General features: G+C 40.6%; 3 protein-coding genes across 5 annotated transcripts; all 3 read left to right on the forward strand.

Moving 5' to 3' along the window:
- Positions 1 to 27,037: 27,037 nt before the first annotated feature.
- Positions 27,038 to 34,350, forward strand: LOC104935957 (regulator of G-protein signaling 21). 2 transcript variants are annotated; one of them, XM_027289900.1, is made up of 5 exons: positions 27,038 to 27,166; positions 29,708 to 29,774; positions 30,043 to 30,104; positions 33,626 to 33,792; positions 34,087 to 34,350. In XM_027289900.1, coding segments are annotated over exons 2-5 (399 nt in total). In that variant the 5' UTR covers positions 27,038 to 27,166; positions 29,708 to 29,772; the 3' UTR covers positions 34,255 to 34,350. The 2 variants fall into 2 exon arrangements, with proteins under 2 accessions (XP_027145701.1, XP_010750178.1); XM_010751876.3 differs by lacking the exon at positions 29,708 to 29,774.
- Positions 34,351 to 49,077: 14,727 nt separating this feature from the next.
- Positions 49,078 to 52,500, forward strand: si:ch211-117l17.6 (regulator of G-protein signaling 21). The gene is made up of 5 exons (XM_010751875.3): positions 49,078 to 49,371; positions 49,460 to 49,555; positions 49,648 to 49,703; positions 49,803 to 49,969; positions 51,970 to 52,500. Exons 1-5 carry the CDS (start codon positions 49,295 to 49,297, stop codon positions 52,153 to 52,155), a joined length of 582 nt encoding a protein of 193 aa, XP_010750177.2. The 5' UTR covers positions 49,078 to 49,294; the 3' UTR covers positions 52,156 to 52,500.
- Positions 52,501 to 57,411: 4,911 nt separating this feature from the next.
- Positions 57,412 to 60,156, forward strand: LOC104935955 (regulator of G-protein signaling 13). Of its 2 annotated transcripts, none has more exons than XM_010751874.3 (5): positions 57,412 to 57,803; positions 58,126 to 58,185; positions 58,505 to 58,566; positions 58,725 to 58,891; positions 59,108 to 60,156. In XM_010751874.3, exons 1-5 carry the CDS (start codon positions 57,724 to 57,726, stop codon positions 59,294 to 59,296), a joined length of 558 nt encoding a protein of 185 aa, XP_010750176.1. In that variant the 5' UTR covers positions 57,412 to 57,723; the 3' UTR covers positions 59,297 to 60,156. The 2 variants fall into 2 exon arrangements, with proteins under 2 accessions (XP_010750176.1, XP_010750175.1); XM_010751873.3 differs by having other exon boundaries at positions 57,424 to 57,803; positions 58,502 to 58,566.
- Positions 60,157 to 64,911: the final 4,755 nt, after the last annotated feature.

The following is a 64,911-nucleotide window of genomic DNA, read 5'->3' on the forward strand; positions in this document are numbered from 1 at the left end:
AGCATGAAGGTCACACTTCCAGGAATGCATTACAGTGCAGTGCATTTCCAGCTTGTTTCTTTGCATGCCTCTCAGCCTCTCGGCGAATTTCCAATTCACTCTTGCCTGCCCGGACCTATTTTTCATCTTCACTGTAGCATCAAAGGTAGTTTTTCTGTGTCCACTAAGCTTTTAATTCTGAGGAAACAATCCATTCACTCGCAGCTATGTCCCCTTCACTGAGCATTACCTCTGACCCTTCTCTGCTGGACAGCTCTCCCGCTGTGATTTTCTCGAGTTGAAAGGTGCAGACTTAACAGGCCCTCGGTGGAGCCAAAAAAGGGGGTCGTGGGATTTGACATCTCGGTCGTGATAAAAGGGAACGACCTCCTCTAACTGTGGACAGGATTTGCTTCACAAAAAAAATACAGCTCTGTAGTGGATTTTTTCTTTTTTATCTTCAAGAGTAGCTGGAGAGTTTTGCTTTCTATAAAGAAAGTAGAAGTAGGAAAGCTTTTGTTGAATCCTGATGCTCTTCCAACATGTTTAATTCCACGTGTGCTGTAAAACTGAATCGGTAATCAGCAAATGTTGTTGTTGACATTAAAAATAAAAAAAAACATATTCCATCAGCCTTGTTAGCCGAGAGGAAAAAACCCTGAGAGGGCATTAACTGTGTGATAATGTTCGGCTTCTGTTGAAGAATATTTGTTGTTTTATTCACAAAGAGGTGACAAATCCATTTTTATTTTTTTTAATTTCAACTGAAAACAAAATGTTGCAGTGGGGCGAACACACAAATCCTCAAGTGAAAGCGTAATTACGCCAAATAATGTGCAATCACGCCAAGCTCCCATCTCCCTCTCTCCCCCTAAAACCATCCCAAATCAGTTTTGTATGAATGTGTAATTATTTTTGCTGCACACAGGAAAAAACAATTGGCATCCTGCAATTTGTTTCCTCGTCTGAGGCAGTGTGCATCTGAAAGCGGGTGTGTTTTTTTGTTTTTTTTGCATTGTCGCCAAACATCCGAAACACACTGGCACTTTGTTGCGTTTCTGCTGCCCGCGCTGACATCTGTGGGTCTCCAGTGCTTCATTCACCAAAGACGATTTGGGAAGAATGCGAGCGGAAGATAACAAAACAGGCTCCGGGGCTATAAGGTGACAGTGTGTTCTGCGATGCAACAATCAATTTGATATAATTACAGTCTTTATTGAGTTGAGTTCGTTGTTGTGGGTATTTAACAGTGCTGGAATGTACTGTGTTATATTTCAGATGTGATCCACTATTTGATGCTCGTGCTTTTCTGCTTCTGCTGCACCGAAAGAAGGAAATATTCAAACTTTTCACATAACGATAAAAAATACAACTAGAGGTCTTCACTGGTCCAGAAGACCAGGAAAAGTCTGACCCAAAACTAAACCAGACCTGTCTGTTGTTTAAAAGCTGGAACCCCCGACCCATGCAGACCTAAACAGTACATGTTATACAGCTGATTACTATTGACAAGTTAACATTAATTCATAATTATTAGACATGGAAGAACTAACAACTAATGGCACTAACCAGGCTACAGAGGGAGTATGGAGAGCATCGTGGCTGGGTGGCCTCGCTGTGGATTCGCTGATCGAACTTTTTAACTTGTGAGAGCGGATAGGGGAGCAAGGCGAAGCGAAGACGTGTCGGTGGCCTGTGGGCATGGAGGAGGTGTGAGAGAGGAGAAGAGCAGCTCCTCTCACCTCCTGCATGAGACTGTGGAGGCTTAAACAGCTCCTTCAGCAACAGACTGCTACTCCCACCATGTAAGAAGGAGATCTACCACAGGTCCTTCATTCCAGCAGCGTCAGACTCTTTTTTTCTGTATTTTTCTTACTTGTGAATAATTTATTATCAACCTTGTGTATAAGAGCTACTGCGACGAGTGAATTTCCCCAGTGTGGGATCATTAAAGTCTATCTCATCTTATCATAATAACAGCTGGTTGTTTTGTTCTCATGGCTACCACCTCCAAGATGAATTGTCAATTGTTTGTTTTAGGCACATAAAAAATGACTCGTTTGGGTTAAAATAAGAAGATAACTGTAAATGTAACATGACGTAACCAGCTGCAACTACTTTTACATTAATGAATGAGTAATTATCAAGTACATTTACTTTTCCCCACAGTCAGTACTATGTACAATGTGTGTATCAGTACTTTCACTTAGAATTTAGGGGACTCTATTCACGAGCTAAACAATGTCTCTTTTCATGCAAAAACATTTTGAGGTTCCACATATGAAATGTGAGAATTTGCTTCTTTTCCTTCGAATTGTTTCAATTGTTTCAGTTTATTTTTAATAACTTTGATTAATTAGTTTGATGTCACATGTCACGGAACGAGTATGTCTGACTAATTTCAAACCAACCAATCAATCAATTAATGAGAAAATAATCAGCGGATCAATCCATATTGATAATAATAAACGGAAAAGTAAAGTAAAATGCTGCTTTTACAAAAGATACATGAGTAATAATAATGAAATGATGCAACATATGACCTAAGAGAGTTCCCTGATAATATTTCACGTGCAGTTTTATTTTTATTTTATTCTTTTTTTTTCAGTGTATATAAAGTGAATAATTCCTCCACTGTTGGCTTATTATGGTTCTTTCATAAAAAAACCTCTCTTGGCTTCAGTCAGACTCGCTGTATTAGAAATGTGCATTACACCTGCAGAATATGTCAGGTATGTATTTTACTATTTTGTGGCTTTGAGGACCTCGACGCCCAACGTCCAAACAACATCGGTTCACGGCAATCTTTGATAAAGTGCACATCAAAGGCTCGCTGATGAGATATGGGGACATGTCAGGAGAAAATCGGCGGTGGCTTATCGAGACAGGATCTGTCAGAGCCTCCTGAAAAGATGTGACGGCGGAGAGAGCTCAGAATCAAATGTAATCAAATGAAATCCTGTCACCGAAAGTGCATATTCTCATCAATCTCACACAATAAAGTCAGCGATAACAAAAACAGCCCTGCAGGATCCGTCCTGCCCTGTACGGAGGATACAAAATACGTGATCAAATGTGACACCGCTGATCTTTTTCTGTCGCTTTCCTGAGACACATTTTCAGTTTAATGTTTTCTGTGAACTGACCTTGTTGTATATCATATTCATTCTTTTGTTTTGTCACAGGAAAACGAGTGCAGTCATGTTCAGCGATGATATTCTCACCACTCACCAGGTGTGATGTGCTTGTTGACCTATACAAAGACACCTCGCCTCGTAACTCATCCTCGAGATATTAAAAGACAAGTTTGGACCACGTAAATAGAAATATTGTGCTTTGAAACCAAATCTCGGCTCTCAGGAGACAAAGAAGTTTCTGTAGTTTGGTTTCCACTGGCCTTGTTCTCTCTGATAGATGTCGCTGTGTTTTGTTACTAAAAAATAGTGTCTTACTATCACTTGTACTGCCTTATCTTATCTTGACTGCTGTGCAATTCATCGTTACAGAAAAAAAAATATTATAAACACGTACTGTCACCTATTAATCAAAGCAGTGTGAAGAAATGCTGCTTTGTTTTTATTTTTCAGTCCCAGCTCTATATGACATCCTGTTGTATACAGTACACAGATATAAATGGCATGCTGATATTGCCGTTGATATATAAGAAATCAACTGTCATATACACTTAGTAGTTAGTATATAACACCTCACTGTCATATACTAACTAGAAAGAATACACCCTCCATCATTGGTCAATCACTGCGATGTTTGGAAGCAAATTACGGTTAAACTTGACAAAGTGAAATTTATTTTTGTGTTTTGTGTTTTGAGGTGTTCTTAGAGCAGTTACACTACTCACAGTTGTTTAGTTTTTCTACAGCTGTGAGCAGCTCCTGTATTTCCTGTGTCCATCAACAACACACTCAGATATCAAAAAGCATTGAAACAGGTTTTAACCCTAGAACACTAACACTGGGTGACAATTCCTGTCATGTGATTTTCATTGTGTTGCTGCTGTCTGAGTTGCATGGGTCCTCGGGTAGCTTCAGGCTGCTGTGTTTGTTTCCCTCCTCCCATCTATGTTTTTTTCAAGAGGCATGCATTCATTAGTGATAGAGAGTGCCGTTTTTTGTCCATCTACAATTTGATGCAGGAAGACCAAACGAGGCTCACATGTCCCAGGAATGGATGGACCAAAGAACAAGTTCCCAGCTTCATTATTTTTTTTGTTTTGGAAATTTCTCGTTAAGGATTTCCTGATTTTTCAATCATTTTGCTGCCTTTTTAAAGGGTCCCCCATGGTACCTTTTTTTTTATTTTATGTGATATTGTGAAACTTTATTTTATCCAGGATATTATATCGGGTAAAATATAACCAACGTTAATTTTAACGTTTGTGTTCTAGGGTTAAGCAGACTTCATGTCCTCATTCCTAATCAGGTGGTATCGAGATGAGCATATTGATGTTTTTCCTCAACTCTCCCCTTCTCTCATAATTATGATGGAAAGACATAAGAGGACGGTTTAGAGAGAAGAAACATAGATGCTGTGTCCCAATTCGGACGCTTCTCTTAGTACAAATCTCTGTAGTACACTGTGCACACTGTGTACTTCCTAGTGTAGTGCGTTAATCTCAGCAAGGTGTTATTGTCTCAGTTCAAGTACGGTCGTTATGCACGTACCGGACATGACAATGAAACACTTCAGCATTAGCACCAACATAGTTTCCTCAGAAACCATTTTACAGCACTGGTGGTGCTTCTCCTTCCACTACGTAGCCCAAATAGTGCGCACCGTGGGTGAGACATGCCCAGCGTTCCACTCTCAGCTTTTTGACCATTACCAACTTTCAAAATAGCAAGGTGTAAGTATGGCATTACACAGCAGGTGTGTCTCACCCTCTCACTCTGTCATCACCCTTTGAACAGAACTGTGAAGCACTGCTTTGAAGGAGCGTCCAATCTTTTACTGAGCTCTTATTTAGCTTCGATTGACTCTCTTCTTTTTTATTCCCCTCGAGTTTATTGGTGAATCTCACCTGAAGCAATTACTCCTCACAGCCACCCTGAAGTGCACAGTTTAAAGACGATTTTATGAACTGTTTTTCTTGTCTTTTGTGTTGCTGTGACGTCCGCTGTGTTGATGCCCGTCTATAAATGCTGAATCGTTTGCCCTCTGTGGGTTTTTAAAGACAACCTTGCGGAGGCGACTCTTTTATCATGTTTCAAATGCAACGTCTCGGTGAGAGCATGTTATATACTCACCCCGCAGGTCAGCACTGCTGTGTATAGAATTAGGTCTTTAATCATATAAAAAAACATCCTTGCTCTTGGGTAACATCACAAGTCAAATGTCAGTTCCATGAAAGATGTTTAATGCATTGGAAATTTAATTAATATTTTCCCTTAATGTTATGTTATTAATGTGTGCATGAATGCAAGGTGTTATATGCACACACACACACACACACACACACACACACACATGCACAGGCCATCTGGCAATGCTGGCAAATGTCAAAAGGTTTGCTCTGGGCCGCGGCTTGCAGAAAATCTCTTGGCAAACTGAGATACAGAGAAATATTTGTGAAAGAATATGAAAGCTGCGGGGCGCGGTACAACATCATCAAATGCTCAGTTCAATAACAGCAGTAATCAATGATCAGGCGATGGCTCTTAAAAAGCCTTTTGGGTGCTGTTTGCGGTCATGTGGATTTTTTGCAGCATGTTTTTCTTGCAGACCTAATTATAAACTTTGTTTTCATGAGTTTTGATTGATTATTGGTACAGTAGTTATTGTTGGGTTTTAGAGTTTTGTGCAGTCGAGAAATTCAATCTGGGTTTTTTTTTTTTGTTGTATTCAATTTTAGTAGGTTTCATTTTATTCCTCTTTCTGCTGTGTTGTTAAATGTTTTGCCTTTTCTAATGCTTGTGAAAAAACATTTTAATTGAATGTTGCTGTGCAACTTAATTTAATCTGCATGATGTGATAGAAGTCATTTTCAGGACCTCTTGAAACCTAACATCAAAAAATATGATTCGATGTGATGTGATACAAAAAAAAAAGAAAAAAGATCTCTTTCAGGTTTCAGTCAACAAACACACACACACACACACACACACACACACACACACGCTCATGTATTAGTAGAATTTTTACCCAACACAAGTATTGCTTAAGCCTGAGAGATCTTATTCCCCTCTGCAATGCAGCTACATTGTTGTCCAAAAAACTATTATTAATCTTAATAATAATAAATAATCAATGAGCCAAACTGTCACCGGATTCCTTCATTACCATTAACCATCCCAGATACACACACCGTCCTATCACCATAAATATCAACTAACAGGCCAAATGTACAGGCCGATGGTAAATAAAATATATTGACGATACAGTCTGCAGCAAAAACACAATTTAGGCGCCTGACTCCTGCCTGAACAACATTAACAGCAGCGCCAGCTAGTGAATCCCTAATCCCATAGATAATAAAACAGGTTAGGTACTGTGTCTGCGTTAACAGCAGCTGATTGGTTTATTGCTTCTAACAGAAGCTAACTGACTTCATTTGGTAGCAGTTGTTAGAAGGTTGCAGCTATTCTCTGTGCATGCGTCTTCACACACAACCTTGCAAACACTTGACCAGCACAGCGGGGAAAACTCACAACGATGAAAACAGTTAAATGATGTCGCTCACAAGAGTGCATGACGAATGGTTATGAAGTACACTGCAGTTTGCAAGTGTCGTGTGCTCAAAATAGTGCGAGTACTGAAGTACGTGAATCGAGACGCAGTTTAGGGATGAGTTTGGATATCAGCAGGCGAAACATTTCCCAAGAACGTCGACTAATTTATTCATTCTGTCTTCATTTTTTCTATTGAAAATGACTTCGTAGCCCGACTCATCCTTTAATGCATTAAGAAGCTTTAAACAAATTACATTTCAGCACTAATATGCAAAATAATGCAGCAGAGCGCTCTGATATAATATTTAAAAAAACATGTTCTCTATAGTTGGTCTGAGAGTCTTTATTGTTCCTTCTTTATTGTGTTTACAAGAGTTCCTACACAGACAGACACATGTTGTGATGACGATGTCTTTCCATGCTGTGGAGGAGGTCTGCAACAATGAAAATACACTTTAAGAGTATTTATGTTCCCTAAGGCTGATCAACTGCATGAGAGTAATGGTAGAAATAAAGCAGCACTGTTTAGTATTTACAGTAGTAATTATTGTGGCTTTCACAAATGTGTTATTCACAATACAAACAGGCAGCCAGGAAAGCGTCTTTGCCTCCTGTAGAGGCACTTGAAGACTTGCAAAGTGTAACTTGTCATCCTGATGAAACATTAGAGAGTTTCCACCGCTGGTTTGCCACCAACGGCGTGAAAATATCAATGGAAGTACAGCAGAGAGACGTACCGCTTGATACTGTTAAACAAGCACAGACGGGCGAGTCCTGCACGATGAGGACTTATCAGAGGAAAGTAATTATTCTCTCATTATGTTCAGTTTTCAGATGTTGGAAATCGTAGTGATAAGTTGTCAAACGTACCCTCCTGAAGCTGAGGGATCCCGCTGAGACGTTAGAATAATTTGCAGCAGAGTGTTGATATGGTGGGAAATTGATTAGGAATTCATATTTTCATAAATTCTGCAACTGTGTAAGACAGAACTGAAGTTTAAAGAAGCAGAAAGAGAGAAACAGAGCCCAAAGAAGACAGAATATCTCCCCTGCCCTCCCCGGTGAGCGAGACAAATTGATTGTATTATTCCTGGCTGTCGGCAGTCACTATAATATAATGCTATAAAACAGAATACAGCCATAGGAGCAGCGGGGAGCTTATGCATCATAGGAAGATAGCTGATGGTTATCATTTTGAGAAGAATATATACAATGAGTTACCATTCAGCGTGCTGCTGTTGCCCTCCCACCAACACAGAAATGACAGCAGAGCGCGCAGGTTTGTAAAAAATCTAAATAATACAAACGCCTAATGGAGACAAAAGACGGCGGCGTTCAGCCGAGTGTTCCTGTAACACATCATGGAGGAGAGGAGTGCTGAAGGAGGAGGACTGAGGCTTTTTACAAAGTGTGAAACGATAACCTCTAATTAACGCGGTTACAGCATTGAAATAATCCACTAACACTCGTATTAGCGTGTTTCCTTGAGTGTCACTTTATTCACTTTTTTTCCCCAGATAACAATAATTATCCTGTCATCGTTGCAGGTTTTTGAAGTGTTAATTGTGAAGATGGATCAAACTGAAGAGACCTGCATGAACTGATCACACTTCTTCATAGTCATCATTATTATTATTATAAATTCCAAAACAGTTGAAAACTTAATGCACTGATTTACAAATCCTTTTATATCAATATCCAATTATATATAAAACAATCTCTGCTACATGTTCCAATAAAGTTTGGACAGGAGCAACAGAAGACTGCTAAAGTCGAAAGGTCAAAAAACATTCGACAGGTAACAGAGCATGTCATCATGCCTGGGGATGAAATAGTCCAACACTTTCAGGACAATGCTGCAAGAACTTTAGTGATTTCACATCTTCAATCCTAATATCATTAAAGAATTCAGAGAAATCTTTGAATGTACAAGGAGAGGGCAAGAACCAACACCGGACACTTTACCCGGATTAAAAACCAACATGACTGTGTGAAGGATATTACTGCATGGACTCTATGATGCAAAGAGAAAGACAGATATCAACAACATCCAGAAACACTGCTGACTGCTCAGGACACGAGCTCGTCTGAGATGGACTGACGGTCCACAGACTGAACCTTTGGAAATCATGGACGTCGTATCCTCCAGGCTGTATTCACACACCAACACAACTTTTTCTAAACAAAGTTAAAGTAATTAAGAATGTCGGTGTCTGATTATCAACGTTATGCACGTATTCATGATAATCACGCTGGGTGTGATCTCACATCACGATCTGCCGTATCTGCTTTTCATTTTTTTTAAACAGAAATCTCATCCTTTAAGACCAGTTAATGCGAAATAATCTTCTTAACAAAATGACACAAGTTGTTACATTAATAGTCGTGAACACCAGATATCAATGTTTCTAAATCTGCTTAACAGGATCATTACAGCGCGCTACACCAGGTGTGTTTTTCCAAGGTGCTAACAAGGCTTGGAAACACAATTATATTAAATTTAATCTCAAAAATAAAAACACTTTGTGAATATTTTGAACGTGTTAACAAATAATTTTTTTAAAAATAACAAACCTGATTAAAACTGATGTCATTTTTGGATATATTTGCACTTAGAGCTCCTCCACTGGAATAATGAAATGAAATATGAGGAGGGGTAATCAGTAACCTGGCTCTCCTCCCACCAGAACACACTCCTGTAGTCATACAGTGACTATATCACACCCTATTAACCAGAATGACCCAGAACCCAGGTGGTGGGGTACTTATTCATCTCGCTGCTTCTCACGCTATGTGGTGTAAACTCGGCAAAAAACTGTTATTAAAACACTTCCTCGGGACATAATTTACCACAGGCCGGTGAGCGTGGAGAAAGGCCAACGCGTTTAGAATCCATTTCTCTGCTCGGATGCCACTGCGGGAAAAAAAAGCAACTGTAGGTCCCTGGTAATTGCTACACCAACCTATGAACCTCTTTAATTTTCATACATCCTGAAGGGATCAAACGTTCACCCTAAGTACAGCGTCAGCATTGAGGTTTAATGCATGAGTGTGTGTGTGTGTGGCTGTGTCTGTGTTGTCGACCTGCGTGTTGTCCCCCGCCTTTCCATGAGGACTGCCGCTGTACAAACATCGGCCCCTGGGAATCCGGCCGGACTGAGGCAGAATGCGGGCGGTGTCGCGGATGAAATATGATTTGAATGCTCACGCCGAAATGGGGAAATATCACATTAGAGGCATACAGTATGTATGTCTCCATGCCCTGAAGGTACGGGGGTTCATTACGCAGCAGCTTTGATGTATCTGAGAGAATTTCAATGTTTATCGTCGTTGTCCCCGCGACGTGTGCATTAATATCACACGGCCTCGCTGTTGTTTTCCCTCTGAACTCAGCATGCGGAATTGATAACCGTGGCTTCATTTGTCTGCCTGGCTGCTTCCCGGGTCAAGAACTGAATTGTGTCAGTGTGTTTTGTGGGATTTTGTCCAATTTAAGGGACTTGGGGAAATCAATGTTTTTTTTTTCCATTTTCAGAGCGAAGATGTAGCCTCCCAAATAAACCTGTGGCTAAGTGACTGGTGTCATTAAAGATTGGTATTACGGGTATCACCTCATGTATTTTGTAGAGCGTGATAGGTCCAATCATTGCAGCTTAAGGGGGCTTACGCTCTCAACGCATCATCGGTACTCCATCAGTGACGAGAGCGCGAGCGCGGAGGTGACACAATAGCCTTTTAAATGCTTTAAAAGCGGCTCACTGTCGCATACTGATCAGCCGTAGAACAAAAAGCAGTATTCATCCCTTTGGTCACATCCTGAGTCAGTGAACTGTGCTGCCATACCTCTCTTACATCCAATTAAAAAAAAACACATCTGACTTCTCGGCTGTCAGACACCTTGCACCTTCAGAAACCACGGTAAGACTCTGGCACCTTTTAGACAGCTGCTTTAAAACGCAGGCTTCCTCGATGCATTATGATCAGCAGAGTACTCGCCATGGCCCGAACGTTTTCAGCATCTTAAAAGGTTGCAGAGCTCGAGCTCCGGCTGTCTGTGCCATCGCTTTGCTTTGGTCAGCATTACCATTACAAACGTGACAATTTGGCTTCCTACAGCTCAGCTTCCCTCCCAACACTAATCTCACTGCCAGTGAGGAAGCTCTCCGCCGTGCTTCACACTATATCACAACCCATATTTTGATGAATATATCTATATGTATCATCCATGCGTGCTGGTGGGAGCACACTGTGTGCTGTGTAACAAAATGCAATGTAAGGATAAACGTCAGGCCGGTTGATAAAGTTCAACGTTAACTACTTCAGTGGTGTTCAACCCTTTTCTGTCACTGAGTAAACTGATTAACACTTAATTAAGTGTCCTGTTTTATGGATATATTATATCCAATGCATATTAATAATAAGGTCTCACACACTGGACCTGTAACAGAAATTACTGAATGAAATATTGGCCCTGCATACATACTGTATGTGACGCTTTGAAGAACCCTAGTGATGATTAGGACTCCCAGTTGGGGACCAGTGAACCAAAGATCTGAGAGGATCCAAACATATCATTCATTCAAGTATTCAGAAAAGTGGCTATAGGAGGAATGATGACTACAAACTTGTATAAAATAGTTTCACAGTTAAATATATAAACTTATATTGATGTAAATCACAGAAACTATGACTTACTCTGTCAGTATAACATACTTATTTGCCGTCTTGCTGTTAGATGAGACAATTCATCGCCTTTCCTCATCTGCTGGAGCCAGAAGATTGTTAGCACAAGACTCCAGGTAGTTACTGTTCCCAGGCAAGAAATAGCCTGACACAACCCCCACGGCAAAACCACTAAACCATCATCATCATTTTTACACTTTTAAAGGAGCTGCTAGGCAAATTCTGTTCCACCATTCTGAGATGAGAGTTAATAAAAGTTGCATTCAAGGTCTGGAGGTGTACATGATTAAAAAAAACAAACTTTGACTTCGAAAGTTACAAAATCACCTCGGTAAATATTGCTACAGTTATCATTTCATGTTTCTTTGAACGCCAAAAAAGTGCAGAGAGCAATAAATAATTAGAAGTGACAAATGTTGCTGCAGTAATTGTTATTCAGCCAAACACGACCTTCCTGTGTGACCTCAGAGTTCATGATTTTCCATAAGGTGTTTACATCGTTGTCCTGCCTCCTGTAGCTTGTTAGTTGGAAAAAAAAAAAAGAATGCCTGTGTTTGCATAAACGACTGTAAGAACATGTTTTGGAACGTTTGGGTTATTTTCATTAATGAAGACAGCAGGGCGAGCGTTAGCATGCTTATAGGCGGCGTATCCGAGGGAGTTCGGCAATCACTCTCCTATCAGGGGGTGATCTAGCCACTGTGACCAGATTACATGGGGGGAACCCATGAGGCTGCCTTTATAATTACTTTGCTGATTGGAAAAATAAGAAGCCTCTAACAAGCTCTGTCAATCAAGCGTGCGCTGTTTTATGTAGAGGGAAAATGTTGAGCCTTTTCTGTGTCATTATACAGCCTGCGGAGCTCCAATACCCAAAGGTTGGCCAATTTACCAGTTTCACAAACAAAACAATGGAAATACATAAACCCTGCACATTCATAAACATTTCAGCTTCAGTGAGTCCATCACCCGGCACACGTGTTGAGAAGACTGCGTGTAATTGTGTGTGTGTGTGAACGTAATCGTGCATGCATGGGTATTTGCATGTGTTTGCAGCCTGTGTGTCCGACGCAGTCGAACCAAATCCAACAGAAAGCGTTTGTTTACTCGTGTTTTCTCCCCATTGTGGTTCGCTCTCATACTAATCCCTATCTGAGGACTTATTCTGGTCTGTTGTTTGGGGTAAGACTCCAACTTGAGCGAAAGCTTGGCAGGAAGGAAGGGAGCCTCTCGCGCTCCTCCTGGCATTTCATTGATGCATGCCATTAGGCGCCATGTGTCACATTCTCCAACGAGGACATGCAGCTTTTTCGGAAAAGGCACCAAACAATGCAGAGCAAACAAGGGGCCAACCTGCAGGATGGCAATTTGGGGAAGATAATAAGGACAAACCATGTGCTCAACATGAGAGTGACTGAGCTGTATCTGCAATTCAGAGGGGATGGAAGTTTGGTGGTGGGATGGTGGAGAACTTACCGCATCCACCCACCCATCTATCTACTGTCGGCAGAAAACAGCCAATTTGCTAAACGAGGAATGATACCAGTGTTTACCATAATAGCAATGTGAACACTTGATGACTCACTGTATGTTAACCAAACACAGGCTGGCTATTAAGTGTGTTTATTTAGCACAGGAAATTACTGCTCTCCCTCCGTTCCTCTTCTCCGTTTTTCTCCGTCATTAAATGACCCATCAATTCAAATGCCGAATCGGCCCCTAAAGCACACACTCGTGCACAAACACACGCATGCATACACACTCACTCCTCGCTCTGGTGTGCACACTTTGGCTATAAATAGCATCACAAGGATGCTATACCCTTGGAAAGAAAAGAAAGAAAAAGAAAGAGGGTCTTCAGCAGCACAAGTCACACAAAAGAAAAAGAAAAAAGCTGCCATGTTCAAATGTGGGAAGCTCTGAAGGTCTGTAAAATTCCTATTGTTTAGAGTAAAGCTATAACACTCAAATAAACAAACCAAAAGAAGACAAAACATGTGGCTGTGATGAAATCGGGCTGCAATGACACGTAATTCAGCCCATGCAGAGCACTAAGAGATGTAGACGGGGCTGCTAACCCGTACGTTTTCATCCTCTGAGACAGCTGCTGCTGCTGCAGTGCTTACTCTGGGCAGTGTGGGAAGAAAAAGCTGCACAAGAGAAAGAGACACTCATGCTCCTGACTTATTCATGGACAGCCCTCGATTGCTGTATGAACGGGAAAAAAAAAACATTGGAAGCCATTCAATATGTAGAAATTCAGATTTTCCTTATTGCATATGCAAAACAAGCTAATCATCGTCATGGTTACCTGAGAGGGCATGTGAGGAAAACTTACATCTGTTTATTTTAAGCGTGCTTTTGCTGGATTGTTATGTGGGGGAAAGATTCAACCCTGAAGGATTTTTTCTGGTTGGAAGCAGTCAGAAAGAAATCACACACACTCACCAGTGCCGGCTTTCAAAGGCAATGTACTTTATACAAAAAGACTGAGAGACTGGAAAGCTAATAAATGTTCCCACTAAAGCCACAAAGAAGCTGAAGCTGTAGAAACAGAATACGAGGCGAGACGTACTGAAACACAATAATCCATAAGTCATATCAGTGATAAATCAGTAAAATCATGGTTTCATTGGAGCACAGTGATGTAATCGTTTCAGGCCAAAGAAGTAGAAGGAACTCAAAAACTCATGGATGGTTTATTAGAACTGGATACCCAACGAGGGCGCCACTGTCCAGTCCAATGAGAATGCTTGTCTGCTGCATGTACCCAAAGAGTTTATGTGCAGTAGTGTTTCTGCCTTTGTTAGACATCACACATTTTTAAATCGTGTTTCACGACTGGAAGGTTAACAGATAAAAAACAGCAGTTCATCACAGAGAGAGTCATAATTGACACTGTTTGCAGTTCAAAGTGTCTTTCTTACATGGTGGAAAATGTTTTGGGCTGCAGGGAATCTTTGGAATCTGCAAGAACACAAGAAGTCATTGGGCAAAACTGGAAGCAAAGCTGAGATATATCCAGAGCTGTGTCTCAGTTAATACTACACTGTGTACTCATTTCTTCAGGGTAGCGTTGTCTCATTCCGAGGCCATCGTGCATTCGAGATGATCACAACATTTCTTCTTTGATGAATTACAAGAGCACGAGCACCAACATTTGACTGACATATATTTGTATCTTGAGGTTGTATATGCACAACCGCTTCAGCTCCAGGTCCCTCCGCTTCCAGTTCGTACCACCGAGGGCTGGAAATGCATTCTACACTCAACCTTTTGACCACAACGGCACAGAAGTGATTTGTTGAATCGTTTTCCAGAAGTTGTGGATGTACTGTAGTCGAGCAAGTTTTAACACGAATGCCGGAGCCAAACTGGGACACATGGGAGATTCTGATATGTTTTCATTTTTTATGAACGAGAATATTAAAGGAATATCCTTAGTTTACTTTCACCTAGATTCTTATGCCCTCACACATATACACGGTGTTGTAGTGTTTCCTCCTGACAGTCTAAAGTGAAGATAATATATCAGCATGCATGTATGCATACTGTATTATGAACCACAACAGTGAAGCATAGACTCCAACCGGATGAAAAATGACCCACTGAGTGAACACGGTGAGCAAACAACTCAAAAGAACAATAGGTTTTATTTATCATATATAATTTCCCTTGTTAATACAAGTAGCTGAAGGCACTGAACTGCAAATTAAACTGTGAAAAATATTTCACGATATGTGAACATATATTTATCTTCTTTTTAATGAGCCGGTCTGGAATTTCAATACGGTTAACAGCTCTGAGCTGTGCATTCTTCAGTGTGACCTCCGTAACGTGAGCACTTTACTGCATTGTAATAAACACAAATGGAATTTATATATTTTTATCTTCTCTTTTTTTTCTATAGCTATAGTAGAGTTCACTGACATTATAGTGCGATTAAACAGCGTTTTTACACCTACTCAATCATTTTAGGGCTTGAACAGCAGTGTTGTGCCCTGCAACAGAATAAATAAATCATGAGTAAACAATAAGTTGATACAGTACATCCTACTGACAAACTGTGGATGAATTTCATTTAAAAAAAAAGATGGATAGGAGGTCGTCTTGCTCTTCTTTCTGGTTTATTTCATTACCCCATTCTAATATTGTGATTGGCTGCTGTCAATGCTGAACTTGTGGAATAAAAAACAGGTAATGAGAGACGTTAATCAACTCGTGTCCCCAAGGAGATTTAAGCCACCATCAGAAGATAAAACTCACACGGCTGAAACAGCACAATCTGTATGCAAAGCAGTAAAACAGTAACGGCTAATGGTCCCATCATTAATTAATTTAACCGCACTACAGGCTGAAACGTCCTCATCTAATTTTCTCAGCAGTCAGACAGATTTTTTTTTTATTTTAAAGTATTCTCGAAGTAGGTTTGTGTTTGGCTGTAGCCTTCAGAATAATAGCCCTGCCTCGTCTCTCCTCTCCCTGTTCAGTTGTTGCCGAACTAATTTTCTATTCACACACACTCAAGAAAGTCTTATCTGGGGGAAAGTTGTAGGATCGTAGGGGTGGTACAAAAGTTTTAATGATGAAAGTGCCAGCAGCAAATTGCGACATGATTCACTGGAGTCTGCAAGAGGCTTTTTGACAGATGAGACAACCATCAGAAAAAAAAAGAGAGAGAGGGAATAAACCAATTCAAGTCAGGAAACAGATTTGTTCAAGGAATGAGGAAATAAATGATCTTGCCAACTTATTAAATAAAATCTGAAGCAGCAACTTAATGTGTGCCCTTAATGATTCCAGGGGGCTTTTTAGAAACTCAAGGTTTTGAATTTTCAAGGACTCCTGAAACTTTACAAAACCTCCATGAGGCTGTCTTCTGTTTATGCTGCTGTATAATTCATGTGGCGTTAATGAAATTAGCTTCCTCAACACGGAGTCGGGCCTTCTTCTCTTAGTCGTCCATCAGGCACGCAGATGGTTGAGTAAGACAAACGCTTACATTAACTATACAAAGACACCTTCTACTAATATTTACACGTGGCGCTGTTAGATAAACAGTCGCCTAATTGCACTATTCCACAGCTCATAAAGACTCTCGGTATCCATTAACATGAGGTAATTAGTCGTAATTTGCATCATTAAAGACAAAACAATAGCATAATCGCTTATGAATACTCAATCAGAGGATAATTAGCAAGTCTTGATCTGCATCTACAGGCTTGAGAGATGCGGGGAAGGTTAGAGGGTGGGGAGTCTTTGTTGTTCGACTGCAGAACAAGAGGCTTCCTCCTCTGCTCCCCTACGAACACGCTTCTTCAGCTTTAACTAAATTTGACTGTTTAATTGCCGTTGGCCCAATTTTTCTTCCCCTTCTTGTTCTTTTTTTGTCTTGTTTTTTATTTTTTTTGTGGGGAGAAAAAAGGAGAGTGTACAACAAAGGCGATCCCTTTGTCTCATGTTGTAGCCTGTAAGACTCTTTGTTGGGTATAGAAAGTGAAGATTGTTAGCTGCTGAGAAGACATAATGAGGGGAGTGTTGTATTGTGTGTGTGTGTGTGTGTGTGTGTGTGTTTGAATCCACACGCTGTGCAGTATATCTTCATCGTAGCTGGTTTTCTATGTTTTATTGCACTGTATACATTTATATGTCAGATAACAGTCCTGTATACTTAGTGTACATATTAATGCTTACATGGCGTGCACAGTATGAAAACATTTTAATGTTTTATTTCTCAATTTTACCCAATTATATACTGTTGCTTATGTCAGCGTCCAGCTAATGACGCCTGAATGTAAATCAGCCTGGAGGAGTTGTACAGTATGCAGCCTGGGAAAACATTTGCACACGATGGTTTCTGGGGGAGTAACATCTTATTTTGATAGTCCACCTTCAGATAGTTCATAGAGTATTTGTAACATTCCAACAACTGTTTTCTGATGGTACCACCATGGCTAATGTTTGGTTAGGCACACATGTACTTGATAGATACTCAGTTCAACATGTACTGAAGCGAATAAGCATCTAAATACCTGACTGAGAAGTTTTTTGTATCACTTGATACTTCAAGCATTAAATCTTTTTTTTCCAAATTCAGACAGAAAATGTTAAATATTTTATGAGGGGTCTGGATTGGTGAAGTTTAGACATCACAGAAACAAACAACAGTTCTGTTTGAGTGTTACTCACCAACACAAATCGTGTGAATGCCTGAGGTCTGACAAAAGATCCATCCGTTTTCTGTAGCCGCTTATCTTTACCAGGGTCACGAGGGGCTGCAGCCTATCACGGTATGGTATGGGACCCGGAGAGAGCCCATGCAGACGCGGGCTTCGTACCCCAACAGTGCTAACCATTACAAACCGTGTTTCCCTGACGTATCAGTGCCAGGACTCCCAGGTTGGAAACCACAGAAACAGTGATGTCTGATTGTAATATTTGTCCTCTTAATATACATCCTGTTACTGTGTTACTGTGACCCTTTAATTACATTCTGCTCGTTTTAAAGAGGCTGATTCAGGATAAATGAAATAAAGGAGAATTCTCTTAATTCAGTGATACTTAATTAGGCAGTCAGTTGCTTGATTGTGAAGTATTGGTTTGGGCTTGGGGGCTGTTAAAAATGCACAAACTGAGAAGACTAAAGATGCAGCCTCATGAAATGCTCTCGATTTGACCAAGTTTCAATTTGAGAAAATGTAGGATCGAGAGTTTTTAAACTGGTTTTGGAAAACTTGGCTTCTTCTTTTCTTTTCTTTTAAGAATCTTAACTAAACTAAATGGAAGTGCATTGCTAAATAGTTGGAGTTTAATTATGAGGCTCAGATGTGTCTTTTTCCTGCAGGAACAAACCAGTTCTGCAACTTTTTGCCAGACAGCTGCTGGACGAAATCTTTAGCCAATTGTCTCCCACGTTACCCAATGCTCCGCTACAGAGGATTAAATCTGTCCCAAATCATAATGACACGTAGTCTCAGGTTGTTATGATTTTGATTCATGTGTTTTTGAGGCTTTATGCCAACGTTTTACAGACAGTTAAATAAGCTTTATTATTTTTTATATGGAGATATGTTGTTTTAGGCACAATAGAGTTGCGTTTATTTGAGAAGGAGGACGTTAAATCACACACGACTACAAAAATGTCAAAGATAAGACAATAAAGTCCGAGACTTATTTCCATTTTCTTGGAGAAAGGTGCATGTGAAAACGAGATGCTATAACTGTAGGTCTACTTTTCGTACGCAGTCATTCATCTTCGTAAACTAGACAAAAACACTCCTTAGCCATAAAAGCTGCATGCCGTGCTAATTCATAATGATCTCATCTAGTTATGTCCAAAGATGATACACATAAAAAAAAAAAACAGCATCTTTTTCATCCCGATTCAAGTGCTGCCCACAGAGTAGAGATGATCACATATGCATAAAGACCAAGACAAAGATGAACCCCCACACAATGTTGATGAATGTATATTAAACACACATGCATGCACAGGAACAGACACACAAATAGCCCTACACACACACAGCTGCCTGCACACCACCTACACTCTATCACATCACACACACATCCTCTCCCTGCACACACACACACACACACACACACCACCTCGCCCACCCTAACCCAGATGGTCGGTCCAAGCGACAGTGCTGTGAAACACTGAGGCCACAGAGCATCAGTCCGAGGGATTCTGACTTCCCATCTGAGCGCTTAACATGCACGACGACAGCCACCGCATATGATGCTATGTGCCCAGAGAGAGACAGACTAGGAGACAGACAGACAGACAGGCGGATGGACGGAAAAGACAGAAAGGAAACCAGAGAGAGTTAGAGAGAGAGAGAGAGCAGACACAGAGACACAGCTCCCCACAGTGGAGCTGTATTGTACAGTCTACAAAAGGCCATAGGAAACTTATTATGAAGCACAGAGCTGTATTTACGTCACCTACAAATCAGGTTTTTACTCCGGCTCCTCACAGCAGCAGCTGTAGTTCAGCGGGACTCGTTTGATGCTGCACATAGATATTATTTATTACAGAATGGCATTACAACCTCAGAAAAGAAAGCCTTGTAGGACATGTGTGGGCCCCTTTAGATGCACCTTCAGATCCTGCAGGATCAAAAATGTTCCTTCCCAAAACAACGTTATTAAATTCTAATATTTTTCTCCTTCTGTTTTTGTTATTGCCTCAAGTTTTCATCTCCAAATCAAGCGCCGCGTGCACCGGTGGTATATCTTTGCAACTCAGCCGTGAACGGGGCGTGCCCTGTGAGCTCCGTGTCAAGCGTAATGTAATTAGAGAATAGGGTTGACACAGTGAAACAGGGGTGAGGAAGGCTAATCAACTCTCCGAGTCACTCTCCATCTGTAACGAGAAGAAGAGCATGAGAGAGCCGGCACACAGACAGACAGACAGAGAGAGAGAGATTAAATTGATTAGAAATTGAAATCCCAGCTCAAATATGCTCTCAGAGACGTTAATTACAATGAAATTGATCATTTTATTTACAGTTTGCACTAATTTCCCCAGTCTCTATGTTCACTTTTTACCTCTCCGTGACTTCTATGAGCAAACTTTGCCAAAAGTACTCGATGAACATGTGGCCAAAAGTATGTGGACGGCATAACAACAACATAAACACACAAAAATACTAGAAACAGGTGATTTATTTAACCGTAGGCGTTATTCTGTTGCTATAACAACGTCCGCGCTGGTTTGCTCTAAATTTTGGGCCTAAATTTAAATGTGTGAGTTTGGAGATCGAAGTTTTTCACCAAATTTGTGACATAAAAAAAGTTTTTTTTGTTTTACTAACCAGAACAAATACCGTATCTGTGACACATGCATCTAGTGTGATTTGTGAACTACATGTACGTGCTCACAAGTCGACCCAGGCTTGCAGTCGGTGTTCTAGTTCATCTACCCAGAAGGTGTTGGCTGGCCTGAATAGACCTCTGACCTCAACATTAAACTAACATTGCATATTGCACTGGGATGTTAAAACAGGAATAAGGGTCGAGGTCGAGGTTAGGGTTCCCCAAACGGTTGGCTCAAAGCTGGAGGCAAGTTATTTTCTAAAAATGTTTTGTATGTTGTCAAATGACCATGAACATCCACTGATGTTTGTATTTTTGTCTAAGAAATCATTTATTTATAATGAATCACATCTAGTTATGTCCGGAGATGATATACATTAAAAATAAATGAGCATTTTTAGATATACATAATGGTTTAGGCCTTATTATATTAATCACAGTCAGCTATGAATTTATGTAAATCTTTATGGATTTCACTGACATTAGATTGTTTCAGCTGTTCAGTACATTCAAACAACCTTTGAGTTAGCACAGGCTCCGTAGCAGTCCCCACGGGTCTGTGTGCTTAATCTCACAGAGGGGACAAGCAAAGTCAGACGAAGGTGTGGAGAATAGTCAACCATCCACTAAGTATGCATGAGCTGCAATGGCATTATTCAAATAAGAACTGCCGGTAGGTGGAAATGCAGCAAGCCAACGTGTTTCTATGAGCCTCTGTCGCCAGTTCAAATGTGTCTAAATGGGTCTTTCCTTTTTCTGCGGTTGAGGTGATGAGGGGTCGCTGGTGTTACCACATAAGATGCCTTGTATTTATAGTGTAATATTGCGATTATACAACAATTACCAACTGAAATAAAACAATCAAAAGATTTTCATGTTTTCAAAATAAACATTTCTTTGCTCGCTGTTTCTGTGCTGATCTCCGTTTCTATGGAGATGCTCGGGGTCTTTCTATCCTTTGGGTACACAGGGCCGAGCATGGGCCTCGGGGTCAGAGAAGACGCTCTCTCTTGTTTGGAGTACGGGATGAGTTCAGGTGCCAGCCTCATCTCAGAGTTGCCTGGTGACCAGGGTCGAAGAAACTCAATATTGGCCTCCTAGACATAATTATAGTCTTCCTGTATGTAATGAACCCAGTTTACTACTCCAGCAAGTAGCCCGAGCCTTAGTAACGCACTTTCTAGTCCCGTCAAAGCTTAAGAAGATCACTGCGTTTTCCAAACTGAATTTGCTAGTTCACCTCTGTAGTGACTGCTGAAGAATATATTTTTCTGTGAACTTCAGCGACTCGCCGGCACAACTGATGGAAGATGATCCAAACATTTCCAGTAACTCCACAGCGCTGTTAAGTCCAAAAGTCAAAATGTGTTGAACAAAGATCGATGGAATCAATTTCCAAAATGAAAAACATCTTTTTATCTAACCAAATATTCAGCTTCGGTTCATATTAGTCCAACTTCAGTCCTCAAAAACATTTTCTCTGCGCTCACTGAACACAAACGAGGTGCACACCTGCATTAACGAGGTGCACACCTGTACTAACGAGGCAGACTAACACACAGAATATTCATTAAAGAAAGCTGAAATTGTAAATCAGATGTATTACTTTATTAAAGCTGACTTCCAGTGGACTTACTCCTACTTGTTTACATATTTTCAGAGTCTAAACGTCTACTTGACCAATCAGGTCGCTCGGTTTGGACCTACTTGTTGTATAATATTATTTATTTAGCTTTATCTTTCTGATTGTGCACATCACATTTGCTGCATTGACTTTTGTTCTTTGCATAGTGTACGGTATGTGTTATTAATTAACTTACACAACACGCAGAAATGCACTTGAATAACAAGAAAACCAGCAGAGTTCATGTTTTCAATAACACCTGAATAAATAATGAAGCTCTGTAGCTTTTAATGGATTTTTTTTTCTAAACCAAGGTCTCATGTGGCAATTATTGGCATCTAACATGAATGGTTTATGTAAATGAACATTTGTATGTGTCCTTGGTAAAAGGTGGGTTATATAAGACAGGCCTTGATGCCTCATTTTCTAAACAGATGTTCTCCCCGTCCACGAGTGTATCCCATTGTGTGTCCCCAGTGTGCGTCTTACTGAGGAGAAAAGTCCTTCAGACACGCACACGCAGTAAAAAAAAAGAGTTTCTGGAATGGACGGCTGCAACAACATCTACAAAACAAAAACACATTTAAAGTCTTTGGCTGTATCGGAAATGTGAAATGCACTGTTAATGTACCACAAGCGTAAAGTAGCAGCAAAAAAAAAAACATTTCACACAGCTGCCCGGATTCATTCACTTAACCCAAGGTCAGCCGCCCGGGTCCGGTGCTTTGGCGTGAATCAAGCTCAGAATATTCATCAGATATTCTAAAGCGTTGACTGCCATTAAGTCATTTGCATTAACACGTGGGCTTTTAAGCTGCGTTAATTGATTATTGGTCACTCGGGGACAGAAGAACAAGCTGTAAATGTAACATAATTATGATCTTGGTAATCATAATGAGCCTATTTATACACCCAACAGACACAAACCAACGTTAAAAGTCATTTGGAGTCATTTGTTCTTAGTGACCTTATGAGTGTGAGGCCAATATTTGCTCTTTGTTCTGTCTCCATAAAGTCCTGGAGGAAAAATCCACTATTTACTCCCGATAGCTGCTACCTTTTGTTCATCACAGCCTTTTTTTGCTGCCTCTTCCTGCTGGAAACAAATCAACTCTGGCTGTTTATGGTGAGTTTATTAGTGTATTGCCTGGTCCTGAATTAGACTTTGGCATTGTGTTTTCTCTGCCAAGTCTCTTTTCTTTTGCATATTGGAACAACTTTGAGTGCATTTTATGAACTTTTACCACAGGTTCAAATTGAATTTGTGTTCAGATTCTGATTCAGAACCAAATTCTTGGTTAGGCCTTACTCATGAAGAAGAACAAAGACTTAAATCACTCTTAGAGGAATTCAGTTTTTACCCAAATTACACGTTAATCAAACAAGCATCTATAAACATGCAGAAGCACTGTTACTATGGTTATCTGCAGCTGACGTATAAACATCGTCAAAGCAGCTACGTGCAATCTTATTCTGGAATATTTCAGCAATGTCAGATAACAATAGTACCACACATAACTGCTGGCCTGCTCATGCAGAGGTATACAAATGAAATGGAGACAGCAGCCAGCAGGAGATGTCTGAGATAAAGTAGACTGCAGTCCATTGTACATTTAATAAAAAAGGAGAGCTGTATCTACGTATGCCTAGTCAGACTCGTGTAACAATTCCACTTCATCCTGCTGTTACCCGGGCTCTCTTTGGCTATCGCTCCTGAGCTGATTCTGTGATCTCCACACACTAAAGGACTTGTTCGGTACCCTGCAGATGTCTGGTCATAAATATGAAACACAACTGATGGTATCAGGGCCGCTCAGAGTATCTCAGTCTGGGATTATTTGAATTTCTAAAACCCTTCACGTGCAAGCTGCTGTGACATCTTTTCCGACTATACCAACTATACCGATCCGGTGTATTAACCGAGGTTGTCATGTAAAATCATGCTGCAAAAATCATTAAACACGAACACAAACAAACCCAAAAGTTGAGGAAATTGCTCAGATAAGCAACACTTTGTTGTGTCGAGGAGACAAAAAGCTGTCCTCCATCATCCTTAAGTGATAGGACGGCGGAGAGGCTGCAGCCGAGCTGGTGATGAATACCACGCCGGGCACGTATCTGACAGGTTTTTGTTGTGAACATCATACTCTCAGCATCTCCAGTGGGGTCGTTACAGATGCAAATCCCAGTCGCCGCGGTGTTTTATGACACCTGTTCTTGTTTTTCAGGACGGCCCCGGCAAGTGTCCCGTCGAGGACTTGCAAATCAAGATGGAAAACGAGAAATGGGCGGACAGGTAGGACCGCTCAGCTGTCAACAATATCCCCCGTCTACCTTCACTCCCCCCCTCGCTCCCCTCCCGATCACAGCTCTGCCATTTGTGCTCTCATCAGTCATTTTCATAGCCCCATCCCTCTCCCCTTCTCTCTCTCTCAATGCTAGATGAGGACATTGCACCCCACCTCTGCCTGATACTTCAGCATCTGCTTTCTTTCTGCCACCGGTTTGTCTCCGGAGAGCTGGATGATGCTTATCGTGGGGTTCTGTGTGAACTGGGTCAAACAGTCTCCTCATTGTCTGTACAGATGCAAGAAGGAAATAGGTTCCAATAACATGTTGAAGAAATACTGTGCCACAACCATGGGTGAATAGTGCAACCAGTGCAAAACCTGCCAAGCACAGCATGTTTGATAAATTTAGAGCTCTGCCAGGCAGGAATTGTGTGTAAAAATAGGCCTACACCATTGTTATCCACCTGAAACTCAAAGTGGGGTTGCAAAAGTAAAGAAGGTACAACACAGAGCTGAGGTGACAGACCTAAGACCTATTTTGACATCACCGGGAAGGCTTGATACAGTACAATTAAGGACAGTGAACTGAATTACATCTAGGCTATATTTTACTTTCTGTGTCAGTGCTGGAAGTTATGGAGCAAGACAGAAAGTAAAGGTGTCAAGGTTGGCTTAGGGTGTCGTGTTCAATTAACTTTACACACTGTTTTAGTCCCCATGCCTTAAATCATACTTTATTTTCCACTGACCACAATCTTCCCATAACATGTACAAATATTGTAGAAGGCGGAAATTCAAGAAATCTCTGTGTAATTTCCAGGTAGAAGCAGAAGCAGTGCATCAACTTGTACATACTAAAATATCCAACCAATCAGGTCATCACAGGGTTTTTAACAATCGTGCCTTTCTTCTTCTTCTCCTGTCGAATCACTCTCCCTTTCTCTCCATAGTTTATGACCCGTTGTTTTACTCCTGGTGCTGTTAGAACAGGAGATTTCAACAGATCTAATTAAACAGGAATGCAATTTAATGAGGCATTTCATGAAAAAACTATATTAAAAAAAAGAAATCAGAACACAATTAATAATTACAGTTAATGCCGAGACACTTTTGTTCTCGTTTTTAATCATGTAACCATGTGAATATAGATGCTCATGGTCATTTTTTTGGCTTCACAGAGCAGCACGCCTTGAACTTGTTTCCCCTCTTGAGTACACATTATTCATCGGAGCGTCTGGAGCACCTGCTTTGTTATAATTATCAAATTCAAGTAGGCCATTTGTTTCCCTTTAGAAGTGCAATGAAAGCTTTTCAAAAACAGAAAGAGTCGGCCGGTTAATAGAAGCTAATGTGAGGGGCGAGACCAGTCGCCAAGACAAAGACCGAGTCGAATGACCCAGACAAGGCCGAGACGAAAAAATGTCTTAAGACCAAACTCGCATTAAAAAAATAAAAAAAAAGTGCCACCAGCAGTTTGTCTGTCAAACATCCTGTTGCTAGTAGCAACCACTACTGGCACAGTTCAATAGAATCTCTTTGTGAGATCTGTGTCCAAATATTGACAAGTTCCTTTTTTACCTCCTCGCCAAATGTTGCTGTGAACGCTCGCCGTTGTTCGGTCGGCTTGTTCATTTGTGCTGTTGTGGAATTTTGTTCCTCTGTGATCAGCTCACAGAAACACAGTTATGTTAGCTGTCTAAAGGTAATGTGTTGCTAAGTAACTGAAACTGGGACTCTTTATTGGATGGGTTGTCTTTCCTATGGGGTCTGACCTTTTGCACTCCACCGTAGACCACAGGATCTTAGTAGGTCAACAGTAGATGACGCATAGAAATGGTATAGATTATGTGAAAGCCGTGCGCTTAAGATTAATTAGTTTTTCTCGTCATAAAGCTAAAAAACATTGTGTTTTATAGGGGCTCAGAACATTATGACTGTAGTGTAGTGTCATTTTTTGGTTGATACTATTTGTCACACAGATTTGATGCATTATGTTTGACCACTTGAAAATTGCTAAAAATGGCACAAAAAAAGAAAAAAAAAAAAAAGATCCTCAAGACACAAAAAATCAATTTGTATCTTTTGGGAATTTCTGCAACAATTGCCTCTGCGAGCATTTCTATTGTCTTGGAAACCTTCTTATTGTTTTTTGAACCCATCAACCTCTGAACGCCCTCGGTCTCTCGTATGTGGTTGTACAATTTCATGAAGTTGTGATCTCTCACTGCAGTAACATGGCTACTATGAGGACGAACAACATCTATACAGTTTATACTGTGCACAATATAAATGACAGAACACATTTGTGCAACTATCTGGAGGTGAGAAAGTCTTTCCTATGTCGAGTTTTGCGAGTCCTCTTCCAGACAAGCCGGCATGATACCAGTTTCATACCAGTATCGTTCCAGCATGTCGGCTGAGACACATTGTTTCTTTGCTTTTCCTTCTGTGAATCTGGTTTCTGTGTTATTGACTGTACTTAATCATTTTTACAATATAATCTAACTATACATGAAGGTCTATCGTTAAATTTGTTGTCAGTGATTAACGACTGTATCAGCCCGTCCAACATCCACGATGTAAAATATGTTAATGTTCCCAGCTCACTTTTAATTGTGCATGATTATTCTCCTTATAAGGGCAGGGCCAGTCACCGCGGTGCCTCCTATCTCCCTCTGCTTTGCATTGTAAACTGATGATTTGCTTAAAGTCTTATTTTTTTAAATTTTCATAAGGCCACAAGCTTCAGAAACCGAAGTCCTCTGACCACGGAGAGCAACAAATTAAGCTTTTTTCTCGAGGTAACACTTTCTTACTTCTTCCAGACTTTTCACTAGAGGGAGTTTGGGGGTTATAGAGTAAAGAGTGAAAGCTAACATTTCTGCAAACCCTGGGCCTGCCTCTGCTGCAGCTCTACATGCATGGGCTTGTACCTGTAGGGTTTGTCAGGAGAAGAAGCCAGAGCAGCTAAGGAGCAGGGTTGTGGTGTGTGTGTGTTGTTGGACGCATTTTTAATCAACAACTGGCTGTTAGGAGACACACATCAGTCTTTTTTCCTTTGGCAACAGAAACAAACACATGTTGTAAGTATGAGCTCCAAATTGGCTTTGAGCTTCGAAGCTTTGGACAAACTAGTTGTTTGGCACTGAGGATTCTGATGCTGTTGAACATTTGTGAATGTTTCACTTCCCCTCCGGTCTGCCTTGTTCTTTGGCTAATGACTGACTCTCTCTGATCTCGCCCCGGCCTAGAAAAGCGTGTTGCTAGAATAAAACTGGGATGTGTTTTGCCGATAGTTAGCTCTCTTGTCTGAGTCTGTGAGCAAGTGTTTCTGATGGGGCTCCTGTGATCTCGGTTTTTATTGGACGTTTCTCCCTCTGTGTTTCTCTGTGTTTCTTGTGTATGCCTCTAGCTCTCTTTCCCTTCCCTCCCTAAGAAAACATTAGAGAAAGAGTCTCTGAGCTGCGCTCTGTGATCTATATATGACGCAATCCAAAAATGGATGGCTTGAATGGAGACATAGCCTTTCCTCTGATTCCTTGTCCTTTGACTTCTGAGAGATTTCTTGATAGCACGTCCATTGAAAGTCCAGTTAAAGCTGTCTGAACTACGTTCAGGCAATTAGTTTCTTCAGAAGAGGAGCGTCAGACTTCCGTTAGGATAACTTTAGACCTCCAGTACACTGAGCAGGAAAAAGAGAGCAGGCTCTGTCCACCTACAGACGCAATAAAACAGGAATTGCACCAATATGCTCCGATTATGCCGATGTGCTTTCCTAGTCAAATTCCCTCTTTACATCCACTCCACCCTGGTTCGGGCCTCTCATGATACCCACTAAAGCTCTGTTCTGTTACCGGTAATAGCCACATTAAGCATCCAAGCAAATTAAGTGGGACTGTGGGAATTATGTAATTTTGCAAACGTGTGATTTCATGCAAAAAAAGCAACAACAAGCAAACCATCACAGTGTAGGAGCTAGTCAATGTCTTATAGCGTATTGTCATTTTTCATTCTAGGACTTTTTAAGCCACCTTGTCACACACACACACACACACACACACACACAGCTCTTCAGCCTGTCAGTTGGACAGCTGTCACGGCAGAAAGAAGTGTGTGACACTCAGTCGGCTGCTGGACTGTGCTGCAGCCTGGAGCGGTCTTGTTCCAGGTACTGGTGCTGATGACTAGCTGGCAAGGTCAGCCCCGGTGCTGCTGGCTTATTGACAGAACAGAAAGAAACGGGAAAAATTGCAATGCCAATATCCGGAAGTGTTTTTGGTAACAGCATATTAAGAGCTTGGGAATGTGGGGGAACTGTCTGATTGTGGAGCAGGCTGTCAGCCGAGATAAATAAAGGTTTCAAGGAGCGTGCTTGCCGGAAGAGTCGAATTATTTTGTTGACAAGTGAAGCTCAGATGCACCCACAGCCAGCCCCCTGTAGTTGTTCATGTTCATGTGACTGCAACACCAGACTGACAACTTTACGGCATGTCCTCAGGTCTAATTTTTACAGTATATTGTGACATAAAATAAGACAAAAACGTGCATTCTTTAAAAATACACCTCAGCACAATGCTGGGGATTCGCCACAACCTTGACATGCAAGAGCTGCTTGCAATGTATATTTCTATGCATTTATGCCACAGACATACTCTGTGCAGTAGCTGCTGTCTCATCAGATAATGTGAACAGCTCTTGCACATCCACCCAGCCTGTGAGTCTGTCAGCGCAGACGCTCGTCCTGTCTTTATTTGCTCCACTTCCACAATGTTCACTCGCTGTAATTCCTTGTTTTACATTCGCCGCTCCGACTTATTCTTATCTCAATCTCCGCTGCCACAGCGACCCACTTTCCCCCCACGGGGATCATTAAATTTTCATCTAATTTAGGATTTCCAAAAACAAGTAAACTAACGAGCAGAGGATGCTACCATGCTGACATAAATCAGACAAGCTACAATTAAAAAAAACAGGATTTTCAGTTTAGGTTAGTGAACCCAGTTCCCACAGTGGTTTCAGTCCCATATTATAAACATGCAATCGTATTAAACCATCAAGATTGACCCGTATGTGCCCACTGAAACACTGGGAGCTATGATTTGATTTTATGATTTATTCTTTGACAGAAAATGATTGCTCCTTTTGCCTAATTCAACTTTAAATGCTGCTTAATGTGTTGATAATAACAAAATAATATATTACATGAAATAATAAAAAGATACAGAAAGGGGAAAGCAGCATTTACTTCAACACTTGGGGGCGACAGAACAGAGCTGTGACATGTTATCACCTTCTTCTAAAGTTGATATTGAGCGACACAGCATTTCTTTGGAGCTGTATTTCTGACTGACTCTTTTTTTTTTGCTTTGTCTCAGCTGCTTAATGCTCCACTATGTTCACAGTATCCATAGTTGCTTACTTTGCCATTTGGTGCTGGGTTGGAAAGGGTTCGGGCGTACGCACGTTTGGCTTTTGAAGCTTTGCGCTGAAGTTGCCGCTGCTGGAAAGAAAGCTGAATAAAGATGCTAAAAGGTTTTTGTCGTAGAAATACTATTTAGTGCTTTAGTGCCATATTTAATGTGACTTTAACTTTTAATGATCTGTTTTCATGTGTCCGTGGTCAGGTGGAAACCCACGTCCCGTGGACAACACTGACAATATCATACCTGGTATTCATTTAAGAGCTAAGATGTGAGTTGTTCTGAATTTTGTCCTCTGGGAAAGATTAAAAGTTTGACAAGATGAGGTGGCTGTTTATATATATATTTTAAGAAATTCAGGATGACTGATTTGTAGCAGTTAATTAACAGATGTAATCATCAATCTCTCTGATGTAATGAGGAGATAAAAATCTGGATTTTAATGAGATGACTGACAGCTGATGCATCGCTGTCCTCTGCACAGTGTGTACGTCATCTGATTTACAGGATGGACGTTAAATGGCTTTCTTGCTCCGCAGGGCTCCGGTTGATGACGTCGTGGCATGGGGAGAGTCGCTCGACCATCTTCTGGAGTGTAAAAGTAAGCTCGATCATGGATTCACTCCTCTCACTCTTACGTCAAACTCTCGTCTCTCCATTGTCTGTCCCTTGCAATTCTCTGCATATCATCCCGGATCGCCCTCGGGGTTTCCTTAGGAGGATCCAGGATATATTCTTCCTTTAAGTTCATCAAATCCATTTGGAGATATATTTAAGGAGGATGACACTGGCTGAGATAAGAGGCCTAATCTGGGCTGCCGGTGTAGATAGGATGTTTCAGCGGGCGCTTATTCATTTATAACGCCGCCACTCGCTGATGCTTTTTCACCATATTCCCGGCCTCTGTTTAAAAATGACTAAAAGGGGGCAGATGGGTTCTTTCCCTCCCTTTCTTCTTCCTTTTCTTCTCTGATGTATATCCTCTCATTACTTTACTGAAATGAATTCAGCTGATCTGTAATATTTCAGCCTGTTGTCTCCTGCGTCAAAATTAACTGTCCTCGGGAAGATAAATTTCGTCTTGCATCCCGGTTGCTCCATTTCCCTCCGAAGAAGAAGAAGAAGCGCGGTGACACGTGTGACAAATCGGTAAACGGTGGCAAAAAATAAATAGTTGCGCACGTAGCAGCTGCAATCTGACGGCGTTTATATACCTTTACATGTCGTGTGATTTTTAAAGAGTCGACTCCGGAATGATTGAAAGCTCCGATATGGGCCGAGAGTGATTCATAGACAGGAACAAGCGGCCTCTGGACAATATTTTGTTTCTTGTCAATTACTGTCAGAGCGCCAACTGTGATTTATGTAAAGCAATTTGTGTAAATAACAGCAGTGCTGGAAGTTTAGCTGTTTGTTTGTGCTCCCAGAAGACTTCCAAAGTATTTTTCACCTGCGTTTGAATCATAGCTCCGTGAATACTCCCCGTAACAAAAAGGTAATGAGTGTGAGGGGAAGATAACACTGTAGGCGTGCACAATTATATGATGCTGAAGCAGCGCACATTGAGATGCAGGGTTTTGAAGTTGAAGGCGCCTCCAGACATCCGGCACAATACCTGGCAGTTTGCTGCATCGCCTCTTTGTTCGCAGACTTCTTTGAGCTGAGGAAGAGACAATGTGAGTGAAGAATAACAGAATGGTTTAACCTTTAGCAACGCCTTGTTGCTCATGTGAGTTTCTCCTGCAAGTATCCAGATTTCTTTTTTTATTTTTAGGTTAGTTACTTTCACCTGCTTTTGTCCACAAATGTGTGTCACCAGTGAACAAGGTCAGAGATCTTCAGATCTTCTGGCAAACAAAGTGAAGACACAAAGGGGAAGGAAACAAAACATGAAGGTTACTGAAACAATAATAATCTGAGCTTTACGTCATATGTCAAGGTCTTTATCGGGGATGAATCATGATGAATGTATCACATCAGCTCCATTTGACGCATTTGAAAGGTCGAAAGGGTTACTCAGTGGGTAGAGCATGTTTTGTAACGACAATAATAGGCACCTTTCAGCATTCAGAGCATGCAAACACACCTTTGAGGTAAAAAGGGAACCTCCTCTGGCATTCCTACAGGAACAACAACATGCAGAGGCTCAAACAATGACATGAGGCGGCTTCTTAAACTTCCATATTAGTGTAGCACGTGCCAACCTGCTCTGCTTTAATACAAAATCTTGTACAGATATATTGTGCAGGCTTCATGGCATCATTGTGACCAATCCTCAGTCAGACTGTGGAAGTTTTTAAGTGGGTGCAGTCAGTTGATTGCTTTCCTTTCTGTCTTCATGCTATAAAGTTACATATTTGTTTCTATGTGTTGACTCTCTTTTATATTGTGCTATGTCGTGGCTTGCCAGGTTTCGTGATTTCTCTTGGTGCATTTCAACACGGCAGTTTGTACCCACGTTCAGGAGTTGTTAGAAAACCTTCTCACTCCTGACAGCTGCCTCGGGCTCTTCGTGCAGGTCTCTGTCCAGCATCAACCTCTGTTGCACCATACAGTGCAACATCAACCGCCGTGTGCTACAACATTACCTCCTCTACCCGACTGTCACGTACCACGCTTTTACAAGACATGTTAACTTCTCGTCAGACAGGTTTGTCTTTATGTGTGTGAACTGTCACAGTGCAGTTGCTGCTCGGATGACACATTGTCGAAAGCTGCTCTGTTAATATTTTCTAATTGTTTCAGGATTGTTAAGATTATGCAAAGCACACAAATGCGCCTCTTCGTTAAGGTGGAACGAGCGATTTAAGATGGAACTCATGCAGTTAAGGGAGTTCAGTGAATCTGACTTGGAACGCTGGTGCGAGAAACACTCAAAAGATTTTAGGATACAAACATGTTCATGCTTGATGCTTGTTGTCGTGATGATAACTTGAGATTACAACATATCTTTCTAGACTTCAGGACATTTACAGCTTTGGGGGATATAGGACAGTGGTCCCTACAGGGACTTCTTTTCTGGTCCACAGTGATATAATTTAGAGACATATAGTATTTATAAGTATAGACACACACAAACACCAAGATGTTTGAGTCAGATGAGAGATTTGGATGAATTTGGAACAGTTTTTTTTGTATATTTTTAGAAATGTTTTGTACAGTTCTTTGCATTTTGACTTTCCCTTCTTCTTCTGCTTAGCTCTGGTTGGTTCTTTACCTGTATACTTTTCTAATGAAGGACAAGACTGTTTAGCAGATAATGAAAGCTCTGCGGTTTAGAACCTAAATAATAATCAGAACTTAAAATATAAATAATACCGGTACTTTGATTTTCTTCATGTAGATGAAAGAAATGCTAAGATATAGTTCCTCTGTATATGTTTTTAAAGGTTGTCTGCGCCCACGTAAAAAAATCAATAAGACCTAAGCTCAGCGCTCGGTATTCAGCGTTGGTTTTCGACCTTGCCTCTTCGTGCAGAGATTTTTCGCGATGCTCTGAATCTTTGAATAATGTTGCAGATTGTAAGCAGTGAAGTTCTTTTTAAGTCCACGTTGACAAACTTTGTTCTTTAACTGTTGGACTATTTGCAGTTTTTCACAAAGTGCTGAACCTTTGGAGGATGTCCCTTTAAGACTCAATCATGATACCTGATCACCATCCTAATACCAACGAACCCGCCCAGATAACTCGGCAACATGGATTCAGTGTTGAAATTCCATCAGAATCATCATTTTGAATAATTAGTGATGAAGGCAGCATTGAATCAGTGTTGGTCTGCCGTCTGGGGATTGGTTAAATTAATGTCATTTCAGTGTTGGTTCAATGATAAAACAGCGATTGATTTTAAGTTGAACTAACATTGATTTTATGTCTGTCTTCAGATATTTTTCTTTTATTATTTCAGGGTTCAAACCTGATCTTCAGATATTTTTCTTTTATTATTTCAGGGTTCAAACCTGATCGACACTGATTCAATAATCTGAACCCGTGTTTTTGGATCATTCTACAGCTTTTACAGTCTTTTGTTGCTCCTTTTCCAACTTTATCAGAACAGACTATCCAGATCTGTATGTTGAACGTTTGAACGAAGGCTTTAAAGTGTTTGTGTTTCCTCTGTGCAGCGGGCCAGCTGGTGTTTGAGAACTTCTTGAGGACAGAATACAGCGAGGAGAACCTTCTGTTTTGGCTGGCCTCCGAGGACTACAAGAAAATTACCAGCGAAAGTGAAATGAAAGCTGTTGCCAAAAGGATTTATGCAGAGTTTGTGGAGGTTGATGCGCCCAGACAGGTACGACTTTTTGTAAAGTGAAACGAGAATGAAGTGAGAGCTGTGCAACTTTGAAATCAACCTCAGTTGCCGGCTTGTTGTTGCTGCACAGTTTTACCTACTTTTACAATGTGATACAATGTTTGTAGACCACCTTCCCTTCCTGTGTTGCTCTGTGCTACAGTTTTTTTTTCTTTTATATATGAACACATATAGTAGTAACTTTATGAAAAGACATGATAATGTAAAAATATATATATATATATCTCCAAAGAACTCATGAGTGAAGTAAAAGTTGCTGTTTTCTGAACACAGATAAACATTGACTGCGTGACGAGAGGAGAAATCAGTAAAAATCTCTCTCAGCCGGGGCCAAATTGCTTCGACAGAGCGCAGAGACTGATATATGGTCTTATGGAAAACGACTGTTATCCGCGATTTCTGAAATCAGACATCTACCAAGCTCTCCTGGAACAGCAATGAAAGCAACGCGAGGAAAAGAGAAGAAATCATCCGACGCCCCTCTGAATGATTGATTCTGCACTTCAGCCGACTCTGCTTAGAATCTCGGTTAAAAAAATAAATAAATTTAAAAAAAGGCTTGTCTGTCAGAGGAAGCAGAAGTGAAAGGAGATGCGAAGCTGTAGGTGCGGGGACTGACAGGATTTAAAAAGCCAAACATGATATAAATAATATATTAAGCAGCTTTTGATGTCAATTTCTGTTTGGATTGCACAAAGAGGCCTGGAAGTTCTGAGTAAGGTTGCTGGAAAGACGAGTATCAACGGTAAAGAGGGGATTATTTGTGCATGCAAGTCAGTGATATGTCCCATTAAAGAAATTAATTATGATAAAGGGGGTTTGAAATGTTCTGTGAACAAACTGCCCACTATAAGAGCGTACCTAGATAGCAAGGCAATGTTGGTTTAATGATTGATTTCAAGTTATTATCTTTATAGCTATTTATTAATCAATTTATTAATTATTTCAGGGTGCAACCCTGGTTTAAAAAAATAATAAAATAGTTTCATTTCGCATCAACATCAACACTGATTCAATGTTGGTCTGCTATCTGGGTATGGTTTCAAAGTGTGACGTCATTGTCTGTTAAAATTCTATATGGTTATATCTGATGAGTGACTCCACCTTCTCATTATATGCAACTTTAACAAACATTCTTTTTGTTACTACTCGTTATTATCTTGTTAAATTTCTAAATGTTACCAGCATTGCATCTGGTCTGTATGGAAGCCCATTTCTGCCAGTAAAAAAATAAAAATAAATCACATGCTAAGTCATAATTATGAGATAAAAAAGAAAAACATTCTCAAAATTCTGACTTTTTTCCTAAAAATTCTGACTTTTTTCCCTCAAAAATTTTGAATTTTTACTTTAAAACTTAGAATTATTCTTAATTTTTTGTCAGTAAAGGACCATAGGTCGGATTCAAACCCTGGGCCGCTGCGGCAAGGATTCAGCCTTTGAACATGGGGTCGATGCTCTACTGATTCAGCTAACTCAACAATTGTGACTTTTAATCTCACAATTCTGATTCTGAAAATTTTGACTTTTTTCCTCAAAATTCTGACTTTTTTTTCCTGGTGTATGGTGTATGCCGTGCACTTTTTGTGAAGCAAAATTCAAAGAGTACATAATCTCTCATTCCTCAATGCTATGCCAGCTCTGACTAAGGCTTTGGTTCAACTATTAGATTATGGTCAAGTCAGCATTTCAGGAGCAAATATAGTTACGTGGACGCCTCAGGCATCTGTGGCACAATCCAGTCTGTAGACTCCGGCTCCATTTGTCACCGAGATTGAGGATGCAGACACCGAGGCAGAGCAGGCTGAGTAAGAAAAAGGGACTTTACTGAACCAATGTTTAAATTAACAGACTTGAAGTCGGTCCAAACACGTCAAGAAATTCAGAATGGCAAGGCAGCCGGGCAAGTCGTAAACAGGCAGGCGGGTCAAAACACAGGTAGCAGATATCAGGCAGAAAATCAAGATCAGGAGAACAAGTACAACCGGCTGGAATACAAATGCACGCCGTGACACGCTGGCAAAGGGAAAGAGGCTGGTGAGCTGATTATATATGGTTATATATGTGCGAGCAGGTGGGGATGATTTGAGAACGTGAACAGGTGGATGTGGGAATCGGCTGATCTTGATCTGGAGAAATGTCCAAGGGCATCTGGTGGCCAGGTGTTGTATGTCAGGTCTGGAGAGTTCATAGTGGAGCCTGGGGGAGGTGGAAGGTGGCTCGAGGCAGCGACAGACTGATGGAACATAAAAAGGCATCCGTGTGACACCGTCATGAGGGAATGAGCTTCGTATGAAAAATGACTCAGAGATGCAGCGTGCAATCACAGACGGTGCACAATCTGTAAAAAAAAATAAGGGAAAGAGGAGTTTGCGTCAGAAGCTGCATCATAACAGATATGATGATGGGTTATCGTGTTGACCGTGCAAAGTGTCGTCTGAGTCAGGCTCATGTAGGGACGTGGGATTTAACGGCAGCAGTCAGAGTTTAACCCTCTAACATCTGTTCTGTATTTCACCATAGTGCCTCAAAACATGGAAAACAAAAGCCTGAGCTTTGTATTGCAGATATTATGATGATATAATATGCATCATTATGCCAATATCTGCATTTTTTCTGTGAGTTTCCACTCGGTGTCAGGTTGTAAATTTAAAAATGTCTCTGCCAACAAACTCCTTTTACAACCTTACGGAAGCCGTAAGATCCTGAGCCACCGCGCATAAGAAAAGTGACAAAGACACCGCGAGTTCAAGCGTTTTCCTGGACTTACCTGGTTCTCATTGCTGGAGACAGGATTCTGTTTTCTGTGGGTGGTTCGCCGAAAAGTTGGCAGGGAGGACTGACCGTCTCGCACCAACTCTTCCACATAAGGTAAAATCTTTTCCCAGATAAGACATGACCTACTATCACATGACTGTTGTTTGTTAGAAAGACGTGGGTTGCTCAAAATGTTATCACATGATCACCGTAGACAAACTCTCACTGCCGAGTCAGAGGCTGTTTTCTGAGTTCGCCAAAGAGTCGGCAGGGACGACTGACAGCGCAGCGACTTTCAGCAGAACTGTTGATTAGGAGGAAACAGCTATTTACATTTTATTTGTTTCTTCTTTCTGATGTTTTGTTTTGGAGTTTGGATTCAAACTTGGCCACAAATAGCACATTTCATATCAAATAAATGAAAACAACTTATGATTGTGAGCTTATTTCTGTTTCTGAGAGAGAGCTGTTGGTTGACTGGGTAGGAAATGTATCCAAAATGTGAAATATGAACAATAAAAATTGTAGCAAAACTGAATTATTGTCACGACAGCCACCAGTCCTCCTGTGCCTTATTTTCTGTCTCTACTAGCCACTTCTCTCTTCTCACAGCCTGCCGTTCCCTCCCTGTCCAGCAGTTGTCGCCCATCCTTCATCAAAACTGCTGCTCATGTCCTGTTACATACAGTATGCTAGATCTCTGTACTTTGTCATTTCATCTTTAACAATGGTATCATCCACAAACAGGATCCTGAAACTGAAGCAGCCGAATGGAATTCAGCCATTATTCATTTTAATTATTTACAGCTGTGTCAAAATACCATTATATTTAGTGTGTTCAGGAAAAGCCCCAAAGAAAGCTGAAACTGTTTTGAATCTAACGTTACCGGCATTTAATAACTCTGTGGTTTCTGAGATACAGCTACTTCTCTATTTCTACTATATTCACTCATTTCGTAGGAATACCATATAAAGTATGTAATCTTTCTTTATTTCAACAATCTGTCTATCAAAAATAGCATTTTGTTCCAGAGGTGTTTTCCTGGAAATTAAAAAAAAAAAAAAACTTCTTGTGACTAATAAAAAAAAAGGATGTGCTTAGTTCAGTGAGTCGCTGTGAAGAAATTCCACTGTGGATGTTACGAAGTTTGTCGTTAAAGCTGACGTCTTAATCTTTGCTAAATTCTCACACTCTTAACCTCTGACTTGTGACACTGAGGAGATATTTGATTTAAAGTTCAGGAAATTGTATATTGTGTATATTGTTAAGGAGTAAAGAGTCTAAAAAGTATAATGTATTATGTAATTATAATATATTTCTTAAGATTTCTTGAAACAGTGGATTGCTTATAATGTAGACGTCCCACATGTGACTGCTGACAACACTGGAAAATCCATTCTTGTTGGCTCTCGGACTGCAAACATCCGGTGGGAATGAAGTAAATTGAGGTTATCGAGCAGCATTTATGGCACATTGCAGAGATCAAAATCTCGACCACAAACATCATCCCTGCATATTCTAATCTTAGCCATTTAACAACTTCCTGTTGGGGCGTTTAAAGAACGGTTCTTCGGTGTGTTTCTGAAGGTTGATGCCTGCAGGCTTCACACTCGGATTAAAACATGTGTTTGAAGATTTGAAGGAATACATTTTGGGCATATTCAATTCTAACACACATTCATATTCATATTTCAAAACCTTTATTTATACAGCATACTCATGGTAGCAGCATTTAAAATGACTTTTAAATGTACAGTTTTTTATATTGATTATATGTCACGACAGCATTCCTTTGGCAGTACAAAATATGGAAAGAAAACACCATAAACATAAACAAACATTAACAAATATCCATTTATAATGATATTAGAAAAAGTACAATGCATGTTTTACTGTGAAATTCTGGCAGCCACATGTTGCACATGTTGTTTCTGTGACAGCAGTGATCTGCAGTACTTTTACTTTTTGTACAACCTCCATGGAAGAAGAACATATGTGAATATATTACTGTGAGGCGAAAGCAAAACATCTGCTTTGATAGAAAACTCAGAAATCAACATGAAACCTCGCCGAAAGCAAGAGGTGATATGGTAATTAAGACTTAATCTATCCTGAATCTTTGGGGGAATTCGTGCAGTCGGTTGTTGTTTCAGGGGAGACGTAACACTGGTAAAGTTTCCACCAATGAAAACGCCTTGAGGCAACATAACTCAACGTGCCCTTCCACGTTTTTACAGAAGTACCTGAAACAAAATTGAGGTGAAATTCATTCATTCTGCTTTTTTTATGATAGAAATATAAGGTTATTACATTTTTTTCTGCCGGCGTCTCCTCGTGTTGTGGTGTTGACCTCGTGTGTGGGTTTCAGTGTGCATGTTTTCTCGCTCGCCTGCATACATGAAACCTTTCTTGGACCTCACAAAGAGAGTCTGCTTCTGCTTCTGCAGAGTTCAGTCACTGAATCGGTGGCAGCAGATTCTGCAGAGAGCTACCTTCTGCCAGTCTGATTGGAGTTACAGCATTATCTGATTGTATTTCTGGCCCCTGCTGGAACTTGGACTTAATACACAGGAGAGATAGGAGAGGAGAGGAAGGGTTCGGTGGTGGAAGGTCAATGTGGGAGGAGGCTGGATGGAAAGAAGCACAGAGAGGGAGCAGAAAGACGAATAAAAGCAAAGTCGAATTAGGAGTATGGAGAAGAAATAAAGGACGTTAATGAGGAAAGGGAGGATTTGCAGAAAGGGCACAATGAGAAGGAAGAAAATGAAAGGTGAGGGAGGTGAAAGGCCGAAAGGAAAGGAGAGGAAAGAACAAAGGGAAGAAGGAAGGCAGGGAAGCTGGAAGCGACTGAAGGAAGAAGCTCAGCAGGACGAGGGGAAGGAAGGATGACAAGCGGGAGTGAGGGAGGGTGCAGCTGCAGCGAAAGCCCCAGCAGGTTGACCTGATGTGAGCAGCAGAGGCCGAGATAACGCCCCATGACTTTGGGTTTGGGGGAGACGCGAGTGGCAGAGATCGCAGTGGGTGGGAGATAAGGCGACCGGGTCTCTGCTGACAGCCACAAACTGTTCTTTCTTCCCAACAGGCAGAAGGAAACTTTACACTGTCTCAACTCCCAAAGATTAACTCCTCCTGTGGCAGACTTGCAGCTCTTTAATACATACAGGACGAGTGATAAAGGAGTGTTTTTCTTCCCCCCTCTTCTATCGTATAATCTAAGAACCCAACAGTTTCTTTCTCAGCTTCCTCCCGGACACAGTGCACTGCGACTGTGCCGTGTGAGAGAAAGAGAAAGACCCCGCAGCCTCGCTTTATCACTGCGTAATAAATATTTGACATTATTTTCATCTTTTAAGTCAAAGCTTAACCCCGAGAAGATTATAGAAGCACACTGGTTATCACAATCGCAAATCTTCCTTACAGCAGGGTCATATTTATCTTTAAAACGACACTGCAGGTGTTTTACGAGGAAGAAATAGATTCAGCGTGTCCGTTAGACTGACATTTGGTGAGAAACAATGAAATTCAACAGAACTTTTTGTCATTTTCAAGACACAGCAAAGCACCTCTAATGAATCAACAGCAAACTTTCTAAATTGGTGAAGTCTGAAGTCATTTATCAACATTTTTCCTGCCTCTCAAATATTACGATTCGCTCGCCTTTCTTTTAATTCTTGGTCGACTGAACAGCTTTCTATTCAAGGTCATTAAAGTTGTGCAATTTTAAGACATCACTCTGGGCTCTGGGAAGATTGTGTTTTTCATTATTCCCTGACATTTTATAGACTAAACAAGCAATCACGGGGGGAAAAAAAAGGAAAAACTGAAGACACAAACAAATACTGGAAATAATTAGATGCTGTTTTGATTTATAGAACACTTGCAAAAATGTCTTCAGCCGTTTATGAACTGTGTTTAAAGAAACCAAACAGCAGCTGTGGATGCCTTTTTATTTAAGGCATTTTCACTTATATGCACATAAGCATACATACAAACATACAAACTCTTAAAGCCTAATCCCGTCAAGTACCCAGTCAAATATGGAGGACCAGAAATCAACTAGTGAGGGACATGACCAGAACATGTGGCCCAACGACAGCGAATAGATGGGTTTATTTTGGAGTAATGTACTTGTATCAGCCTTCTGCCTCACGTGTTTTTAGTGTGTTGGAGGATCAATATTATACGTCTTAGAGATCAGACCCCTGTTCCATGGATCCGGATTTAATAAATCATATGCCGAGTCTTTATTTGGAGGTTTGGAGTAAGTAGTGAAATGTTTGAAGGCGAAACTGCGATCTTGGAATATTATGATCTAGGACTTCGAAGGACAGGAAAGAATTCTCATCAAATAAATCGTTTAAGAAAAACAGTCCATCTGACTGATCTCTCTCATTGAAGTGAAGCCTGGTCGGCTCCATGTTTGCTGTCTATCAGCTAATAACTCCATTAAAAACATACATTGTTGAGGCCTCAGTCATTCAGCCTCGGCTCACACTGACCCTACACTCTCACTCTGCATAGTCTCTATAAATCACGACCACTAGATGGAGACAAATGCCTGGCACAAGAAGCCTCTTCATCCACTTTGTTTGTATCTTTGGCATCTTTGTACTTTCACCTTATTATGTTTCTATTGACATGAACAGTAATTACTGTAATTACATCCTCATAATACAGTTAATTATACTCTACGTGCTGAATTGTGAATGAGTTGTTAAAAGGTAAGTTGCATGAACGACTTGAACACCGAGTACAGGATTTCGTTATTTACTAGGGCTCTTTATCTGTGTTCATTTTGTGTCACGACGGTGGAAACGCTGACAGAAATGAGAAGTTTTATCCATTAACGCGCTGCAAAAACAGGAAAATGTGGTCAGAGCAGCGTGGTACAGATTCCTGCTGACAAACAGATCAGTCAGACAGATCAGGAATTGAAGTGTGACGCTCGAAGCAGGGACTTCTGTCTGGGGACAGTGGACGACATAATAGGAACCTGTCAGTCTGACTTCCCCTGATTCTGCCCCGGCTTGATGTCCCTCAGCTACCGAAAGCTGTTTCACTTCCACACAGTCTTCTGGTGAAACACTTGCGACACTGATTCCCCTCCTCCACCACCTCCACCACCACCCTGTCAGACTGCAGGGACAGCGGCGGCTCTCTGAAACCTCAACAAGCAATCTGAAGGACAGCACGCCAAGTGAATCACTTTGGGGAAAAGAAGTGAAAACGTGTTCGGCATGGATGATCACATCTTTGGAGACGACGACGGTTTTGGTTTTGAAATGTCTGCTTTCATGTCACTTTTGTGAGATGGTGAAATGTAACTTATTACAACTACTCATATCGAAATACAAATTTAAAATACTTGTACTTTAAAAAGTACTACTACATTTATTTTTGAGCTTTAGTTACTTTACAAGATAAGATATGTGCGTACAAAACATCAGAAGCTTATCAAATAATACAGTAATACAGTCCATTTATTTTGATAATCTTCGTCATTCATGGTTCCAGTTTCTCATATGTGAGATTTTTCTGCTTTTTCTCTTAAATTATTTTAATAATTTCATTATAATTTAATACTCTCGGATTTTGCACTCCTGTTTGGGCAAAACAAACCTGTAAAGGTTGAATATTTCCACCATCATTGTTGTTGCTGTCACGTTTCATTCCATGCGTGAGATGAACTTTCCGCCTGGTTTTGCATCGGCCGCTTGATTTACGTTAGCATGTGACAATCACAACGTCAAAATAAAAAGGGCTTTGTGTGGAATTAGGCCACCAGCTTATTAAATAAACTTCAAAGGTACACAATTCTAAAATTCCTCTGGAGCAACATCATGCTATATTTTAATTATTATTACAATAAATTCACCATTTGGGTTGGAATCAGGGGACTGGGACAACATGGTGTCTTATGTTATTGTGCTCATGAATCCATGTATTGCTCTGTAGCAAACTGTCGACCTCGGGAGGACACAGACTGATCACAAAAACATGAATGTAATCCTTCAGGGTGTATTTATGTGACAACAAAATACTTCATGCTACCACCATGGTCACTCATAAGATCAGTCATCCATGAGAAACAAAACCCTAAACAAAGGCTTCCTTTGGCCATGCCAGACACTTGTTGTTCTCTGTGACAGACATCTTTTTTTTTTTACCGTAGTAAATAAAATACAAGTACAGCATGAATAATAGTGCAGAAAAACAGTATTCCTGTCACTAGGTTTTAGTAGCCTTACTGGAAGTCCTCGCTTCCTCCACTTCAGGTCACACACTTGCGTTTATCGCTCCTACAGATGAGATTGTCTGTCTCTCACATAGCTTGATGGAAAAGCTCATTTCAGGGAGCAGAGGGATTTAAGGTTGACCACACAGGGTCAGACAGACGTGGACTAGTTACCATGGCTAGTGTTCCCCTGAAACCTCGGCAAGATCAACAGAAATTGCCCTGTGTGCTCTGCCTCCGCCTCTCGCTGCAACTGCAGCGCTTTCATACGTGACCCCTGAATGCAACGGGATGTCAATCATTTATTTATGTTTTTGTTCCATGGACCAAATTTGTTTATCAGTGTTCATGTGGTCCACAGGCACAATATTCCATGAACAGACTCACAGTCCAGCTGTTCCTTCCACCGTGAACCATCTTTAGAGAAATACAGTATATCACATGGCCAATAGGAGTATGTGCACGATGACTCAGCAGATTCACCTGACTCACCCGGCTCCAGTTTTAGTTTAGTCTGCATTTGGTTTGATGAAAGAGTCAGATATACAACTACACTGCCCAGACAAGCAAGCACAGAACACACACATGGACAAGACAAGACACATACATAACACAGTGCACTTGGTAGAACGTGAACACGCTGCTTGTTCTCTGTACAGGATACTTCTGCATCGTCTTCAGTTGCATTTGCAGTAGATTATTGCTGCTGTAAGTATTCATATCTCACAGAAGCACACTTCCTGTCAATCAGTCAGACCCCAGTCTGATGAAATATTTCACGATTTTCCATTATTATGTAACGCTAATGTCACAATAGCTCCTCTGAAAGCATCCGAAAGTTGTGCTGTGTCATACAGGAGCCTGATGAAAGGGGACATTCTGGTGTGAACACACTGCAAATGCATACGCAACAGATATTGCTACTTTGAGAAATGGTAGGTCAAACAGAAGACAGCTGAATTTCACATATGAAATAGGTGTTTGGATAGTCGTGCAGTGTTAAAGGACAAACCAAACACTGTCTCTAGATGAGGCCTTTCTCTGTGCTTTTGCATGTTGTGGAGGAGGTGGTGAGGCCGGGGGACTGCGATCAACAACTGCAACACCATCAGATGCCACTAAACTAACTTTTAACCATATCGCACGGTCTTTATCAGCACCACACGTGTCCGTATGATGTGAAGTGTGTGCACCTCTACACTATAACCACACAGTCAGACAAAGTGTGTGTAGCCACATGACGGATGTTTTGTGAAACGGCTAACTTGTATGAACTTTTAACAGCGTTCATCACGGCTGTCTGAGGAAAACTCTAAATCAGACACAAGCATGTATGTAAACTAAATACACTGACTCTGGAAAATATAAAAATTACAGTGAAATATTGGAACATAAATATCGACCTGTGCAGCATAGGCTGATTTGTATGATCCTCCACTGGTGTGTTCACGTGAAATGGAAAGAGTTAAATAACATGTGATCAACACACGGCCAATCTGAAAAGAAAAAGGTTAAGAAGGTCTGTAAATATCCGTCCTTGAACTTGTGTCAGATGACTGTTTTTTTCTGAAACCACAGTGCGTCAGTGTTATGTTTTATCTAATGTTACTGCTGAGGTGACTCATGTTTTTTTTTTTTTTTTTTTTTTTTTTTTTTTTTTTTGTCTTCTTTATGATGTCACCACAGAACAGAGTCTGCCATTCATACTGTAACCACTGCTTTTTTTTTTTTTTTTTTTTTTGTCTTCTTTATGATGTCACCACAGAACAGAGTCTGCCATTCATACTGTAACCACTGCTTTTTTTTTTTTTATGCAGCGGACCAGAAGAATGCCGGTAAATGCAGTCAGTGCACTTTTTTTCAGAGCACATACTGTAGATGCCATGGGAAAAGTACAAGTCTGAATAATGTAACCTCATAATTTGGTTGTTTTTTTCTCCATTATGATCCAGAGGCTTAAAACTTATTGAGTTACAGATACCTAAAGTTCCAGTATGTAAGATTTAGTTGCAGGTTGCATAGACTGAATACTCCTCACCTAAACTTCCAAGTGTTCTGGGATACTGTAGAAACATGGCAGCCTCTGTAGAGGAGGACACACTTCCTCTGTGTATATATACATTGCAAATGTAGTGAAAACATGAGGATGACTTTCAGGTCCATTCATTTTCCATGACCAGAGAGCCAGTCCCAGCTGGCATTGGGTAAGAGGCCGGGCACACCCTGGACAAATTACTAGTTAATCACAGGTGATTATACACCAATAAAAACTTACTCATAGACATCTTACACACTTTTGTGCATGTACGTTTTAAAAAAGGCATATTACAGTACTAAAGCCAGATCATTAGTAAAGCGGATTTTAAAAGATACAGAACTAGTTTTGTTAAGTTGGTTTCGGTGTCTGCCGTTCATAGACTGCTGGATATCACAAGAGTCGTAATAAAAAGGAAGACACTTTAGATATACCTGACATACAGGAGGTTAAAGAAGCTCCTTTATACCTTTCACTGTGAGTTATTCTATTATATTGTGTCTAAGCTTGTTATCTAATTGAACCGTGACCTTTACACCCTTCATGGCACACGGTGAAGTAGAACACAAGGGTAGGATTGTGGTACAGTTCTGTTAAGTGATACTTATCAGTGATCTGCTATCAGTGATAGGGATCAACTATTTTTCCACTACCGTGCCAACCACCACATAAGAGGAAATTAACCCACAGTAGATGAGAGATGATGACATTCATGTTTGATTCACGCGTCTGTCAGGTATTCGGACAGACTAAAAAAGGCTAAGCTGTGCAGACACAATGATTTGTAAGTGTCACTGGCAGCCACTCAAGTGGGAGTGCCCTGCCATGCAGTGTTGAAACTAAAGTCGCAACTATGATGCACGTCTTAGTTATTTCTCCAATTGGTGGTAAACGTTGGAGATGATTACGAAACTCATTTTATTCTTTTTTTTTTAATGTTTAGTTTAAGATTACTGTCATCTGCATAGAAATATCCTCCAAGAGTGTCCGATCCAATTCTTGACCTTGTTTCCATTCCAATGGAAAATAATCTTCGAAGTAGTAGTGCTTCCACGACCCGACACGATAAATCTGAGGGCTCACAAGTTGATTAATAAGACAGAAGAACTATTTACTGTATAGGCCGAGGCGGATGACCGTCCACCAATGAGCTTGGGTCAGGCTAGTGATATCTAAAATTAAACACACGGGGCAAAGAACATCCTGTGTACACTTTATATACAACATAATGTGACTGAGGATGTGGATCACTGAGATAAGATGATTGACTCTTCTATCCCGCTCTCCTTTTCGGTCTGTTGCAATTTGCATTTAATTTTCATTGATAAACAACAGCATGTAGTTGACCTACAGAAGGCTGCAGGTTGAAAACATGTTGAGAAGAAGTAGAATATTTTTCAGTGTGGTTTTCAGAGTTTCAAGAAAATGCCGATGAGAACTAGTCTCTAGAATCACAGAGGTTATAAGAAAGACAAACCACATCCTCATATTGGTAATTGACTGTTTGGTAAGTCCCGTGTTACGGTAGCTTTCATTCTCATTATGGCACATTCTTACTAGTTTTTTTTTTGCTCCACGATGTTCAACAGCTAGTCGCCTGTCTGTTTGTCTGTCATTTGGTGGTGAGTAGGTAGTGTACAGTGAGGTTTTAAAGCTTTTTTTCAAATTAAAAACAGCTGCATGTTGAGCCCAACACTGGAAGTGAACCAACACAGTATACTTGTGGGCCAGACAGCCAAACAATGAGCTGAATAAGCTTGTTAAAAAGCAGGAGCTGCAGATTTAGATGATAATTCTTGGTAGACTCGTCACTATAAGTCACTCCTTTCACATGGCCACACACTATGGAGCCTACTATTCTGATTATAATCAGGTTCAATGCCAAAATATATAATATTCTTCACTTCCAAAAGAAAGGCAGCTTCAGTGATGAACTGGACCACTGTCTTTTATAGAAACTCTTAAAGAAATTAACATTATTGGACTTCTAGAGTGTAGACTGTCTATGGAAAAATGAATGAACTATTGAACAATTAAATTTTGGGTGGTGCTGAAAGTTTGATGAAGCTGAATCTTCTTCTTCTTTTTTTGCTCCACTTGTCACACAACTGTTTCAATGAATGCATTGCCGCATGTAAACACCGGAGCGCATTAGATCACTTCCCATGTAAAGTAGAATCTGCAATCGTAATGATTTTTCAATCAGAATGAAAAAAGTTGAGCACGTAACTGCATTTATTGTCAGTAAAATTTAAAGAATAAACATTAACGTACAATTAACACTCCGTAACAGTATGTAGATGTTAAAGAACTGTCATTTCAAAAGCTCAGTGGACCGATCAGGATGAATGTTTTTGCATGATCTGAACTTTCTCATGGTCCTGATGAAAGTACCGTTCAGCCAAGCATGCGATATTAAGGGTGTCGGCCGCCGAAAAGCCAACTCCCTAACCCCGCACGTGCATCCACCGCAGCTCTTGTAGTTCTGGTGTGGAAAGTTTGTAAAAAACACTCACTTCAGCATTCTCTTAACCACAAACATACCACTTTAAACAATAGATAGACCCCTGAGGGAATCCTGAAAAGCACCACATTGACATCCCCACCCAAGCACAGGTTTTATATGATGTAAAATATAATCAGACAAGAGGAACCATGTCATGCATATTTACATATATAATCAAGGTTGAGAGAGAATCAAATCAAATCAGATTTTATTTTCTATAGCCCAAAGTCACAAAGTACATTTGCCTCGGAGGGCTTTACAATCTGTACAGGGAGTGACACCCTCTGTCCTTAGACCCTCGGTTCGAAACTTGCCCACAAAAAACCCTTGACAGGGAAAAAAGGTGGAAGAAACCTCAGGAAGATCCACAGAGGAGGGATCGCTCTCCCAGGACGGACAGACGGTCAATAGATGTAACAATGCATGTATGAGTGTATTTAATGCATTTGAGCATTAAACGTATGACAGTAAAGTTAAGAGGACTCATTACAGGAGTTGTTCTGAGAATTGTTTGGGTATTATTGTTGCTTGGTTTCAGAACACATAGAAACTTTCCAGTGAACTTCCTGTCTCTTTTTATGCTTTTACACGAACTATCTCTGACTCAGAGAAATGTTTCGATGTCTGTGCTTTTATAGATTTTTAAGTTTTTCTTTTTCAGTTTTAAACTTAAACTTGGTGACACTGCAAATCTTCGCCTGTACTACTTGAACTGTGTTTTGCTGCAACTGAATCAATTCAAATCTTAAAGTTTTTTATTCAGTCTCTGCTCCTCGACAGTTTCTCTACTCTGGTCGTGTATCACCCAGTATAAAATAGTCTGCTTGCAAACCGAGGGGGTGTATATAACCTATAGTTTGACAAGTACCTGGGTAGTGCAATCATGTTTCCTTCAGTTGAAGACAGTAAAAACGTATATACATACATATATATATATATATATATATATATATATTTGACCACTTTCAGACCTTGAGAAAGGTTTTGTTCCTTTCACTTGCACTGCTATAATTTATGTTATAAGGCAATTGCTGGTCTCCAGAACATCCAAAATACTTTTACTTTTAACAAACACATTCTGGGAAATGATATAAAATCACTCCCATTCAAAGGTCACAAATATATACTTTCATTTTCAGAAAAAGGCTAAAAGAATTCCCCCCAAAAAAACAGCCTGACCTGTTGTTGTCAATACAGTTTTTGGACAACAATGGAGATGAAGCACAGATGAAGACATGTTAGACTTCAGCTACACACGCAATCATTGTTGGTATGATACGTTGTTGTTGTTTCGTGCTCTTTCATGGGATTTGTTGACAATAATAGAATTATAGGATATCACTTGACTTATCCTTTAAATCACTTTTAATGGAAAACATTTCCCAAGCTTTTACAGAGTTACTTTTTTTACTTTGGTAAATCGAACCAGTTTTCATTATTATTATTATTATAGTTTGAATCTGGTTTGTTCTTTTTAATTGTAGATTTTCTAGAAACTCACAAATGTGAGATGAGCAATTCACTGAATGAAGCTACGTCTTCACTTTGATACAATCTGTAACATTCCTAATACAACCTGACATATCAACTACCTCAATAAAACTGGTATAGCTACATCGTTTGACAGTTAATAGTTGTGAGGCTTCTCTCCACCTCTGGGTGCTTTTTCATTGAGTCTACAAACTCACATAGTGGCAGAAAAGTCCTTCCCCACTGGAATTTTACAGCTGTGAGTCAGTGACAACAGTAACTGAGTCTAAACAGCAGCCAGCTGTGTGCTTATCCAAATGGCATTTAGATACCTGTACGAGCAGGTCCAGAGCGTCATAAGTACTCACTTCTCCTGCCTTCACATGGCAGTACAGGGGTAATACCTATGGGAGACAACGGACGGACACAGCAACAAACTCTTGGAACCCCTTAGAGGACATAACCAGGGATGTTAAAATGCCAAAACATTTGTTTTCAAAGATTCGGTTCTATGAAATTAAGGATCTGATGCAAAATGTGAAGCGGCCCAGAAGGTAAGCCAGACTCAGATTCATGATTCATGAGTGATTTTACTTCTTCTTTCACATTACAGCACAACATTCAACTTCATTTGTTTTGCAGAATTGATATTGTTCTTAATCGAAAGAGACACAAGAAAGACATCCAGTGCCTCATGGTGCAAAAAATAAACGATGAGGCTCATCCTTCAAAACTCAGGTAGTGTTTGTCGCACAATTAAAGATATCTCAATGTTACAGCTGTTATTAATTTAGGTGAAAATTAACAACTCAAATTTCTCTTAATTACAGCTGGCAGACTAACCATAAAGTCCACCAGACACTGGAGAAATTGCTGCGGGATAAAAGTAAGAGTGAAGTACATATGTTAGAAATCATATTTTGTACATTTGTTTCTGAGTTTACCCTCGTGATCTAACGATGTTTCTTCTGAATCTTTCCCTCAGAATATCTAGCAGCATTCCATGCCTTCCTGCGGTCTGAGTTCAGTGAGGAAAACATCGAGTTCTGGCTCGCATGTGAAGACTTTAAGTCCACCGCCTCACCGGACGACCTTTGCTGGAAAGCCGAGGAGATCTACCGGGAGTTCATCCAGCCTACGGCCTGCAGAGAGGTCAGTTTGTCAGGGTTGATGATGGTTCTTGTTGGAAAGAGACAGAGCTGGATCAGCAGAAATAAACTCTGCTGCCCATTAGCATTCTTAAATATGATGAAAACCCACATATACATTCACTTAAATTGCTATCACAGGTTTTGCATCAGGACAAGCCACTCGTATACACACAAAGAATGAGTAAAAGATTCTGAGTGAAGCAACATAGATGACGGCTAAATGTCACAACTTTCTCTGTTTACACTGCCCTGTGCTGTGATTCAAAGGGTGGGGCTCCATCGCATTTTATCTCTCTCGCCTCCAACTCCTTCAGAATAGAGCAGCTCTGCTTCTTACTGGTTTTAACAGACGACATCACATAACTCCACTTCTGACTTCCTGTTAGTTTAAGTTAGTTTATTAGTTGATTTTAAGAGTTTACTGATCAAGTGCTCGAAGACTCAGTCATCTTTTAAATCACGTAATGTCATCTACTTTTCACAAACAAATAGGTGTGTGAATGTGTGTATATGTTTTTTGTTCTTATATTTTTGTCTTATTTATTCCTTCATTCGCTAGTGCCACTTAATGTTGTCTTGCCTTTGTTTCAGTGTGTGGCTCTCTGTTGTCATGTCATTAAGTATCTTGCTTGTGCTTGTCTGTCAAATCACTTTGTAAACTCTGTTTTTTAATGGTTCTACATAAATAAAGTTATAATTATTATTATTATTTTATCAAATCGGAGAACTTGCTTATTACATTTGCACTTTTTGACTCTCTGAACCTCTTAAATGTAACCATAACGCTCTGTTTCAGCTCCTGAGCTGTATGACTCAGAAGCCGCACTACCCTCCCAGATCAACAAATTAATAAATTAGGACTTCTGTTATTGAAGTTTTGTAGTGTTGGTTTAACACAGAGAGGCTGTGGGGTCTAACTGACCTTCATCAAATGTCCAATTTGTGGCGAAGGGAACTGTTACCATGTTCCACTACTGTACCACATATTGAATGTTCTTGATGTAAAAAAAAGCAAGCCAATCAGAACAAAACATGGTGAAACTTGGCACACGTATTCAGGACCCATGGTCAACCTCAAGAATTGTCACGCCTGTATATTGAACTCTCTAGCGCCACCAGCATGTCAAAGTTTCATTTCACTTTGAACCCGTTAGTCCAAATTTTAGCAAAAACCTTCAAAAAGCATTTCAGGACACACAGATTGTCCGATTTCCACGAGACCTGACACATAGAATCTTCAGACCAAGCCGCACAAAAGTTATCATGTGGATTTTTTAATTTCTCTTCCGTTTGCCCGTAGCAGCCAATCAAAGTCACTGGCGACGCCGCCAAACAGGAAGTGAGGCCATATCTCTGCAACAGTTTGATGTTTGGACTCCAAACTTCCAACACAGACTCATGACCACTTCTATGAGAGGCCTAAAAAAATTGGTGACCTTTAACCTTTAGGGGGCGCTATAAGTAGTGAGCCAAAATGCATTTTAGCTCATGTCTTCATAATGCTTTGGACTTTAACCTTGATTCCAGTGTTGACTGATACTCTCAGACATCCCAGTACATTTGGTAAAGAACTGTGTAATAACACGTTTATGATTACAGCGGGCACACACTTTGTCTGATTTACATGAAACTTGATGGGTATGGTCTTCAGACCATGGCTGGCTGATGGTTGAAGTTTCATGTCTGAACTCCAAACTCTTTTGCCGTAACAGCCAATCCAAATTGGTGGCGAAGCCGCCAAACAGGAAGTGGGCCAATATCTCTGCGATGCCTTGATGTATCGCCACGAAACTTGGTGTATGGACTCATGACGCCTTCCTGAGCAAGCATAGCCTTGCCTGCTATGCTTCTATAATGCTACGCACCCCCATCGCTGCTTGCAGCTATATTAACTTCTTTAAGGAAGACTCTGAGACGAGGTCGAAAGCTCTCAAAAACTAAACTGAAACATTTAGTGTGACTGTCTCTGTATTTACAGTTCTCTTTGTTTTTGCTCTCCAGATCAATGTCGACCACCATATCAAAGAGGAGATTAAGAAGTCTTTGGAGAAACCGAGCCTCTCCTGCTTCGATGAGGCCCAGAAACAAGTTTACCTGCTGATGGAGAGAGACTCTTGTCCCAGATTCTTGCACTCAGACGCCTACCTGAGTCTAAAGAACAAATCCAAGTCTCTTTGGTACATTTAGTTTGAGAAAGAACAAAAAAAAAATGCCATTGAGACACTAAAAAATTCTCGCTATTTCTCTCTTTGACTGAATTGAAAAGTTATTTCACACTGTATGAGAGGCGAGAGGTGAAGATGATGCACTGTGGATGGAAAATAAAGCACAAAAGAGAAAAGTATTGTGAGTGGAAAAAGGTGTACTGAGTGTATGAAGGGGGAGGAAAAGAAATGGTGTTGGTATGTGTTGGAGTTGTTTGACATACTGTATGTGAAAGTCTAAGAAAGTTAAGGTGCAGTGTATAAATGACAAGAAATGATAAACTGTTTCTGACATGCAGAATAAAATGATCTAATTTTCATAAATGGGCAGTGAATTCAAAATTCTTGACCAACTTTGGGACTTTCGTCTATGACTACTTTTTTCAATATTCTGATTGTTTCCATATAGTCAGAGCTTTAGGTCACAGAACAGAGGTTTATATTTATCTGAGTGACTGTCTGACTGGAGGTGTGGGGATGGGCATGAGTCAAAAAAAAAAAAAAAAGAGAGAAGTTTCCACAGCTCAACTGGCAAAGAGATTCTGTTTTTGGTCACATGTCTGATATATCCTCTAATTAGGTGCAGAGATAACTCCACACACCGGCAATGGGGTTTACCAAACTGGAAAAAAGTAACCCCACGCTAACCCTTGATCCCACTCAGTTCTGTAAATGGCCTTATTCCTACAAAATGTGCCTTAAAAAGGAGTACTGAGGCAGCTAATAATAACTCAGGGGCTTAAACGACAACACTGGAGTCATCAGACAACCTGATGCGTAACAGATCAGCCTGAATGTGCTGCCTTGTTAGGGGAATAATCTCATCACGCACGGACAATGACGGCAGAGATACATTGCTTTAGAGAAGTAACCTGAAAGAGTTCACGTAAACGTATTAAAAGTGGAGAAAGAGCATCTTTACACATCACATAAATGAAGACTTGTGTTTTATGGGTTGTTGTTATGGTCTCCAGGCCCTTGGAAGCTTGTTTTGCTTGCTCCAAGTAGTCTATCTAATTAAAGAAAATATGAAATGAAAGTAAGCTTATATTGTAGTTAAGAACGTTCACTCTGACTTTGTGCCCATAAAATATTCCCTGCTGCACTCTAGATTCTATTCTGAGCATGAGTAACCACCATACAGTGCTATATGAAAGGTTTTTTGAACCTGATCTGGTAAAGAGAACAGTAAAAAATCCTAATTTCAGTCACATTTTTATGGATAAAATGGCACCATTAAGTATCTCTCCTCTGTGTTAAGGTCAAACTTTGCTTATTTAGAAATTCCTGGCAAATTCCTGGCCACGTTTATGAATACAGAGGGCACACACTTTGTCTGATTTACATGAAACTTAATGGGTATGGTCATCAGACCATGGCTGGCTGATGGTTGAAGTTTCATGTCTGAGCTCCAAACTCTTTTGCCGTAACAGCCAATCCAAATCGGCGGCGAAGCTGCCAAACAGGGAGTAGGCCAATATCTCTGCGATGCCTTGTAGCAGGAATCAACGTTTTAAACCATGTTACTCATCAGTAAATGGAGTTGATGTGTTACGATGTGACTGACGGGTTTCATGATGGTCTGCGTAGTGCTAATTTCTTTTGTCACGTATACAATTATCAAGATCGCACAGAACCTCTGTGCTTACTTTGCAGACATCTTATTTTAACCTCAATAACTTCCACATGATATAATCGTAGCTGTTATCATTTGATTCCCTGCACACCCACATGTACTGAACTAGCCTATACTAGATTGGAGACTAGATCGGATATTGCATAACATATTTCTTAACTTTAATTAAGTGCTTTCAGTGACAGTGACAAAGTTGTTACAGTTGTTTCGACACATGTTGCATTGCATGAGTTTGTATTGTGGATAAAGTTAAACAGGTCCTCAATATGTTGATGGTAAATATAATCCAGGCATCTCAATATTTCTTGCTTCCTTCTTCTTTCTTTTCTTTTTTTTTAAAGGCTGCAGACTGGAACTATTTCGCAAGTATCACAATAAGCAGCTTTGTGAGCTTTTATTTTGGCGAGCGACACACTTTTCTCCATGTCAAAAGCGTTTAATAACTCCGAGTACGCCCCGACATGTCAGGGGTTGTTCCTGATAAATGACAAATCTCACATCTCCCGCATCACATGGTCGCGCTGCTCTTCACACACAATCTGTCTGTTTTCCAACAGCCCGGCACAGTTACCATGGTAGCAAAAAGGAAGTGAGTACTGTCGATGGCACGTCGTTAGTCAAGACAAGTCACACTTGGGGGAACTTCACTGACAGATCTCGATGTTACAGGATAATGTATCGCACGGTGCTTTCTATACTGCTCTGTTCCTCCATATAGACACTTGATAAAATATGAAAGTGACAGCTTTCAGTTCACAGTGTTTGGTGACTCTTCGTAACGCCTCAGTTCCTTATAACCGTGTTTGGGCAAAAGAAGAGGGAGAGCAGTGTCGGTGAAGCCAAGCCAAAGGGCAGATTGTAACAGAATGGCCCGGGGCATCAGATGGTGAGCAGCAGTGACAGGCGACAGGCTCAAATTCTGATTCGGTCTAGTTTCTGATAGCACAGACGTGTTTTTAATTATCTTCTGAATCCTCATTCATTTATTTTATTTTGAGTTTACTGCCACAATCTGCTCCTTCCTCTCTGAACCCATTAGAACTTGTATTTGTAGGGAAATAAACCAAAACAAACACCATGGTTGATTGCATTTACACTTCTAGGTTTCTCAGGTTGAGTAGCTGTCTGATTATATTAAATAGCTAATTTTACCTTCCCTGAAATGAACTTTGAACTTTTATCTCTCTACAATCCAAATAAGATACGGTAAAAAGTAGATCTTCTCGGAAACCAACGAGTTTTGACCTAAAAACTCACTGAGCGTGACAGTTTACACGTTAGATTTGCATTGGACCTGCACATCTCTGCCGGCAAATGTTAAAATGTATTCATGATAAATAACCCACAGAAACCAGACCGTGACGCCATTGTTATCTAATGTTGTCAACCTGCAACGACTTCCTCGTCAATCTCAAGCTGCGTTTGTCGACCTTTGTGACTTTTATCTGGGAAGATGGAAAATAAATTGCTGCGTTAGGAAGCAAGAATGAGCAAAATGATGCATCCCAAATTAAAAACCCATCTGACTGATATGAAGAGAGACACAGATGGCATGTTCTGTCACACTGGTAGCCAAAGCTTACGAGTAGAAGTGGTATTTCCAGGGATATAAAGTCTTTCCTTCTAAACTCATCATAGCAGCTCGATACACAATTTTTAGACAGAGTGAAAGTTGTGGTACTCCTGAAGTGAAAGAAACTTAAATAAAACAGCAACATCTTGGATTCTCTGTTCAATACAAGGCCTCTTGTCGATCCTATCAAGATTTCTTGACAAAAGTGATGTTTTGGTGTTGTTTTTTTGGTACGTGCCACGTTGCCTCAGTAGATGTCAGCGTAATTGTGGCCTCGCAGTCAGAAGGACGCAGGTTTGAGATACAGCCCTGTTCTTTTCCATGTGAAGTTATATTACTACACTTGTTACCTAACCCAAAGCCTAAATCTATCAACGTGATACCTGTGAATGCATCGTTAGCACGACAGCCACAGTTCTCCGTAAACTCCATCTACTAACTGTAAATATCAACAAACTTTAACTCCAGATTTTGGGACAAACAACAAGTCCTGGTTTGTCCAGAATCGTCCCAGCATTGTCTACCAAACCTAGACGTCAATCATTATTTCATGACCCTGGGCCACAACGCTGTCCTTGTCACACTGTTAGTATGTTTATAAATCAGTGTTGATGTCAACAGCTTATGAGTCATAGACAAGTGTCATGCAACCTGATGCCTGAGGCTCTTTCTGACAGAATATGTTGTATGGTATCTGCCATGTCAGTCTTTTCAAAGGAACTCTAGGAGGTTTACTCCTACTTTCGTGAAGTTCATCCATCCATGGCGAGGTGTGCTGAGGTGTGACAGTTCACTGGATTTGAACACATCTAGTTTTGTCTAAAACTGAGTGTAAAAGCATGACTGCCTTTAAAGAGAGGCTGTCCGAGAGTGTGTACCATTGTCAAACTTTGAACTAATATCACATCTCTTTACCCATGGTAAGTATGTCTCCCTTTACCCATGGTACCCACAATACTTCGGTCCAAGCAGCCTTCACTTTAAGATAAGACAGAAGTTCAGGATTGGACGTAGAAGCCTATAAATTCCCACAGTTCATTCTTTAGTTTCAATCATGGTGGCAGCCTTTACGTCAGTGCCAGACTAAATATGTCATAGGCCAACAATGATTAAAAGGAAACATAAAATGTCATGGGTCAGCGTTACTAATGCTAAGTTTAGCTAATGCTAGTCACTCGCCAAGGAACTGTCCAGTTCACTACAAGTTCTCACACCACAACTTGATTTCTGGCCAAGCCCGTGTTCTTTCTCTTCATCCCTGTCTGCTCCCAGTCCCTTAAACATCTAATAGGCTCCAATGTAAAGTGTAAAAATCCGTCAAATTTGTGTGAATCAGTGTTGACGTTGGCATCAGGATCCTTGTTCATTATTGTAGCAGTTGACCTCGTCAGCCATCTAGTTAATGTCTTAAATTTGAGGTGAGTTTGCCTGATGAAACGAGTCTAAATGCCAACGTCAGTGTGTATACAGATTGGGAAATACCTTCTCTACTTCATTTTCTAACATATTAACTCCCTTGTGATGTCGATCTAAAAAGTCTACTGTTTCTAAGCCTTTCTCTACTGGATGTTTGGATATTAAACTTGCCAATTCAACCCTCGAAATAAAGATTTCAGCCTACAGTTTGACCATGTAGGATATAACAGGCATTTTTTCTAACTTCCTGTTGCCTTGCTGACTCTATGTTGTAATCAGTTTCCTCTTTCTGACATATGTGCACTGTAGCTATGAGTTGCATAAATCTACACAACATTCTTTGTTGAAAATTCTCTTTGTGGGATCAATAAATGTTGAAGTTGAATCCGCACACTCACGAGACAGAAGAGCAATGCTCCCGTTTGTCTCCAACAGGCTTCACTTTTCCAAACGACCAAAGCACACAGTGTGTGAAGGTCACAATTTGCCTATCAGAGTCACTGTTACTGTAATTTGCATCTGTGCTGGTAGACTAAAAATAATGCAAACACAGCATGCACTCAGCCAAGGGTGCAGATAGTTTGGCTCATCCAGTCGGGAGGAGGGAAAGATCTGCAACAGCAGTAGGAAAAGAAAGCAGAGAGACATAATAGGGAGTAAAACATCGAGAGGAGGGAGGCATTCATGCAGCTCAGTGTGAGTATGTGCTGTTTCTAACAGTGAGGTAGGAGGAGAGGAGGAACAGGAGAAGGAGGAGGAAGGGGTGCTTCCTCTTCAGTCTGGGCTGATGTATCCCAGCAGCCCCGGTCTGTAGCAACAGGAAACCTTGGTATATAAAGCCGCGTTGCAGGGGGAACCCTCCTAAGTGTCTCTCAGCCACAGCATGACCAGGACCGAGAGCCTGAGAGTTTGGACTTAACAAAACAATGCCCAGCCTAATCGCCGAACCACTCAACACACAGCACTTCATCATGGACAGAGATGACAGGACGAGAAACAAGAACATGTGAGTGAAACTTTTACTTGAGCTCTCGACGGTTTCCTGTAAACGTGCTGACACGGGGCTTATTAATGAAACATGTATCAATATTTTGCTTTTTTTTTAAAAGTTGTCATGAGAGCACACACATCGGAGTCATCACGGATGCTTCGTTGTATCTCCTGAAAATAGTCAAAGTTAATAACGGCATCTAACTTTACCACACCACATGCTCTCTGGTCTAATTACTAACATGCCCAACATGCTTCGACCAATTCACTCGAAGCCAATTTAACAGCACCAAAATCCAACACGGATATATATTCATGCATTTCTTATCTCTACGCAGCGGGAAGAACTTTATGTGCCGACTCCAGTGCATGTTCTCACACTCATCGGGCTCTGAGAGGTAAGGAGACTTATGGAGTGTTTTGCATACATTTCAGTTTTAAAATAGCCAGCCTGCTCCTATCATTTCCATCTATGGCATCATGAAAGCATTCAAATGAACTAGAGACACCATGTTTGCTTTGGCACAGCACACACACGGACGACAACGTATCCCACGGTTATGACATTTTTGTATGAATTTGATAAGCACATCTGCTAATGCTTTCTTCATCTGACTATGCCTGTGTCCTCGCAGCCCCTTGCAAGTTTCACCCTGGCTTTATTTTACCCAAATTTGATTCTGGTTGAGTAATCTAACTTGCATTCTCTCCCAGCAGGCTAAGTTTAGAAGATACCCAACAATGGTCACAGTCACTGGAAAGGCTTCTGGAGTCTAAATGTAGGTTGCTTTTCCCCTGAGGACAAGAATACTGGTAGAACAGAAAATTATGTTTGTGAGAATGACAGTTTACAGAGGATGATGCTTTTTTTTTTTTTTTTAAGGAAGCTAAAAACAGGGTGTTATCTGTACTTCATGCTTGCTTTGTGTTTCCTCAGATGGACTGGCTACTTTTCGAAGCTTTCTCAAATCTGAATACAGCGACGAGAATATCGAGTTCTGGCTCACCTGTGAGGATTACAAGAAGATCAAATCATCATTCAGAATGTCCTCGAGAGCCAAGAAGATTTATGAGCAGTTCATCAAAGCAGAATCTCCCAAAGAGGTAACTTAGAAACTCCACATTCATGCACAGACACTCTGTCTGCCTCACATATACTTCTTTCATCTTTCTATACTGTTATATCAGATGAAAAGTGAAGATACATATTCAGTACGGACGGAATATCAAATAGGAAAAGTGTCTGCTCAAATGTTTGAACCTCAGATCTCTCGCTCTTGGCTCAAATCCCCTCATTCCTATCTGTGTGCCTCATTCCAGATCAACATTGACTATCACACCCGAGAACAAATCAAAAGGAACGTCAAGACTCCCACCATGCACTGCTTTGACGACGCTCAGAAGATAGTTTACGGGCTGATGGAAAGAGACTCGTACCCTCGGTTCCTCCGCTCGGACATTTATAGGACTCTCCTTGAAAACCTCGCCGCCGACGCCACAAAAGGATGAAGGCACGCTGAGGAGGAGGAGAGAGAAAGGACATAAAACCCCCTAACTGGAATGTTTGAGCTCCTTCAGGAGGAAGGACTGACAGCAAAGAAGGAAGGAGGCTCGACCCGCCGCCGCTCCACACACACGGACACATGCAGAGGTCCAAGACCGCGGCATTGGTGTCACTAGATCCAGAAGCGAACAGTGCCTTAATCCCATCTTCGGATGGATTACCAAACGCTGAGCACTTCACACTCGAGGACTTTGGAACAATAAGAAGAATAAACATTACCATCCTTTATGATAATGAACTCTAGTGTGTGTGTGTGTGTGTGTGTTTGCACTGGATGATAAGACTGCGCAAGTAGGCGAGTTGACCACTTTGGACAATGAATGAATCAGGAGGGCGACTGACGCCCGCTCTGACGGTGGAGCTGCGTAAGCAAACCATGCAGCAGACCTCCTTCGGCCTTCTTTGCTGTGGTGTTTCCTGTGCAGATAAAGAAAGCGGATGTAAGATGCTGCAACGGTCACACTCTGTTAGTTATGTGTGTGTGTGTGTGACTGAGAGAGAGAGAGAGAGAGAGCATTTAGTTGTTGCTTTTAACTGCCACTGACACAGAATAAGCTGTCACAATAAGACTTGGCCAATTATCTAATGACAGCAATAAGGAAGCCAACAAATCCATACAGACAGAGGACTCAATAATGATAAGCCATCCTAAAGGAAAGGGCTGCAGGAGGCCACTTAGTTTTTCTGGGAAACTTTAAAAAGAGATTTTTCTTTTCTTTAGATTGGATGTGAGGTTTTAAAAAACTGATGCCTGATAGATTTAAGCTGATATTTTGTGCCAATATTAAATATCTTTATGATAAAAGTCGTTTTTTTGTGCCAATATTAAATATCTTTATGATAAAAGTCGTTTTCAATCCAATAAACATCCAGAATAAATATATTTTTCATGTTAACAGAACATAATAATGCACATTTCTTGTGTGGAATTTCCAGCCGGTGAGTTAGTCGAATTTAATTCCTCAGTGCACCGCCGCCGGCCAATGTCTTATAATCTAAACAAAATTCTTACAGCACTGAAGTGTCCAGAGTTGTGACATTACATAATTAAACTATTTAAGCCGGATTACTGTAGAGATAGAAAGTTTCACCTTGCATGATAGGATGTTCAAACTCCTTGTATACTTTGAGAATGTGCCTTGTTCTTGCTTTGTTGTCGTTTGAATGCATTCTTTGGTGTTTTTAGGAGTCGATAGTTAAGTTAAAGGTTCAACAATGTATTATTTATTGTTAATTGTCACAAAGTTTGTTGCAGTGTTGAAGTGCTTGTTATAATGTTAGTGATTTGAATGACATTAAATTATTTGAATTGCCTACTTGGAACAAATTGACTTTTTTTCAGTGACACACACACACTTTCTAGTTTCTGCTCTCGGCTTTAGCCTCGTGGTCTGTTTAAAGTGGACAGCAACACACTTGCAGTGAAATAGATCTTAAAACATGGCATGGGAAAATGAATGAGATGTTTGCATAATGAATGTCTGTTATATGTTTAAAGCAATACTCCACCGCATAAGGATGGAAACATAAAGGCTGTGCCAAGTTCTGGCGGGCCCGAAGAGTTATTTTTTTTCACTGTTATGGAGAAGCAACTACAGTTGTTGGCAAGACTCAACACTCCATCCTCCTCAGTGACAAAGAATATATACAGTATATTTTTTTAGAAATGGAGCTCCTGGTTTCTCATAGTCAAACATTTTCAGTATTTTAACGCCTGTGCACCGAGAAGGTTGATATTCAAAATGTTAAAGTGAGTACAAAAACATGATAAATAAGAAGATCAGCAGGATAACATGTTTAAAAAGAGAATCCTGCGTTTGTATTGGCGGCTCTGGGTTTCAGTTTCTGTCTTCAAACCGTATGTTATCTGACAAAAGATATCGGGTGCTTGGAGTTTCCTGTTATCATTTTTTTTTTTAATCACTGAAAGGCATCTGTTGACTTTAGAATTAAACGCACAAGTGATATGCGCTGTTTTAGAAACAGGAAGGCCCGCACTTCCAGTTTCTTATGAAATCAGTCATTGTGAGAAATGAGATTTTCTCTGAAATGTAACCACACAGCATAATGAAACATTGTACTATTCGACAGAAGGAATGATAAGACTTAGGTTATTTTTGCTTACAGTCATGAAAAAAAATACAAAAATAGGTTTTTTGGGCAGAGAGTCACATTGCCTCGAACACATCAGTGAGTCAGTCCACCCGTGGGTGAAAAACACTGGAAGAAATTGAAATTGTCATTAGCCAAAGTGCACATGGCTGAAAGCTTTATGACTGGCAAAGACTAGGAAACCCACGATCAGTGTCTCACTGTACAGAACGCTGGAGCGATCATAGAGGCAGGAGGATGGACAGACTCCATTTTCTGATCCAAGACAGTAATGGATGTGTGAGCAGAACTCGTTAAATACTGTTTGGTCTCATTCTCTCTCTTTCTCTGAAATACACAAACAAACAAACACACAGTCAGACTTTTGAACTATGAGTGAAACAGCCTGGAATTGTACTTTCTCTGTTCCCAGCTGGAATGCTGTCCAGCTGAACAGATTAACAAGAAAAGAAAAATGCTTTTCTGTTTCCAGACTACATGTGAAGCAGAATATACATTCAAAAGCTACTAAATGCTTCAAAACCAGGACAAAAGCTCTTTTATTCACTTAAAACCCGTAATTGAATTTTATTCTGAAAAGCTCTCTGTGCTTTGATTCATTCAACTTCTAGGTGAGACATTAAAAGTCCTCCTCCAACCTCTGCTTTTTAAAAAGGTAACACCTGTTATATGACTAATACAGATTGCACGGTTTCTATATTATACATAGAATCATCCACACCACCAGGTACAAAATGACACACGAGGTGGAAACATACTGTACAACACTCGAGAGATGAGAAGTCATATCAAGTTTCATGTCTGTATTTACTCGGTTACAAAGTGACAAACAGCTCGTAAAACAAGGCACAATGAGAGCACTGTTGTCACTGACATGCGATATCCTGCCACAACATCATCGAAAGCAGCTCCGCACACACCATCGCCCGCTGACACGTCATAAACATTTACACCAGCTCTACAAAAATGTTCCGAATCTGCTTCTAACCCGACGACATATTTTCAAACGCTCCAAACGTTGTCACTGAATCGGTAGAAGTGCACAAACCTTTGCACATGCAACGCACCAATCATTTGTGCAAACGGCCCATAAAATATTACTGATTGTAAAAGTTTGAGAGACTCTTCCATTGTACCACTTGCCAGTTACTGTTTTCCACACTTAAAGGACGGAAAACAACTTCATGCATCTCATTTTCCATTCCACTTCCACATTTTATGTGAATAGATCTTACACTCTTTAATGGGAAACTTCAGGTATGTTTTGAAGTATATACTTATCCATACAGTTTAAGTGTATGCTAAGAATATTTCACTGGATGACCTTGCCATCAGACAGAGTTTTTAACCTCAAACCTTCCATATTTGTAGCCCAACTGCACCGTGCACTACTCCACAGATCAGCTGTTCAACCAGCTGTTTCATAAATGCACACACAACATCTTTGAAATCTCAAGAAACATGAAGTTTGATTACAATCTGACCTTGCAACTTTCTGACTTGGACAACTCTATCTCTGTTTAGAGTAAACGGCAGGTAATCGCGTAGTTATGATCGAACAGTCGCTACTTTTTTCCTCCTTGGAAACGCGTCTGTATGCAAAAAACGCATGCAACAGGTCAGGTACCTCGGATGTGCAGCTGCTGTCAACACAACTGTAGTACAGGAGCTGTATGGTGATTGATAAAATTGCTTCCAACAGATTGCCAAAACATCCTTGTTATGTTTTTAATAATTGGTCGGTCTACATTGGATACACCCTCCATCTGCATGCAGATAAACAGGTCCAAAAACATTTCTATCTTTTACAGTCGCTGTTAATTTTTTAATGTCAGCTTCTGTTAAAAGGGAGGTTCCTCAGTTGTATTAACTTCCACATAAAGTGCACACACACACACACACGATAAATGTGCTATTCTGGCCCTGTAACTGTCGCTACTAGATTAGCCGAAGTTTTTTAGTGCAAACAATTCAACACAAGTTCAGTGAAAATGGGAAAAAGCTGAATCAGCTTTGAACCTGCTGAACCTGTGCAATCATTTTTCTTTCTTCATAAAAGCCATCATACAAAACATTTGATGCGTTAGTGTCTTTTAGGCGGAAAGATCTGCCTCCCTATCAGATTTCAGGATTCCCTGGAACACACCACAGCTTAGCTGCCAACTGTAGAGTTTTCATTTTGGCAACGTCGTCTTACGAATGGCCTTTGCCATAGCTGGCTGAGTGTTTTTCAGCTAAATGAGTAACTGTCTTCAGCACATGATCAGTGTCTTGTGGCAAGAAATTATGCCCTTAAATAAATTCGCTCATGTGTGACAAAAATAATGCCAGACAGCCTGCACTTGTCCATCATTTCTTACACTGAGAATAAAATCATTTGAAATATATTGGTGAAGCCAGAAGAGGTTTAAGCAGAGCAGCAGAAACCAACATATACGAAATGCATGAATGAATCATTAAGTGAGTGTGGCTCTGTCTTCTTCTGGCCCTGCTGTCTTTCTGGCACTCTGCCTTCATACAGCAGATGAGCGAGAGAGCTCAGGTTTGTATTATGATATAATTAGTCTACTCATAATGATGATCGTTAGTGGCGGGACCACAAGAGAACACAAAAGATAAAAAAAAAAACAGAAAGAAGAGGAAGCCCACCCTCGTGGTGGTGATACGAGTAGCAGTAGAGTGTCATCGGCGTATACGCTGACACAAAGCAGTTAGTGTGTCTTAAGTATTGAAATGCAAGTACTTGAAAACAGCTCTAAGCTCTGTTAACGACAACACGATAAATGTGCTATTTGGCCCTGTAACTGTCGCTACTAGATTAGCCGAAGTTTTTTAATGCAAACAATTCAAACACAAGTTCAGTGAAAAGGGACAAAGCTGAATCAGCTTTGAACCTGCAGAACCTGCAACCTAAACTCTTTGTTTTCTTTCTTCATAAAAGCCATCATACAAAACATTTGATGCCTCCCTATCAGATTTCAGGATTCCCTGGAACACACCACAGCTTAGCTGCCAACTGTAGAGTTTTCATTTTGGCAACGTCGTCTTACGAACGGCCTTTGCCATAGCTGGCTGAGTGTTTTTCAGCTAAATGAGTAACGTCTTCAGCACATGATCGTGTCTTGTGGCAAGAAATTATGCCCTTAAATAAATTCGCTCATGTGTGACAAAAATAATGCAGACAGCCTGCACTTGTCCATCATTCTTATACTGAGAATAAAATCATTTGGAATATATTTGTGAAGCCAGAAGAGGTTTAAGCAGAGCAGCAGAAACCACATATAAGAAATGCAATGAAATCATTAAGTGAGTGTGGCTCGTCTTCTTCTGGCCCGCTGTCTTTCTGGCACTCTGTCATGCAGCAGATGAGCGAGAGAGCTCAGGTTTGTATTATGATATAATTAGTCTACTCATAATATGATCGTTAGTGGCGGGACCAAGAGAACCC

Source organism: Larimichthys crocea, chromosome XVII (assembly GCF_000972845.2).
Source record: "Larimichthys crocea isolate SSNF chromosome XVII, L_crocea_2.0, whole genome shotgun sequence".
NCBI lineage: Eukaryota > Metazoa > Chordata > Actinopteri > Sciaenidae > Larimichthys > Larimichthys crocea.

Excerpts from the sequence above, each read along its gene's own strand:
- LOC104935955 (XM_010751873.3), top strand. The coding sequence starts at position 57,724 with ATGCCCAGCCTAATCGCCGAACCACTCAACACACAGCACTTCATCATG. Across the intron at positions 58,567-58,724 it reads AAGGCTTCTGGAGTCTAAAT|ATGGACTGGCTACTTTTCGA; the intron begins GTAGGTTGCTTT and ends GTGTTTCCTCAG. Across the intron at positions 58,892-59,107 it reads AAGCAGAATCTCCCAAAGAG|ATCAACATTGACTATCACAC; the intron begins GTAACTTAGAAA and ends GCCTCATTCCAG.
- si:ch211-117l17.6 (XM_010751875.3), top strand. The coding sequence starts at position 49,295 with ATGCCAAAACATTTGTTTTCAAAGATTCGGTTCTATGAAATTAAGGAT. Across the intron at positions 49,372-49,459 it reads AATGTGAAGCGGCCCAGAAG|AATTGATATTGTTCTTAATC; the intron begins GTAAGCCAGACT and ends TTTGTTTTGCAG. Across the intron at positions 49,556-49,647 it reads GCTCATCCTTCAAAACTCAG|CTGGCAGACTAACCATAAAG; the intron begins GTAGTGTTTGTC and ends TCTTAATTACAG.
- LOC104935957 (XM_010751876.3), top strand. Across the intron at positions 30,105-33,625 it reads CCATCTTCTGGAGTGTAAAA|CGGGCCAGCTGGTGTTTGAG; the intron begins GTAAGCTCGATC and ends TCCTCTGTGCAG. Across the intron at positions 33,793-34,086 it reads AGGTTGATGCGCCCAGACAG|ATAAACATTGACTGCGTGAC; the intron begins GTACGACTTTTT and ends TTCTGAACACAG.